Below are 71,349 nucleotides of genomic sequence, written 5' to 3'. Positions count from 1 at the left end.
CCTGGCAAATGGTTAGCAAGGAAACTGAAAAAGGGAAAGGAGAAACAAATCTTTTCAAGGGTTAAAGAAGAGGACAAGATTTATTCCAACCAAAAACATATGAAAGAATGTTTATATAAATATTTCACAAATCTATACAAAGAAGAATATATTTCCCAGGAGAGGATAAAAGAATCTTTGGACAGAAAAGACGTAGTAGAGATTGATGAAGAACAGAGAATCGGACTTAATAAACCAATAACGGCTCCTGAGGTGCTAGAAGCAATCAGTAAAACCAAGGCACCCAAAGCGCCAGGGCCAGATGGCCTAAGCGCAATGTATTAGAAGAGCTTACAGAAAGAGCTACTTAAACCCCTAGTAGAAATCATGGATAGAATCTCACAAAGAAGAACGCCTGACTCTTGGAAGAGAGCTGATATTGCACTGATTCCTAAAGAAAGTAAGGAGCTGTTAAGGATTTCTCTCCTTAACAACGATTATAAAATCTTTGCAATGGTCTTAGCAGAAAGATTTTTTAAAACCTTACAAAGTATCTTAAACAGAGACCAAATGGGCTTCCTCCAAAAAAGGCACCTTAGAAACAACACGAGGAATTTACTAGATATTAGAGAAATCTATGAGTAGAAAATAGATTAAAAAGCAGCTACAATTTTTCTTAATGCCAAAAAGGTGTTTGATGAAATTAATTGGACCTTCATGCTGGAAACCTTAAGAAAAATGGTTCTAGGAGATAACTTTATCAGCTGGATAGATGCAATCTATAGAAAACAAACAGCGAGGCTTATTATTGATGGGGGGAAAGCGAAGGCGTTACCTGTAATGAGAGATACCCCTCTCACCTTTGTTATTTATAGCCACTTTAGATACTCTGAGTCCTAGCATTAAAGAAGATAAGAAGACCAAAGGCCTGAAAATAAAACAGGAAGAGTACAGACTTAAACTATACACGGATGATGTGGTGATATACTTATCTGACCCAATAGAAAGTGTTAATCCCCTGCTTTATAAATTAAAGGAGTATGGACAGCATTCAAGTTTCCGGATTAACAGGGATAAGACAAACATTTTACCAATGAATTTAACAAAAGAATGATCAGGAAAATCTACAAGAGGAGACTGGCTTTAAAGTAGAAAAAAGGTCAAATATCTAGGTGTTGAGTTCACCTCTAAAAACCGATAACCTCTTTAAAAACAACTACGAGAAAATATGGGGTGATATCAAACAAGGTCTCAATAGATGGGCTAAACTCAACCTGTCCCTCTTGGGAAGGATCGCGGCAGTAAAAACGAACGTACTTCCTACATTACTCTTTTCATTTCAGACTATACCTATCCTTCTTAATGACAAACCATTTTTAGAATGGCAGAAGGACCTGCAAAAGTTCATCTGGGAAGGGAAAAAACCTAGAATCAGATTTAAATCTCTAATAGATGATGTAACGATTCACAATCCTCTCTTCTATTTTGACCTGACACCTCTTTGGGTGTTTGAAGGACAGTCGTGTGGATGGATTTTAAAACACAGACCAAGCGGCTGGTTAAAATAATAATAAATAAATAATAATAAATTTATTTCTACCCCGCCCTTCCATAGATATGATCAGGGCGGCTTACAAAGTTTAAAAACAGTACAATAGAAAAGGAAAGTTCAACTATAAAAGTTAAAAACATTACTACAAAAAACAGGAACAGGAAATTAATAAAATACACATGTCAAGGGCAAAAAGAAGAGTTAATTTACAACAGACCGGGGTCAAAAGGGGAAAAATAAGGGGCAGGGAAAAAAACAATCTAACTAAGGTGGGAAGGCCGACCGAAATAAATACGTCTTCAGATTTTTCTTGAAGATAGCCAGTGAGGCGGCGGAGCGAAGCTCTGCGGGGAGCTTATTCCAAGCTGAAGGGGCAGCGATGGCAAAAGCCCTCTGAGAGGTCCGTACAAGGTTAGACTTAGGGACCTCCAATAGGTTTGTCCCGGATGTTCTGAGTGTGCGGGGCGGATTATATGGGGAGAGGCGGTCCTCCAAGTACCCTGGGCCCAAGCCATTTAGGGCTTTATAGGTCAAAACCAACACCTTGTATTGAGCTCGGAAGCGAATAGGCAGCCAGTGAAGATCTTTTAGAATAGGTGTTATATGGTCTGACCTGGAACCACCAGCGACCAGTCTGGCTGCCATGTTCTGCACCAATTGCAGCTTCCGGGTTTGGTACAAGGGTTGCCCCATGTAGAGCGCATTGCAGAAATCCAATCGAGAGGTTACCAAAGCATGTACAACAGACTCAAGGTCCTTTCGGTCCAGGTAGGGACGCAGCTGGCGTATCAGCCGAAGCTGATAATAAGCACTCCTGACCGTCGCATCCACCTGAGAAGTCAGCTGGAGCGACGAGTCAAGGAGTACACCCAAGCTGCGCACCGAGTCCTTCAGGGGGAGCGTGACCCCGTTCAGGACCAGATGACAGATCTCGCCACCCGGAACTGGAGAACCTATCACCAGTACTTCCGTTTTCCCTGGATTCACACTGAGTTTGTTCTCCCTCATCCAGCCCATTACTGACGCCAAGCAGGCATCTAGAGGAGAGATGCCATCCTTAGTTACTGCATCAGTCGGAGACATAGAGAAAACTATCTGGGTGTCATCAGCGTACTGATAACACCTCGCCCCATGTCTCCGGATGATCTCTCCCAGCGGCTTCATGTAAATGTTAAATAGCATAGGAGACAAAATCGCTCCCTGAGGGACACCAGATGTCAGGGCCCTCCTGTCGGAGCGACAGTCCCCCAGCTCCACCATCTGGGATCTGCCTGAGAGGTAGGAACGGAACCACCGCAAAGCAGTGCCCCCAATTCCCAGCTCCCTCAGGCGTCCCAGAAGGATACCATGGTCGATGGTATCGAAGGCCGCTGAGATGTCCAAGAGCACTAACAGGGACACGCTCCCCCTGTCCATGCCCAGACGGAGATCATCAACTAAGGCGACCATGGCAGTCTCAACTCCATAGCCCGCCCGGAAGCCAGTTTGAAATGGGTCCAGAAAATTAAACAAGAATGTAAGTTTATTTTTAAAACAGAATAGGCAAAGGTATCTTTGAGATGGAGTTGTTACTATGTCTTCTTTTGTTATTTATATACAGGTCTGGTTTTAACTCTATCGTAATAATAATAATAATAATAATAATAATAATAATAACAACTCCGCCTCGCAGGCTATACTGTCACTCAAGAAATGATGTAAGCCAAAGCCCTCTTCCTGAGTCTGGTTCCACTGAGTCTCTCTTCTCTAGACTCTCCAGAACTAATCCTGTCCCTCTCTGGACAAAGCAGTTCCTTAAGTAACCATCCCTCAGGAACTATGGGAACCCAGTCCTCTCTTGGACTCTACTGTTCCCATCCTCTCTATCACTATCTCCCACTGAACTCCCGCTTCATCCCTCAGGATTGCAAACCCTAACTGACTCCACCCAACTGCCAAGCGGAAGCTTCAAACTCCTCAGCCAGCACCTGATTGGCTTAGAGTCTCTGGCTTCTGATTGGCTGGTTTGTAAGTCAGTCCGTCAGACGCCTCCCCCCTTTAATAGGTTCATTGAGACACAGAACCAAACGGTTCTATGGTCCAAGGAACTCCCAGTTATCAATTATACTTACCCATTATATATAACATTATACACACATCAGGTGACACATGTCATATATTTCATATACTTGTTTTATCAATAACCATTACCAACTTAAATATCTTTGGTATTTTCCTGTATGTTCCCCTTTTAAACATATGTCTAATATCAGTTCTACCTTTTATAACAACTTACCATCATTTTCTTATAAGTTTAGCATATTATAACCATACCCCTTATCACTTGTTGGGTTTTAATATTTTAATAACACTTAAATAACCTTTTTCCCAACTTTAGATCTTTATATGTTCCATTTAAATGTTTTTATCAAACATATTTAATCTTTTAACCCTTTTCTCTTATTGATGGAGCATCATCTCCAACTACTTTGCCCCGTTCCCAGTATGGTTTTGAAAACATTTCATCTTCCATTACACTATTGGCAAACAACAATATATTGGTTTTCCAGTCTATCAACTCAATTATATCCTTGTCCTTTTTAGGAGTCTTCTCTGGATCAGCCCTTGTAACTGACCACGTGTTTCTTTTTACCGGCTGTGGACTTAACACCTCATCTAGTAAAAAGTCTTTGCTTCCTCCTGTTTCACTGGACCACATTCCTTGAGTGCGTTGAGCAATCTTTACATCTTCTTCTGTAGACCGTAAAGTGTCCCTTATCAAAATCATCCCGTTCTCTAGATAGTTCATCACAATCTTTGGTCTTTTTCCCTCTGTTGAATCTCCTTTTCCAGTTGGTTGATGGCTTTTGGGGTCCCACCAATGCTTGTCTGTCATCTGGTCGTCACCAGTATGTTTGACAGTGAAGTTTGTAGATGTGAACATGTTCTGCATTTACACATCTATTCTTTCAAGTTTTACTTTAAGATTCTTCCAGTCTCTGTGAACTAAACCTTTTTCTTGGGTTATATCACCCATTTGCCAAACTATATATTTTTCAACACTGTCCTATTTAATATATAGCTTCCAGAACCCTGAACTCTTTATTAGAACCTACAAAAGCCTGCTGTGATGCTTTTAATAACTACTTGGCAGACAAAATCTCTCAGATAAGAGCCGATTTGGATGCCGGCCTTATGACAGAGGCGACAGGAGAGGTATCCAGAGCCTCTGCCTATACTGTTCTTCTGGATCAATTTGAGTCATTAGTACAGAGGATGTGGACAAGCTCCTTGGGAGTATGAAAAAGGTGACTTGCTCTCTCAATCCTTCCCCGTCTTGGCTGGCCATCCAGGGGGAGATACCATCAAGATGGTACTTAAGAAATATAACTAATGCATCTTTCAGGGAAGGCTGTCTTCCATCTTGCCTCAAAGAGGTGGTGGTTAAACCACTTCTACAAAAAGCCTTCCCCTTGACCATCTGGACAGAAACAATTTCAGGCCAGTTTGGATCTTAATATTCTTAGGCAAGGTAATGGAGAGGGCAGTCGCCATTCAACTCCAAGCAGTCTTGGAAGAAATGGATTTTTCTACATCCATTTCAAACTGAATTTAGGACGGGTTACAGAGTTGAGACAGCCATGGTCACATTAGTCAGTGATCTCCATTTGAGCATCGACAGCTCTTTGAAAAGGGGAAGTCTGACCCTGCTGGTGCTATTGAAGGCCTCTCAGCGGCCTTCAGTACCATTGACCACAGTATCCTTCTGGAACATATGGGAGAGTTGGGAATTGGGGCACTGCTTTCCAGTGGTTCAGGTCCTACATCTCTGGCAGATTCCTGTCACTTGGGGACAGTTGTTCATCCAAGAGGGAGTCAAGTCAAGCGTCCCTGAAGGCGCAATTCTGTTCCCAGTGCTATTCAACATTTACATGAAGCTGTTAGGTGAGATCATTCGGAGACATGGGGCGGGGAGCAGGGAGACCTTGAAACAGTAGTACATGCGCTGGTCACCTCTTGGCTGGACTTCTGTAATGCACTCTACATGGGGCTACCCTTATGCCAAGTTCAGAAACTTCAATTGGTACAGAATATGGCAGCCAGGTTGGTTATGGGCTCTTCTAGAACTTCCCACATTACACCGGTTTTTAAATCCCTCCACTGGCTGCCCATTAGGATCCGGGCAAGATACAAGGTGTTGGTTCACTCTGGAACGACCTCCGGATGAGATCCGTCCTATTAACACCTTGGAAGCCTTTAGGAAGGCTATTAAGACGGACCTCTTTCCAGACTAGATGAGATCTATTGACTTGCCTCCCCTTCCTCCTGACCCTTACCCTTGCCATCATTAGTGTGATGGAAATTGCTATTGATGTATATCGTTCCTGCCCTCCCACCTCTCCTTCAGAAAACGACCCATTTCTTGCCCCAAAAGCTTTTTTTACTGTATTGTGTTATGAAAGTTTTTAATTTTCTTGCTGTTTAATTTTAAGGGTTGATTAATGTTTTTATAATTGGGAGAAGGGTTGGGGCTTTGGAATTTTAATTGTATTTCTTAAATTGTATATTATTTTATTACTGTAATCCTCTTTGATTCCTTTGAGAAAAGGTAGAATATAAATAATAATAATAATAATAATAATAATATCTCTTCAAGGGGATCAAAAGCCCTTTCAGTATGCTCCCAGAACTGGGGGGGGGGGGGGTGTTTCTGGGGTCTCTCTGTTGGTCCTCCTCTGCAGGGTTGTTGTGAAGGAAAAGATAAGTATGTGAGGGAGGATGCCCAATCTGGATCCTGTGGGTCTCTAAGCCTAGTTCCCAGGTTGACAGGGGATTGCCAGAGTTTTGAGCTCCCTCTTTGGCCAAGAGGATTTTGGCTCTTCTCCCCCCCCCCCCCCCAGAGCCTCCTCCCCCAGGACTCCAGAGAAACCCCCCCCCCCAAGAAAAATGCCATTGAATCCTATCCTGTGCGATGCTTTCTATTTGGCACAAAATTCTTCCCCAAATGAGGAATCAGAAGAGAGGGTCTCTCCTCAGCCCCACTTTCCACGAAGGAGGGGGCCACTCAAAGACCTTTTTACCTTTGGATCCCCCTCCTCTCCATGGCCATGCCTCTCTCCAAGGGTCCCACCGGCCTTCATTTCTCATAATAACCCCCAAGTACACGGGACCCAAGGAATCCCCAAGGAGGGGGCAGGGAAGGAAAGAGGGAGAGGAGGCCTTGCAGGACCCCTGCCTTTCTTTGGGGGGAGAAGAGGGGCTTCTCCCCTCAGCCATTCCTCTGAATGAACAAGGGCTCTCCCCACTTCCCTCCCTCCCTCAGAACAGACTGTGAGGGCAGCAATGGCTTCTGGGGCTGAGACTGTGCAGGCACATATAGCCCCAAAGGCCCCTCCTCAGCATGCGCAGGGATTGCCAGGGCCTAGATGCTGCAGCTTATTCCGCTGGCGGCCTTTGTGGGAAAGGAAGGTATGCGCCGGGGTTCAGTGGCCTCCCCTTCCTTCCCTCCTTTCTTCCTTTGAGGAGACCGCAATGGAGGCCAAGGTGCAGAGCTGGACTCAGGAGGGAAAGGCAGGAAAGGAAGGCTCTGCTTTGGAAATATAGCTCTCTCTGTGTATCCTGTATGTTTGTGTCTGTGTGTCTGTGCTGTTCTTATGGCTGGGAATGGAGATGAGAACTGAGGAGAGAAGAAAGGGTCAGTTTTGGGCAAATTCAGAAATTCTGTGCATCAAAGTCCAGTGTGTTGAAACAGTAAAGAACTTTATTGAGAACACATAGAAATTCAGTGTTTAAGCCAGAACTGACCACTCCAATCCAAACAATACATTAAAACCCCTAAAACCTAAAACATGACCCTCTTCCAAACTTAACCCCCACCTTCAATTTCCACAGTCTCTGCCCCACAGGTAACAAGGCCCCCTTTTGCCATTCCCAGAAACTAGCCCTTTCTCTTAATGCCGGCCTCCAACTTTCTTAAGCCAAAATCCCACACATTGCAAAAGCTATAATTCCCATAACTATACTAACCAGCTGCTACAAATCCCAACCTCCCATCTACCTAACCTATACCACAACCCACAATCCCCAGCCAAATTGACAACCCAAAGCAATTATCTATACTATTGGCAATTAAAACCTAAACTTAACAAAATCCAACTTGAAAACATAGAGACATATTGACAGACAAATTTTACAAATAAGATGACAAGGGCCTTTTCTTTGCACTGCTGGATTGAAAATATATTTGTTGTATTCGTTATTGACAAATATAATGTTAGGATTTGTGTGGCTTCTCTCCTCTGTGGACTCTCTGATGTTTCACTAGGTGTGACTTTGAAGAAAAACCTTTCCCACAATGCTGGCATTTGTATGGCTTCTCTCCTGTGTGGACTCTCTGATGTGTCACCAGGCTTGACTTCTGAGCAAAACATTTCCCACAATGCTGGCATTTGTATGGCTTCTCTCCTGTGTGGACTCTCTGATGTATCATTAGGATTGACTTCTGAGAAAAACATTTCCCACAATGCTGGCATTTGTATGGCTTCTCCGCTGTGTGGACTCTCTGATGTTTCACTAGGTTTGACTTCTCAGAAAAACATTTCCCACAACGCTGGCATTTGTAAGGCTTCTCTCCAGTGTGGACTCTCTGATGTCTCACTAGGCTTGATTTCGATGAAAAACATTTCCCACAATGCTGGCATTTGTATGGATTCTCGGCAGTGTGGACTCTCTGATGTATCTCTAGGTAAGATTTCAATGAAAAACATTTCCCACAATGCTGGCATTTGTACGGCTTCGCTCCAGTGTGGACTCTCTGATGTATCTCTAGGTGTGCCTTCTGAGAAAAACATTTCCCACAATGCTGGCATTTGTATGGTTTCACTCCAGTGTGGACTCTCTGATGTATCTCTAGGTGTGCCTTCTGAGAAAAACATTTCCCACAATGCTGGCATTTGTATGGCTTCGCTCCAGTGTGAACTCTCTGATGTATCTCTAGGTAAGATTTCGACGAGAAACATTTTCCACAATGCTGGCATTTGTATGGCTTCACTCCAGTGTGGACTATTTGATGTATCACTAGGTGTGCCTTCTGAGAAAAACATTTCCCACAATGTTGGCATTTGTATGGCTTTGCTCCTGTGTGGATTCTCTGATGTATGACAAGGATTGACTTGTAAGCAAAACGTTTCCCACAATGGTGGCATTTATGTGACGTCTTTGCTGTGTAGACTCTCTGATGACTCAAATGTTCTTCTGTAAAGAAGGGCAATGACAGATAAGATTGAAAATCAGAGTTAAGAGAGGAGGGTGTTACCCCATGATTTAGCCCTCATTAAGCCCTCCTTATTTGAGGCTAAATTAACAAATTTGCTGTGAGGAACCCAAGCATGAACCTGCTGCTTATGCCCCTAAATCCATGGAATGATTCTATCCTTACTCATAGGAGCTAGCAAAGAAGAGACTGGATGGGGACTGCCTTGAGGAAATCCATGGAAGCAGATAGTCAAAGGCCTGTTGAAACAATATTCCATGAAACATGTGCAAAAATACTTTGATTGACAGATGGCATCATATCCTGTGAGACTGCCATAGAGTCCTGAGTCAGAGCCCAAGGTATGATGCAAACTAACTGCAGAGGTCACTTCCTACTGTTTGGCGCCAGGATATGACTCCCAACCAATACAGTATACAGGTCACATGCAGCTTGGTGTGGACTGGATTAGAGTTATGTGTACAAGAGATGGTGAAGGTGAAGGAACTCGGAGAGGAGAGCTTGCAAATATTTGTATTATTTTGTAACTCAGATAGATTTTGAGTGTAAAAAGAGGTCAGTGCATTGCCAATATCTATATCTGGATATTTGCTTCTGTACTCTGCTGTGTTATTGTTGAGCTGCATCTCGGAGCGTCACCCTGAGATTGTTCTGTATATTGGCTTGTGAACATGATAGGAATTCAGAACCAAGAAGGACTGAGAGCCAGTGTGCTAATCCTTTTTGTCTGATTTATTTGCTCCAAGCACTCATTGCATTCAATTTGGTTCCAGACCATTCTTCCCCCCAGGACACATTCTAAAGCGATTTAAACCCTTTTGGACACTCGGTTTCTGCTCCCAAGCAACAATTACAGCATAAATATCTACCCTGACTGGCTGTTGTTTGACTTCAGTCCGATTACAGACAGACAGACAGTCAGTTTACATGGCTAAGCACCTCAATGCAGTCGCCAACCCCACTTGTTGTATGAGCTCCTGACTTCTCTTCCCATTTCGAACCCTCAGCAATTGGAATCAAGATCCACCTAGGTAAAGTATTACCATTATGAAAGTCTTACATCTCTTGACCTGTGATGTCCTGCCAGGACTGATTGAAACTTTCCCCTGCATTTTCTTTCACATTGGTTCAGGCCTTAGATTATTTTAGTGTAGAAAAGTCATTGTATTAGTTTGTGGGAGGAGCTGTAGGATTCCCCTGCATTATTTCCAGGTTTGGTTTGCCCTTTCCCAGCATGCTCTGCTGTAGCTGGAGGTTTTTGGTTTGGAGCGGTCTTCGCTGAGAGCAGGCAGAGAGCTGTCTTTTTGGTGGCAAACAGGTCCACACAGCTGGAAAGGGCATTTCTTACACTTTAGCCAATTTAGTTACCAACTTAGCCATTTTACTTACCAAGTTAGCCATTTCAGTTACCAGGTCTCAGCCGAATTAGTTACCATCAGCAAGTGAATAGAGGAATTCAGGAGCTGAAAGACCCTGCACCAGCTCCATTGAGTGAGGAGAGCAAACCAACATCAGACCCAGAAAGATGACATCCGGAAGATTGCTGAACTGTAAAGTATCTTTTATTTAGAGCTGGGGAGGAGAAAACTCTTTATTTTGTCCTTTAAATTAAATTTCCCCCCTTTTGAACTTTACATTCAGTTTCAGAGCCTTTTTTGGGTAAAGAGTTTGATCTCACCAGGGTACCGGCGTTGCACACCCAAACCTGCCACCACCTTTAGTTGGGTGTGTCTTCACATGACCACTCCCACCTGTTATCTAGTTCTTGTGCATGTATGTGAACACTTACGTGTGTGTGTGTGTGTCTCTCTCTCTGTGTGTGTATTATGCTTCTCCCCTCAATAAAAAATAAAAAACCTATTTCAAATGCCTTTGGAGTTTTGTGTGCTTCCAATCCTGGTCTAGTTAAGCTGAATCCCAAGGTCGCTCTTGCCCCAAACAAACTTTATATCTCCTTTCAGCTAAGTACCTAATTCCCCTAAAAGCATAGCACTTGCGGGTGTCCTCCCCAGACTCCAGCATTCTGGGTAACAAAGGGCCTCTGGAATCAGCCATGGAACTAAGCAAGCTCCGGTAGGAAAAGAAACATTAGAGAACATTGCCATTGTTCTCTAAGCCATTGCAGGGCCAACAAAGGGATTTTACCCAAGAAGTCTCTCCAGAGTCTCAAAAGGCTTGAAGAGGGGCTAAAAAAGCCAGGAATCTTGGTCAGGGATGGGCTGAGGAGCATTTGGAGTCAAAAAGCATTTATCTCCATTGTTCCCTCCCACAAAATCCTATAATTGACAGTTTCGGATAGGATATTTAGAATCTTTATTAAGGGGAGAGCAATGACTCACTAAACTTCAAATTCCAAGATTTCACAGAAAGCTGCTACGACAAACTATGTGTGAAAGGGATCTAGGAGTCCTGGTAGACCACAACTTGAACCTGGGTCAACAGTTTGATGCAGCAGCTAAAAAGGCCAATGTGATCCTAGGACACATCAATGTGAGTATAGTGTTATGGCAGGGGGTTGGACTGGATGGCCTTTCTAGTTTCTTTCAACTCTTTGATTCTGTGTTATAGATTAAGGGAAGTAATAGTGCAATTCTGTTCTACTTTGGTCAGACCCTCAATACTGTGTCCATTTCTGGTCCCCACAATTCAAAAAGGATGTTGAGAAGCTGGAGTTTATCCAAAGGAGAGCAATAAAAATGGTGAAGGGTTTGGAAACCATCAAGTCCTATGAGGAGTAGTTTAGGGATCTGGGAATGTTTAGCCTGGAGAAGAGAAGGTGAAGAGTGGATAGCCCTCTTCAAATATTTGAAGAGATACTGAGGATGGAGCAAGCTTCCTTTCTGCTGCTCTAGAGCAAAGGACACGGAACATTGGACACAAGCCACAGGAAAAGAAGTTCTACCTAAACATTAGGAGGAACTTCCTGACAGTAAGAGCTATTCAACAGTGGACTATACTCCCTCAGAGCATGGTGGCACCTCATTATTGTTGTTGTTATTATTATTATTATCTTCTAAAGCGCTCCTTCTTTGAAGGTCTTTAAAGGTCTTTGAAGGTCTTTAAACAAAGGCTAGGTGGCCATTTGCTGGTGATGCTTTCAATGTGTTTCCTGCATGGCAAGGGGTTGAACTAGATGGTCCTTGTTATCTCTTTAAAGTCTTTGATTCTATAATTCTAAAGTGGAATCATAGTGCCATGATAATGTAGAATGAAAGGGCCCTCAGTCTTCATAGTAAGGGCAATGAATTCAGCTTCCTTACCCACAGAGGCCACATTCTCATAATTCTCCATCATCACATCCTTGTACATAAGCCGCTGCTTCTTCGTCAGCAGTTTCCATTCCTCCTCAGTGAAATATACTGCCACATCCGCAAAGGTCACCTGCAACAGAAAATAGCCCTCATCCAGAGAATGACTAATAAAAGGGGAGGGAGAAGCACATGATGCATCCCAAAAATTATTTGATCTCCTCAGAATTTAGTCCAGGAAATAAACTTTAATTGCTGTTAGCAAGAAAAAAGCTACTGCCTTTGAGGTCCAGTTTGTCTCAAATTCTTTCAATGCAATATACAATATAATTTAGGTCATGGCTGGGATATTAATGATAGATTAGAATACTGACTATCTCAACACGTATAGCACCTTTAGCCTCCAAAGATTATAGTGCATTTAGCCATTTGTTGCCAAATTTCAGAGGCGAATGTCATTTTTAAAAAGCAGTTCTGGGGAGCACTGTGGGCTTGATGGCCACAGAGCCACCCCCAATTTAGATCCAGAGACATTCTCCCATATCCCCCAACATTGCACAGATGGAAAAAACAAGACATATGTGGACAAGCAACAGCAAAAAGTGGTGAAGATAGACAAAGTTGTTTATGAAGAAGATCACACAAGTGGGAAAGGGCACAACAGTTTGTTTTTGCCTCAGACTCCTAGCAAGGGCAGGTCCCTGCCCCCTTCTTTCTTCTCCAACCCCCACTTTTGAGTTGATGGGCTGCAAACTCCTTGGCAATCATTATGCAAAAATTGAAATGAGCTGAAGAACTGGGAAAGTGGGAGGAGAAGAGAGAAACCAGGACATTTTAAAAGCCCTTGAAATATTGGGATGACAGAGGATTAACCAGGACTGTCTCTGCCAAACTCAGACAGTACTTTATTTGCTTCCTTTCATAAATTGGCCCAGTAGTGACACAGTTGAAGCTAATAGAATAGTGACTCACCAAAGAGTTGTTGTACCTTGGCAGCCTCCTTCTCTTGGAGCCCAACTCCCTCCGGTTGGCCTCTGTGTTGGCCATCAGGTGGGCAGGGGTCCTTGTGGTCTTGCACTTGGGTCACTTCCAGAAAGAGAGGCCTCAAAGCCGTGTACAAGGAGGCCAAGATGAAGGTCCTGAGAAAAGGGCCCAGGGTTAGGATTGGCTTAGCAAGAAACCCTTCAGCACTCAAAGACACAGAGAACAGCATCCTGCTGGTGACACACGCAGATGACATATGCCTCCGTTGGGCCAATGCAGAGGTGGGCATTTGCTTCCTAGCCCAATTTCACACGGAGCAACACTGGAGCATAGAGGGTTCTGCTGGGTCAGGCTTCCTGGCCTAGTGACCTCCCGTTCTCCCATTGGCCAAAGCAGTTGCCCTCCATCCCCCAGGGAGTTGCCCGGTCAAACAGGTCAGGAAAGGAGCTCTCTCTTCTCTGGTTGCCCCCCTTCCATGGGATCCAGTCCTCCTACCAGGATCGGGGGGGGGGGGACACCAGAGGATTGAGCTGATGGGAAGGGAACAACCAATTCCCATGGCAGCCTTCTGCCTGCAGAGAAGTCACAATTCTGAGTGTGTCTCTGCCGATGTGGAGAGTGCCTATTTTCCACACTGTTGCCTGGCCATTTTGGCTTGGGAATGTCCTGTTCTAGCCACAAGTAAGACTAAATCTTAGCCTGTATCCAATCCTATACTTAGTCCTGATCAGAGTAGAATCACTCAGTCTCTTGGATTTACCTATAGATTGACTCACTAGTCAATTATGGGTTGAGTCGGTCTACGCTAGGTTTAACCAACAGGATTCAGGCCTCCCCAAACTTTAAATTCAGATAAGTTACAATAGAATGTAGAAAATATATATGCATAATTATGCATTGTATAAAATTCATTGTAAGTACTTTACTTTCAATAAAAAATATTTTTAAAAAAGACTTTAAAGGCAGGAATGTTAATTTTTCCATGCTGCGTCATCATCACTGATGAGAATTTGATTTCTCTTTCATGGAGAGGAAGAGGAAGAGGAGGAGGAGGAGGACCACCTTCTTTATGGAAAGATTAAAGAGCAGATCATTAAACAGAGAGTCTGTGAACATCTAGAAAGCAATGCCATAATCACAAAGAGTCAATATTAGTTTCAGAGAAAGAAGTCATGCCTGACAAATCTAATCTCAGTAGATGATCCTGGTAGATGAAGGGAATGCTATGGATATAGTATATCTTGATTTCAGTTAGTCCTTGGTAGATGAAGGGAATGCTATGGATATAGTATATCTTGATTTCAGTAAGGCCTTTGTAGATGAAGGGAATGCTATGGATATAGTATATCTTGATTTCAGTAAGGTTCCCCATGTCATTCTCGCAAAGAAGCGATTTTGGGCTGCATCAATAGAAGTATAAGGTCTAGATCAAGGGAAGTAATAGTGCCACTCTATTCTGCTCTGGTCAGGTCCCACCTTGAACATTTTGTCCAGTTCTGGGAACCACAATTCAAAAAGGATGTTGAGAAACTGGAGTGTGTCCAAAGGAGGGCAACTAGCCTGAAGAAGAAGAGCCCTTCCTCCGGTCCATCTGCCTTGGTCCAGGCCTCAGAGGGAGAGAAGAATGCTGGACGTGATTCCCTCCCCCCCCCCCTCACCATTCCCTTCTCCTTTTGTGTCGTGTCTTTTAGATTGTAAGCCTGTGGGCAGGGAACTGTCTGTTATCCCCTCTATTGTAAACTGCTCGGATTCCCAGTGATTGGGCGGTATATAAATAAAACCTATTATTATTATTATTATTATTATTATTATTAACTAAAGTGGTGCAGGATTTGGAAACCATGACTTATGAGGAATGACTTAGGGAGTTGGGGATGTTTAGCCTGGAGAAGAGAAAGTTAACAGGTGATATGATAGCTCTGTTTAAATTTTTGAAGGGATGTCATATTGAGGAGGGAGCAAGCTTGTTTTCTGCTGCTCCAGAGAACAGGACCCAGAACAATGGATGCAAGCTACAGGAAAGAAATTCCAGCTCAACATTAGGAGGAACTTCCTGACAGTAAGGTCTGTTCGACAGTGGAACAAACTCCTTCCTTGAAGTGCAGTGGAGTCTCCTTCCTTTGAGGTCTTTAAGCAGAGGCTGGGTGGCCATCTGTCAGGGATGCTTTGATTGAGAGTTCCTGCATGGCAGAATGGGGTTGGACTGGATGGCCCTTGGGGTCTCTTCCAACTCTATGATTCTTTGATTCTATTATTTATATTCAAGGTGGAGAAACTCTGGCCCCTGGGCTGGATAAGACATGTATTTCTTCAATGGCCTGATCAATGGCCTCCCCTCATTTCACCCCCTTCCCCATTTAGACATTGGTGAAAATAATCATTTCATTTTTACAAATGAGAAAAATCTCTGAGCTTAACTGCTGTGTTTATAATATAATAATAATAATAAATATATGTATATACCACCTTTCCTAAAGGATCAAAGCAGTTTACAAATTTACAATTACAAGATTTGTGTGTTTCTGTGTGTCAGTCACAGCAGGAGCATGAGGTATGCACCTCCTTCCTCTGCTTGCTAAAACCACACAGAAACTGAGGCATGTACATTTGTGTGCATTGTTTCTGAACGGATCTATTGTCAAAATCACAATTTCTTTACTTTTCCTTGTATATTTTTTAAAAAGATGCACATTGCTGAATATGTTGCACTTATACAACAAAAATCTATAAATGTATAGGTTTATGAGTGAAGATTGCAGCCTGGATTATGCTCATTTTTTGGAAGTGAAGAGCTATGTAAATTCATTTTATAATCCAAGAGAAAAAAATACCTCACAAAGCTCTAGTAAACAACATGTACACACACAGTCCCCACACAAAGGACTCACTGGTGCACTGTGTGTCTGGGGTCTGGAAATCTCACTTCCACCTTCTAGGAAGACAATGCTGCCACAGTCTGAATTTGGGGCTTTATGCCTGCAAAGCATGGGCTCAGTCTCTCAGCTGCAACCCTTCCACACAATCCTGGACTGAAACATTCAAAAAAAGGTCCTCTTCCAGCTCCAGGAATAAAGGCCTACCTTCAGTACAAAGACCCTGATTCCTGCAGCCAAAGAAAGGCCTCTCCTGCAGTCCTTTATGGCTGGAGCTTCCCTGGGTCAGAGGCCGTCTCCTCAGCCGTAGGATTGCTCTGAGTGCGAAGGAGGAGGAGGTCCACAGGGCTGAGGGAGGGAAGGCAATAGGGAAAAGGTCAGTGCCAATGGCCATGGAGGGCAGAAGGTGACAATGCCTAGGAAACTCCCCTGAGTCCCAGCCCTAGGAATGAGTGGCAGGAGTGAGTCCAGGGGCTGAGGGGGTCTCCTTTCCCAAAGGGGGAGGCAAGGACCAGTGGGACCCTCCCCAGCTAGGGCCCAAAGGGAGGGTCTCTTTCCCACTTCTCTCTCCCCCAGCCCCCAAAGCCCAGCCTCCCCACTGGCCCTGAGTCCCTGCCTCCCCTTCTTCAGAGCCTCACAGGCCCCTTCCTTCCTTCCTTCCTTCCTTCCTTCCTTCCTTCTTTCCCCCCAAATGGAGGGTCAGAGGCACAAAGGGACACACAGTCCTCTTTTTGGCCCCAAGGAACCTGGCCTCCTTCTCGCTCTGGAGCCTCAGAGAGAGCAAGAGGAACCTCTGTTCTGTTGGGGCGTGTGGAAAGACGCACTGTGTCCACCACAACCATCTGCAGAGTTGAACCACGTCGACAGGACGCCAGGGAGAAGGAATCTGTGGAGATGTCTGCAAAGGTATTCTGGTCAAGAAGGAAATATTCCTTCACCACTGCAAACGGACATGAGCTCCAGGCTTGAGAAATAACCACAGAACAAGCCTTCACTCTTCATGAGGACTTTAATCTTCGTTTGCAATATTTACAATATATATATATATATATATATATATATATATACACACACACACAGTGTATTGGACAACTGTCTCTAATACACACTATTTACACCAACCAACAATAATAACACAACCTGTGACGCAGCCACAGTAACACCAACCACAGAGAGGCAGTTGCTCTCACACACCAACTATCTCACTCTGTCTCTCAGTGACAGTTAGGAAGGACAGTTGACAGTTGCATCAACATTCCGATGATGCACTGTTCGAATGCTGACACATATAACTGCCACTAGAGCTGTATATATATAACTTGCACAACAGCTCCACCTAGTGGCGACATCCATGTCATTTCCTGACATGTTCAACTGAGGCTTCAGAGAATGTTCCGGAACATTATTCTCCACAGTCACAAGCAGCACAAAATGGCCTCTGGAACACAAAATGGCTGACAAAAGCAAAAAAGGCCACCAGGACACAAAATGGCTCCTTCTGCCTCAGTGCTTGGCAGTTGGCAGTTTGAGGCCTTCAGGGAACACAAAACAGAGGATGAAAGGGCCCCAAAGTCGAAAGGGACCCCAAACAGGATTTCCAAATTTAAGAACACCTAAACATTTTCCTGATGCTATTGAAAGGAGGAACCTGATCCCCTCCTTAATTACAATCAATAATGAAGGCTATTAATATTAATATTAAGAGTGCCCATCATCCACAACCCAGCTCAGGTCTTGACTGCTCAGGGAGGCCAGTCCAGCTGCAGGTGGACCTCAGTCCGTCCGTCCGTCCTCCTTTCCTTCTGCATTCCTCCTCTTTTCCCCAGCATCAGCCCCTTTTCCAAGAAGGCTGCATCCACACTATAGAAATAAGGCACTTGGGCACCGCTTTAACCGCTCAGTGTTATGGAATCCTGGAATTTTACCTTTGGACACTTAGCTTCTCTGCCAGAGAGCTCTCATGCCACAACAAACTACAAATCCCAGGATTCCATAGGATGGAAACAGGAGAGTTAAAGAAGTTTTGAACTGGATTATTTATGTAGTGCAGATACAGCCTGAGTCAGTTGTAAAAGCATCCAAGTCAAATCTTATCCTGTTAAAATGGTTTTCCTTTTTTAAAATATATGCAGTTTGCTTTTATGTCTAATCCTTATTCTTCTTCTTCTTGTTGTTTGTTTGTATGTTTGTTTGTTTGTTTCATTCTTGGTAATATGAGTTATTCTGGTCTGTCTCCTTCCCTCTTTCCTGAAAATCTATTAATAAGGAAACTGGGGAGACTTTTAAAACCTCCCAAAGGAGCCACTTTTGGCCTTTTTTGGGGGACTAGCCTCCTCTTAGAAGCCAAAGCCCAATGTTTGTGAAGAAGAAGAATAAGGCTTGTATTACAACTATCCTCCCCATTTCTGATCCCTTTGAAAACCCATGTTCCCTTTTAAAACCCATGTTCTCCAGAAGGAGCAGAGCTGTGTAATAAGAAAACCCTCTTAGAAAAGAGACACAAAAGACACACAAAGAGACACACTTCCTTCCTTTTGGCCCAAGAAGCCTGGCCTCCTTCTCTCTCTGGAGCCTCAGGAAAGAAAGAGAAGCCTCTGTTCAACTGAGGCCTCCGAGAAGGTTCTGGAACAACATTCCTCACAGTCACAAGCAGCACAAAATGGCTGCCAGAATACAAAATGGCCACTGGGACACAAAATGGCAGCCCACCTGAGCGCTTGGCATTTGGCAGTTTGAGGCCTTCCGGGAGAGAGAGAGAGAGAGAGAGAGACTGAGGGAAGAGAGGAAGGAGGTCCTGGAGGGAGGGGGCCTTGGGAGATATAGGGCCTTCCTGAGATATTCGGTGTTTGCTTCCTAACAAAGGGGTTTCTGGCCTCATAAAGGATTTGGGGCAAACTGGATCTGAAAGGCAGTAATAGCCTTTTCTCTTGCCAATGGGATTTAAAGTGCATTTCCTGGACTGGATCTCCCAGCATCCACATGGCCAGAGAGAGGAGGGGCCCTGCCCTGCAGTAAGGCCCCTCCAATCCGCTCCAAACTAGGACTACACCTCCCACGTCTTCTTTCTTTATTTCTTTCTTTCTTTCTTTCTTTCTTTCTTTTTTTCTTTCTTTCTTTCTTTCTCCCTAGCTGCCTTGTGTTAGTGGTGTTACTCCTCTTGTTGTCATTGTGTGCCTCCAAGTTGTTTCTGACTTATGGCAACCCTAAGGGACGCCCTTCGCAGGGTTTTCTTGCCAAGATTTGTCCAGAAGTGGTCTTGCAAGTGCCTCCCTCTGAGGCTGAGAGAGTGTGACTTCTTGCCTAAGGTCATTCAGTGGGTTTCCGTGGCCAAGAGGGCATTCGAACCTTGGTCTCCAGGGTCATAATCCAATGCTCCAGCCACTAAACCACGCTGGCTCTTTCTTGAGGTTTTGTGGTTTTTTGTGGTGTGGCTCCAAGTCATTGCCGACTTCTGGGGAACCTCTCCTGGGGTTTTCTTGTCAAGAGTTGTTCAGAGGAGGTTTGCCATTGCCTTCCCTGAGGCAGAGAGAGTGTGACTTCTTGCCCAAGGGACCCAGCTGGTTTCATGGAGGAGTGGGGCACTGGACCCTGACCTCCAGAGTTGTAACCCAACACTTAAACCACTACACCACACTGCCTCCCATTCCCATGTACAACCTGTGAAATAAGTGCAGACTTTTCTGCTCTTCATGTGTGTCTTCAAGTCGTTTCCAACTTATGGCAACCCTAAGGCAACCATATCATGGGGTTTCCTTGGCAGGTTTCTTCAGAGAGGGGTCGCCATTGCCATCCTCTGAGACTGAGAGAGTGTGACTTGCCAAGGGTCCAAAACACATTGCAGCAATAATCCAATCTGAGACCGCTTTAGTGCTAGGGAATTCTGGGAAATGTAGTTTTGTGAGACATTGAGCCTTCTCTGTCAGAGGGCTCTGGTGCCACAATAAATTCCAGTTCCCAGGATTCCCTAGCACTGGGCCAGGGAAGTTAAAGCGCTCTCAGACTGGACTATTGCTGCTGTGTGTTTTGGACCTTTCTTGGCCGCAAACTGTCCATAGCCTGCAATGCATCTCCTAATTCTGTTGGCAGTCCCTCCCTCCCAACACTTTCTCATTTCCACCCAAAACCAGAGCAAAGCTGGCAGATGGAAAGAGGTTTTAAAGCAGCATTTAAATCTGCAATATTTGTTTTAAAAGACTAAATGTCCCAAATGCTGTTATCAGTTTTGTAGCTATTATTACAGAAAGACGTAGAGTGCAAACTCCTCAAGTACCTTTATTTTCTGGAGTGAGATGGGCTTTTACAACTGACTCACTGTGATGATCTCCGGTGGTCCAAGCAGCCAAACTGCGGCCCTGGAATAATAATAATAATAATAATAATAATAATAATAATAATAATAATATTTTTATACCCCTCTCTTCAGCCAAAAAGCTATCAGAGTGGCTTTCAAATTGTTAATTAGGCATTTAGACATTATGGCTCTTAGCCCAGCAGACCCTTAAATTCCTTTAATCTCGCTGCCATCATCCAGTGAATTATAAAAGGACTTCCCTTAACCTACACTGGGACCAGTTAAGGAACCTTATTTCTACTTCTTTACTGATCTTCCCAAGCATCAACTGAGCCAAGACACGTGTAAAAGGAGCGTCAAGTAGTAGATACTCTAAGGAGGTATTGATTATAAATAACAAAATATAAGTAAAACATAAGTCATACAAGATATTAAGAGTCTTTCAGGTACAATATTTGTAAGTATATAATATTCATTTCCTACAAGCTATTAAGGAAACAAATAAACTCAAGCGTCCAATTCTGAGACTAACTTCCAAGATCCGCTCTTTAACTCTCTCTCTCGATCTCCAACCGACACAATTCCCCCAACTGTCTCTTGGTCTCTCAGGCCTTATATCTCCTTCTCATGGAAGCTTCCAGAAGAACCTTCATCTTGCTCTCTGATTGGTCAAGAGTGCCTTCCGTAGCAGTGATGTCATTCAGTGTGGGATGTGGGAGGGACTGGGACTCCAGCCAATCAGGGCCAGCGATGGTGGGAGGGACTGGAGTTCCAGCCAATGGCAGCCCTCAGAGTGTCCTCGGGAGGATTTATTTTGTTCCTAAAAGAGCATTGAACCCATGGCTTTGAGACAGGGCTGGTCCTCCATTTTGATGCAGTGAGGCTCCTGGTTTGGAGCGATCATGGAAGGAAGTCATTCCTAATGGCTGAATATGTGGTCTTCCTATTTTCATTGCCAGGGAAGGGAAGTCGGCCCTGGAGTGTTCTCTGCCTTTTGTGGCAAAAGAACTTGACCAAACAGACTGGAAATCAAATACATAAATAATAAAACTTGGATGATTGGGAGAGTCTGCCATAGACTTATATCAGTTTAGTGAAGCAGATTGTCAGGACCTTCATGGAAAACTTCTCATGTGCTAAAAAAGTCTCCCATCACACAAGAAATCTAGATGACGAGGAACAAAGATTGTGGCCTTGTCTTTTCCCTCTCACCCCTTTCTTTAAGATCCAGGGAGCTAAGGAAAAGAGAAGGGAGGATATTCCAATATTGATATCCTGAAGGGATTAAATCATATTTGGGATTCACCCTGTGCTTCCCTCCTTAATCGCTCTCTGGATGAGGGCTATTTTCTATTGCAGATCACCTTTTCAGATGCCGCAGTGTTTTCTTCACAGAAGAGGAAAGGCCATGCTTCAGTCTGAAGCAGAAATGTTTCATAGGATTTGCAACCCATTAAGCCCTATGAGGAAGGACTTAGGGAACTAGGGATGTTTAGCCTGGAGAAGAGAAGGTTAAGGGGTGATATGACAGCCCTGTTTAAATATTTGATGTCATATTGAGGATGGAGCAAGATTGTTTTCTGCTGCTCCAGGGACTATGGATGCAAAGTGCAGGAAAAGAGATTCCACCTCAATATTAGTAGGAACTTCCTGACAGAAAGGGCTGTTTGACAGTAGAACAAACTCCCTCGGAGATTTTGGTGGAGTCTCCTTCCTTGGAGGTCTTTAAGCAGAGTTTGGATGGCCATCTGTCAGGGATGCCTTGATTGGGAGTTCCTGCATGGCAGAATGGGGTTGGACTGGATGGCCCTTGGGGTCTCTTCCAACTCTGAGTTGTAATTCATTTTGGTTGCATCTACACTGCAGAAATAGTCCACCTTTAACTGCCATGGCTCTCAGTGATATTGAATTCTGGGATTTGTAGTTGTGTGACTGTACAGAGGCATTCCAGGGGGGAAAGTCACTGTGTGCTTAACAGACTATAGCAGTGTTTCCTAAACTTCTTACCAGGATTACAGCTCCCCCGTTTACTGACCAGTAAAGTCCAAACCACTTGGAAGACCAGAGTTTGTGAAACACTGGTCACTATAGGAAAGCCTTTGACTGCATAGATCATGAAAGGCTTTGGAAAGCCCTTAAAGGCATGGGAGTGCCAAGACCTCTGATAGTCCTGATGAGGAATCTGTTCTCAGGACAAGAGGCTTCTGTCAGAACAGAACATGGAGAAACAGAATAGTTCTCAATTGGAAAAAGCCTGAATCTTATCACCCCAACTGTTCAGTTTACATGCAGAAAATAAACGAAGAGCTGGTTTGAAAAGGAGGAGGGAAGATAAGAGGAAGGAACATCAGTAGTCTTAAGATACATGGACCATACAATACTACTATCGGAAAACACCACGGACTTGGAACAATTACTAAGGAAGGTCAAGGAAGAAATGGCAAAGGCAGGCTTGTTACTGAATATAAAGAAAACAAAAATAATGACTTGGGAAGATCTACATAAGTCCAACCTAGATAATGAGGAAGTTAAAAGGTTTCTTGTATCTTGGAGCAAACATTGATCAGAATAGGAAACTGTAGTCAAGAAATCGAAACAAGACTATGAATGGGAAGAGTAGCCATGAAGGTCCTAAAGTCTAAAGATATACAACTGAGCACTAATGTCCAGTCCATTGTGTCCCCTGTTGCCATGTACAGCTGTGAGAACTGGGCAGTAATGGAAGTGGATAAGAAGAACATCAATTCATTTGAAATCTGGTGCTGGAGAAGAGGGCTGAGGATACCGCAGACAGTCAAAAAGACAAACAAATGGGTCCGAGAAGAGACCAAGCCTGAAATCTCACAGGAAGCCAAAATGACTAAACTGAGTCTTGTATTTTGGCCACATCATGAGGAGACATGAATAATTAAAAAGGAGAATAATGCTAGGAAAGGTAGAATGGAGTAGAAAGAGAGGAAGGCCGCATGCCAAATGGCTAGACATAATTTGGGAGGTTACGGGGCTGAATCAAGGGAACCTGAGCAGAGCAATGGAGGATAGAGGGATTTGGAGGTGTCTCATCCACAGCGTTGCTGTGAGTCGAAGGCAGCTAATAACAACAAAGCAAGTAAAGACTTAAGGATTTTATTTCAGCATCAGCTTATGTGGGTTGTGATTCATTTCGGCTGCATCTGCACTGCAGAAATCATCTAATCTGACACCACTTTAACTGCCCTGGCTCAGTGCTATGGGATTCTGGGAATTGTAGTTTTGTGAGTTTTGTGTTAGCCTTCTCTGTCAGAGAGCTCTGGTGCCACAAGAAACTACACTTCCCAGGATTCCACAGCACTGAGCCATGGTAGTCGAAGTGGTGCCAAACTGGATTATTTCTGCAGTGCAGATACAGCCTTGGAGTACAGTATTGTAAGATCATTTGCACACACACACACACACATGCATATAGACATATACATACACACACACACACAGTTAAATGATTGTGGATTGAGATCAGAATGAAAAAAAGATGGAGGCAATAGCTATTATAATACTATTATAGGTGATATATAAGAGCTCCCTTAATTGCCCTAATCCTAAATGGGTCTTTCGAAGTCGGGTTTGCCCCACTCTTCCTCTTTGATGCTGTTTTTAAATTAAACATGTTGAATTTGTAAGATGCCTGAGTGGCTGCTAGGAAATGAAAATGGTTGCATTGTAAGAGAAATTTATTTTCTATGATCCAGTTAAGGATCCTATTGATTCCTTTGGGGACACATCTGTGGTCCAAACCTATGCTTTATTTTCCTTCTCCAAGATTAGTACACATAGAATTATAGGCCCCAAATGCATCATTAATGATTCCTTTTGAAGTGAATGAAATGGAAACAGGCTGAACTATGGCTATACTATGGCCATTTTCCATTCTATTTTGTCTATCTTCAGTACATGAGGAAGAGGCTTAGGGGTCCATGTTGGGTCTGATGAAAGTGATGCTCTCCTTAATGCCATCCATTGCCCTTTCTCTCAAGGATTTCCAAGATGTGTCTGTATGTGGGAAGACACAGCAGCTGCACAAGAGTTGTGGGAATTCGCTTGTAATGTAGTGTATTTGGCCTAAAAACTCTAAAGGCACCAATGCCCATTTGATCTTAGAAGCTAAGCAGAGTCAGCCCTGGGTAGTAATGGATGGGAGACTGCCAATCAAGGTGAGGTGCTGCAGGCTATATTTCAGAGGAAGGGATTAGCAAAAACATGGCTGAGTCTTTCCTTGCCTATGAAGACGCATGGAATTCATGGGGTCACCATAAGTTGGCAGGCGACTTGAAGATGGTGCACACACACGCTCACAGACACACCTATTTGGATGTAATTCAGTGAAATTCATCTCCTCCCCCAAATTCTATGCCAATTTAATACCTGCAAGATACATAGTCCTTCTACACTTTTTCCTTTTCTAGCAGAAAGAAATATGAAGCTGCTTTTTAGCTTTATGGAGTAGAGTTGTCCCTCCACATTTGCGGCTTTGATTATTTGGGGTTTCGATTGATATGTTCTCTCTAGGAATCTCTCGCAGAACTCTGCCAGAAGTTGGCCATAGGTTTATTCCCTGCTTCTGGTTTTCTCTTTGCTGTTTTTCATCATTGTTTTGTTGAATCACTGCTGTATTGTGTTTTGTATTTCCAGCAAATTCTATTCCATGCAGAGAATTGTGGTCAGTGGGTGACAGCGAATGAATGACTGTATTCTCAGAATAGTAATAAATGGTAGACGGAGAGTGATCTTCCACCCCCCCATCCTCTGGTGCTTCCTTTTAAAGTATTGGGTGGAAGGTGGCTGTTGATGTGCCAGTCATCTGCTGGACATTGTCCATGTCATCAGTGGTCACAAAGGATTTCCCTCTAAAGCTTGTGACATCTTCAGTACCCTATTTTAAAAACCCTGTAACCTCTTTGTTTAAGCATTTCCTTACTGTCCATGTGGGCTAATCTCATGCTGAAAAAGGGGTGTCCCTTCTTCACCTCCAAATCATGGCTCTCCTGTTCTACAGATTATAGGTCCTGGTATGTGTTTTTACCATATTGCAAGAAAGATGTTATAATGCACTGACAGCGTTCATGCTTTGCATGTAGGAGGTTCTGTGTTCAGTTTTTGTGTAGGATCTTATGTAGTAAGGAAGCTAAGAAAGATCTATCCCTGTCCCTGAAAAGTCAGTCAGAGCTTTCCCCAATCTTCTAGGTATTTTGAACAGTAACTTGTGTATATCGTTCCAGTATAGGAACTGATAGGGATTTGTAGTCCAAAAATGCCAGGCGAATATCCCCCGAGGGAAGACTATTACTGATATAGCTGACCAGAGATCTCCATATGAGGCAGTATATAAAACACTTTTCCTTCTTCTTCTTCCACACTTGGTGACACTGACCTACTCCATGCGACAGTTTTCCTTATATCTTCTGTGTGCGACTGAGTGTGTTTTTCAGCATTTGGGACTTAAAGCGCTATCTAATGTACATGCTGCCCTGGGATTATTTTAATGGGAAACCATGTTTTTTTGTGACATGAATAGTATATGAGCCTTGAGCTCTCATACTCTGCCCTCCTCTTTTTGCTCGCTGGAGAAGGGGCTTGAAAGCATTTGCTTCCAATTCTTTTTTAATTGAATGAACAAAATAACTTTATTGAAGACCATCAGAAGTGATCAGCAATGCATTTAGGTCAGATCTGAGGCTTCCCTCCTCCTCACGATAGTATTAAGACTCAAACTAATTAGCTCCAGCTACTCAATTTTAAAGAATCCTTTGGAGAAGCCACAGCGTTGCTTTTTATGGGTAAACTCTAGTTAAAACAAACCAAGATCTGATACCTTAGTTCATATTTGGTTGGTTTTCCTCAAGTTGCATTTAGGGAAATCCCACTGTTCATGTTTGGATGTCACAGAGATCTGTTTAAGTCCATAGAAGGAATGACCCATCTCTTCTTCGAAGGTATGAAAAAGCAGGAGTGGAGATAGGAAACTGTGTGTGAGCATAAAGCTTTTGTTTTTCATATTGGAAAGGTCGTATCTCTTTATATAAACCAAGGTGTGCATTGACATCTAAAGGGAGGGCTTCCTCACAGTCCCACCATCCTCACAGACATGGTTAGTAAGGATTCGGGAGAGAGCCTTATCTGTGGCTGCTCCCAATAGATAGGACTTGGCTCCACAGAAAGTTCAGTTGGCTCCTTCCCTCCTTCTTTCTTCTGGCAGATGGAGACATTTCTATTTGGGCAGGCTTTGGGATTTTAATTATGGAGATGCAATGTGTGACATGGTATGCTCTCTCTCTGTAGACATATACTGTATATATATATATAAACTGTTTTAAATACGTTTTTGTTTTAATGTTCTAGTCATGTTTTCAATGCTGATGCTTAATTTCTTTATAGCTTTTGTAAATTAATGCTTTAGTTGAATATTTTAAAAATTATTGTAAGCCACCTTGTATCCCATTTTGGGAGAAAAGCAGGAATGTAAGTACAATAAACATATTAAAGAAAGAAAATGTGGCTCATTCATGTAATGGGGTTGAATTCTGTGTAAACCAGCTCACTCTCTGCTCTACAAAAGTTATAATGTGTGATGTCCTTATTGAGGATGTTACTTCTCATTACATACGCCTGAAATCTCCCATGTTTTTTGGGGGGGCAGTGGGCATATTGGCCATTTTTCAAATGGATGCAGACATGCACTTAATGACTTGTGTGTGTCTGAGGGAGGGATAAGTCTTAGATTGTCAGGAACGTAGTTTCTTTTTTTCTCATACAGAAGGAAAATATGGAGGGAGAGGAGAGAGAGAGAGAAAGTGAAGTGGGAGATTAATAGAGAGAAAAGCCATGGGGATAGAAAGAGAAAAATCAGTAAGGAAGAAAAATTGTGAGACAAAGAGATCCTCACACACAAAGAAGCAAAACAGCAAAGGGATGAGGTGTGTGATGACATGTATGTGCCCATGAAACCACTATGTGTGTTGTGATCAGTGGTGTGACACTGAAAGTCAGCCTTTGCTTAGATGTCTGAGTAACTGTTTGCATATGATGTGAAAAGGGCTGATGTGAAAGTGTAAAGGCAGGATTACTGCTGAACATAAAGAAAGCAAAAATAACGACCATGGAGAAGCTGCATGAATTTAACTTAGACTGTGAGGAAATCACAATAGTTAAAGAGTTCCTGTACCTTGGATCAAGCATTGATCAGAATGGAGACTGCAGTCAAGAAATCAGAGGAAGACTAGGAATGGGGAGGTCAGCGATGAAAGAACTAGACGAGATCCTAAGGATAAACAACTGAGCACTAAAACTGGAACCGTCCAAGTCATAGGATTCATCATCACTTTATACACATGTGAGAAATGGACAGTTAAGAAAGCCAACGGGAAGAAAATCAACTCATTCGAGATGCGATGGTGGGGAAAAGTGCAAAGGATCCCATGGACAGCCAAAAAGCCAAACAAATACGTTCTAAAGCAGATCAAGACAAAACTCTCTCTGGAAGCCAAGATGACTAAATTGAGCCTGTCGTATTTGGACACATCTCAAGAAGGCATGACTCATTAGGAAGGACAATGATGCTAGGAAATATAGAAGGTAGAGGAAACCGCATGCCCAATGGGTAGAGTCAATAATCGGACCTGAATCTGCAGGACCTAAGCAGAGCAATGGAGGACAGGGGTCTTGGAGATGTCTCATCCACAGGGTCAGCTTGAGTCGGGGGCCTCGGGACCAGTTTAAGGGCAGTTAACAACATGTATATGATGTGACAATGACAGACTCGAGTCTGTAAACAGTATGATGTAATCTGATTTCCTTATTCAGCTTCTTCAGAATATTCCAAATGTGTTATATTTTGTAATTAAATGAAATTTGCAGCAATATTGTACTCTGGTTATTTGGCTTAAAGGTCATACAACAATGAAATACTACATTAGCCACGCAGAGAAGAAAGTAAGGGGGATGTTGAATTGTGTAGACTAGAAGATGGTGGAGAATCTGGGGCACTGGTGGCGCAGTGGTTAAAGGTCAGTGCTGCAGCCACGGTTGTGAGTTCGATCCCAGGCAAGGCTCCAAGGTCCACTCAGCCTTCCATCCTTTCGTAGGTCAGTCTAATGAGTAGCCAGTTTGTTGGGGGCAATTGGCTTACAGATTGTAAAGCATTTAGGGAGTGCTGAGTGCACTGATAAGCGGTACAGAAATGTACACGCTATATTTCTAATGCTATAACCAGGAGCCCTGGTGGCACAGTGGTTAAATGCCTGTACTGCAGCCACTCATTCAAAAACCATTAGGTTGTGATTTCAAGATCAGCAAAAGGGTTTAAGCTTGACTCAGGCTTGCATCCTTCTGAAGTTGCTAAAATGAATACCCAGATTGTTGGAGGGAAATTAGCTTACAGTTGTAAACCACTTAGACATTGCTTACGTGGTATGAAGTGGTATATAAATGAAACTTGCTTGTTATTTTTTTGTATATTTATTTATTTAGCGTATTTATTCTTTTCTCTTCAGCCACAAAGGATCCCAGGGCAGCTTACAGATAGTTAATCAGACAATTCCCTGCCCCTCGTGTCTAAAAAGACACGACACAAAAGAGAAGTGAATGGCAGTGGGAAGGGGATCAAGTCAAGCAGGTACTGCTGGTTCTTCTCTCCCTTCAAGACTAGGGCAGAGGCGTTTGGAATGAAGGCATGACCTCTAAACCTAATTCCCAGTTGCCAGGGGATTGCCAGAATTTTGAGGCCCCTCCGTCTCCCTCCTCTTGGCTTTGGCCTAGGCTTTGGCTCTTCTCTCCTCCCCAGAGCCCCTCCTCTCAGGACCCCAGAGAAAACTCCCCTCCCCTCCCGAAAAATGTTGTTTCCAATGCAATTGAACCCTATTTGACACCAGTTCTTAAATCCCTCCACTGGCTGCCCATTAGTTTCTGGGCAAATACAAAGTGTTGCTTTTAACCATTAAAGCCCTCCATGGCTTGGGTCCTGACTACTTGCGGGAGAGCCTCCTCCCATACAATCCACCGCAGACTCAGGTCCTCTGGGAAGAACCTGCTACAAATCAAGAAGACCAGACTTTCAGCAGTGACCCAGAGGTCCTTCTCATCAGCTGCTCCCAGGCTCTGGAATGACCTCCGGATGAGCTCTGTCATATTTCCACCTTGGAAGCCTTTAGGAAGGCTATTAAGACTGATCTCTTCTGGAAGGACTTTCCAGACTAGATTAGATCTACTGACTTGTCTCCCCCTTCCCCTGACCCTTGCCATCGTTACTCTTATGGAAATTGTTATTGATGTATCTATCGTTCCTGCCCTTTCTTCTCACCTTCAGAAAACGATCCAATTCTTGCCTGAAAAACCTTTTTTATTGTATTGTGTTTGGAATGTTTTAAATTTTCTTGCTGTTTAATAGCTTTTTAGGAGTTGATTAATGTTTTCATCATTAGGAGGAGGCTTGGGGGTTTTTAATAGTAAGGAGCATCAGACTGAAGTCACAATGGGACAGTCTCAATCCTTCAGGAAAGAAGAATCTTCCTGAACTCACAATAGTCCAGTCTCAATCCATCAGGAAAGGAGCATCAGCCTGAGGTCACAATATGACAGTCTCTATCGTTCAGGCAAGGAGCATCAGCCTTAAGTCAAACTGTGCCAGTCTCAATCTCTCAGGCAATGAGCGTCAGCCTGAGGTTGTAATGGACCAGTATCAATCCTCCAAGTATGGAGCACCAGTCTGAAATGACAATAGTCCCATCTCATTCCTGTAGGTAAGAAGCACCAGCCTTAAGTCACAATAGTCCCATCTCAATCTGTCAGGCAAGCAGCATCAGACTGAGATCACAATAGGACCAGTCTCAATCCTTCAGGTAAAGAGCACGAGCCAATAGTCCCGTCTCAGACTTTCAGGCAAGGAACCTCAGGGTGAGATCACAATAGTCCTGTCTCAATCCTTAAGGTGAGGAGCAGCAGACTGAGGTCACAATGGGTCACAATATGTCATAAATCCCTTTATTCATGCATTTATGCACAGGGATTGCTAGTTCCAGGCTGCTGCTGGTGCTTCTTATTCCACTGGCGGCCTTTGAGGGAAAGGAAGGTATGCTCCGGGAGTTCAGCAGCCTCCCCTTCTTTCCCTCCTTTCTTCCTTTGAGGAGACCACAATGTAGCCCAAGGTGCAGCACTGGATTCAGGAAGGAAAGGCTGTAGTTGGAAATAAAGCTCTCTGTGTACCCTGTATATTTGTGTGTGTGTTTGTGTGTGTGTTTGCCTCTGCTGTTCTGATGGCTGGGAATGGAGCTGAGGATTGAGGAGAGAAGAAAGGGTCAGTTTTCGGCAAATTCAGAACTTCTGTGCATCAAAGAGTCCAGTGTGTTGAAACAGCAAAGAACTTTATTGAGAACACATAGAAATTCAGTGTTTAAGCCCACTCCAATCCAAACAATACATTAAAACTCCAAAACTTTAAATATCACCCTCTTCCAATCCTAGCCCCCAACTCCAGTTCCCACAATCCATGCCCCACAGGTAACAAGGTCCACTTTGCCATTCCCAGAAACTAGCCCCTTCTGTTAATATCTGTCCCCAACTTTCTTCAGCCAACATCTAACAGATTGCAAAAGTGATCATTCCCATAACTATTCCAGCCAGTGGCAACAAATCCCACCCCCCATCTACCTAACATATACCAAGACCCACAATCCCCAGCCAAATTTACAACCCAAAGTAATTATCTATACAATTAACAATGAAAACCTTAACAAAATGCAACCTTAAAACATAAATAGACATATGGACAGACAAACCTTAAAAGCAAAATCACAAGGGCCTTTTCTTAGCACCATAGGATTGAAAATATATTTTTTGTATTCCTTCTTGACAATAATAATACTATTAGTTCAACACTGGGATTTGTGTGCCTTCTCTCCAGTGTGGCCTCTCTGATGTGTCAATAGGTATGCCTTTGAAGAAAAACATTTCCCACAATGCTGGCATTTGTATGGCTTCTCTCCTGTGTGGACTCTCTGATGTTTCACTAGGTTTGACTTGCAAGAAAAACATTTCCCACAATGCTGGCAATTGTATGGCTTCTCTCCTGTGTGGACTCTCTGATGTATCACTAGGTTTGACTTCGAAGAAAAACATTTCCCACAATGCTGACATTTGTATGGCTTCTCTCCTGTGTGGACTCTCTGATGTGTCACTAGGTGTGACTTGTCAGAAAAACATTTCCAGCAATGCTGGCATTTGTTTGGCTTCTCTCCTATGTGGACTCTCTGATGTCTCACTAGGTGTGACTTTGAAGCAAAACATTTCCCACAATGCTGGCATTTGTATGGCTTCTCTCCTGTGTGGAGTCTCTGATGTGTCACTAGGTGTGACTTTGAAGCAAAACATTTCCCACAATGCTGGCATTTGTATGGCTTCTCTCCTGTGTGGAGACTCTGATGTCTCAGTTGGACTGACTTGTCAGAAAAACATTTCCCACAATGCTGGCATTTGTATGGCTTCTCTCCTGTGTGGACTCTCTGATGTGTTACTAGGTTTGACTTGCAAGAAAAACATTTCCCACAATGCTGGCAATTATATGGCTTCTCTCCTGTGTGGACTCTCTGATGTTTCAATTGGGCTGACTTGTCAGAAAAACATTTCCAGCAATGCTGGCATTTGTATGGCTTCTCTCCTGTGTGGAGTCTCTGATGTGTCACTAGGTGTGACTTGTCAGAAAAACATTTCCAGCAATGCTGGCATTTGTATGGCTTCTCTCCTGTGTGGACTCTGTGATGCATGACTAGGACTGACTTGTAAGCAAAATATTTCCGACAATGCTGGCATTTATGTGACTTCTTTCTTGTGTAGACTCTCTCATGACTGACCAATTCTTCTGTAAAGGAAGACAATGACAGACAAGACTGAATCTCAGTGTTAAGAGAGGAAAGTGTTACCCCAAGATTTAGCCCCACGTTCACCCCTCCCTATTTGAGATTAAATGAATAAAGTTGGTGTGAGTGACCTGAGCATGATTCTGTTCTGGATGCCCCCAAATCCATATAATGATTGTATCCTTACTCATAGGAACGACCAAAGAAAAATATTCCATTAAATATATGTAAAACTATTTTAATTGAAAAGTGTCATCATTTCCTGTGAGACTGCCATAGAGTGTTGAGTCAGAGCACATGGCATGATGCAAGCTAACTGCAGAGGATGCTTCATGCTGTGTGGCACCAAGGGATGACTCTGAAGTTCTGTGTGCTTCTGGGCCTGGTATAGTTGGGATGAATCCCGAGGTCACTGTTGCCTCAATCTCTCCTTTGAGCTAAGTATGAAATTCCCCTAAAAGCATATCACTTGTGAGTGTCCTCCCCAGACTCCAGCATTTCGAGTGACAAAGGGCCCCTGGAATCAACCATGGAGCTAAGCAAGCTCAGGTTGGAAAAGAAACATGAGAGAAAAAGGAATTTTTGTGTTACCCTTTCCTCTCTTCATAGACATTGCTCATAATTGCTAAATTTAACCCTTAATATGTATGAAAACAAGGGCCTGATTTCAAGCTCAGTTCTTAAGTTCAGTTCTCTACATGGGGCTACCTTTGTACCAAGTTCGGAAGCTTCAGTTATTTCAAAATGCGGCACCAAATTGGTTACCGGAACATCTAGGTCAGACTGTATAACACCAGTTCTAAAATCTCTATATTGGCTGCCAATTAGCTTCCAGGCACAATACAAAGTGTTGCTTATTACCTTTCCCTACACAATCCGCCCCACACTCTCAGAACATCTGGGAAGAATCTATTAGATTACCCAAAGGTCAGGCTAAGAACAACTTTCCACAGAGCAAAGACGGCCATGGCCCCCAAGTTATGGAACAACATGCCGGAGGAGATCCATCTTAACACCACCTTGGATGCTTTCAAGAAAGCACTTAAGATGGATCCCTTCCGGCAGGCTTACCCACCTGACCTCTTCTAAAGAACTTATGGGAAAATCCCAGTTCTGATCACAATTGTGCATTTTAAACAATGTTTTTATTTGTCCCGAATTGAATTTTTGGCGACTTGTTGTTTTACTGTGTGTAAATTGGATGCTATTGTTGCTTTGTGGCTATTTTATGGTTGTGAAACCACCTTTATCCATCGGGAAATATTATTGTTGTTGTTGTTGTTGTTGTTGTTGTTATTATTATTAAAATCTGTCCGGTTGGTGGCTGCCCCCAATCTCCAATGTCCCTCTCCTGGCCATTCCCAGAGGTCCCTTCCTGTCCACAGAGAGCTACGCAATGCTGGCTTTGCTCCTGCCTTCCCCTCCTTGATCCCAGAGGCCTAGATTCATAGAATCATAGAATTGGAAGATACTACAAGGGCTAGCTACCTTGTCCAACCCCATTCTGCAATGCACCAATCAAAGCATCCCCAACAGATGTCCATCCAGCCTCTGTTTAAAGGAAGGAGACTCCACCAAAATCTCCGAGGGAGTTTGTTCCACTGTCAAACAGCCCTTACTGTTAGGAAGTTCCTCCTAATGTTGAGGTGGAATCTCTTTTACTACAGTTTGCATCCATTGTTCCATGTTCTAGTCTCTGGAGCAGCAGAAAACAAGCTTGCTCCCTCCTCAATATGACATCCCTTCAAATATTTAAACAGGTCTATCATATCACATCTTAACCGTCTCTTCTCCAGGCTAAACATCTCCAGCTCCCTAAGGCGTTCCTCATAGGGCATGGTTTCCAGACCCTCCACCATTTTAGTTCCTTTGGACGCGCTCCAGTTTCTCCACATCATTTTTGAAATGTGGTGCCCAGTATTCCAGGTGAGGCCTGACCAAAGAAGAATAGAGTAGCACTATTACTTCCCTTGATCAAGACACTATACTTCTATTGATGCAGTGTAAAATCGCATTGGCCTTGTTAGCTGCTGCATCGCACTGTTGACTCATGTTCAACTTGTGGTCTACTTGAATATGTCTAAGACAAGGATGGGCTACTGTTGGGGATTGGGGGGGGTCACATTGGCCCCCAGGGTATCTCAGGGGCAACCGCACATTCTGTTGCTTTAAAATAGGAATAATGTTTTGCCCCTCAGTATCCCATTGCATCCCTTTGGGGAAGTGGAGGCCATTTTAACACTCTTGGGCCCTCTCTGAGCCACTGCAGGGCCAAGGGAGGTCTTTTCCCCAAGAAGCCTCTGCAGAGCCTCAAAAGGCTGGAAGAGGGCCAAAAAAAGTAGGAAACATACTCAGAGATGTGCTGAATACCATTTCTGTGAGAAATGCATTAATCCCCATGCTGCCTTCCCACCAAATCCTAGAAATGGTGTGATATCTGGGGGCGGAACTAAGTTTCAGAATTAGAAAGTCCTTTGCTTGCACCAAAAGGTTTATTGAGAAATCAGGCAGAAGCGTCCATTAACACGTCTAAGCAGTCTCTGAAGCTTTGAAACCTTTTTCTTCCATCATTAACTACCTTCACACTCCTCCGTTTTCTTACCCCTTCAGCTGCTAAACAGCCCGGGTACCTCTTGCCTTCTTTGTCCACCGTTCACATATGCCTCTCCCCTCAGGGACATGTCTGCCACCCAAAGCTCACAAACCAGTCAGTTAAGAGCCTCCACAACTGCTTCCTTTCCCCAAGCTGTTCTAGGCCCCACTATCCTTACCAACTACTTAAAACTACTAGCATTTAAACTACTAACAATTCCCCCCTAAACCCCAATACCATTCTGGATGAACCCCAGAAGCTGGTTCTGACAATTGGCAGTTTACAATGGAATATTTAGAATCCTTATAAAGTGGAGAGCAATAGTGCCTCACTAAACTACAAATTCAAATATTCTACAGATGTTGCTATCATAATTAAACTACGCTTGGCAGGGATCTAGGACTCCTAGTAGACCACAAGTTCAACATGGGGAAACAGCGTGATGCAGCAGCTAAAAAGGCTGCATCAATACGAGTATAGTTTCTAGATCAAGGGAAGTAATAGTGCCACTCTATTCAGCTTTGGTCAGGCCTCACTTGGAATAATCCTGTGTCGAGTTCTGGGCTCCACAATTCAAAAAGGATGTTGAAAAGTTGGAACATGCCCAGAGGAGGGCAACTAAAATGGTGAAGGATCTGGAAACCATCAAGCCCTATGAGGAGCAGCTTAGAGAGCTGGGTATGTTTACCCTGGAGAAAAGAAAATTAACAGCAGATATGATATCCATGTTTAAATATTGGAAAGGGTCGTATTGAGGATGGAGCAAGCTTGCTTTCTGCTGCTACAGAGAAAAAGAGACACTACAATGGATGTAATTCACAGAGAAAGAGGTTCCACCTAAACATTAGGAGGAACTTTGGGACATTAACAACTCTTCGACAGTGAAATGTACTTCCTTAGAGTTTGGTGGAATTCTCTTCCTTGGAAGTCTTTAAACAAAGGCTAGATGATGCTTGGAGTGTGTATTCCTGCATGGCAGAAGAGGGTTGAACCTGATGGCCCTTGTGGTCTATTCCAACTCTATGATTCTATAATGCTAGTGGATTCCGGTTCCTTACCCACAGAGGCCACGTTCTCATAATTCTCCATCATTATATGATTGTACATAAGTCTCTGCTTCTTCGTCAACAGTTTCCATTCGTCCTCAGTGAAATATACAGCCACATCCGCAAAGGTCACCTGCAACAGAAAACAGCCCTCATCCAGAGAGTGTCTAAGGAAAAAGGGGAGGAAAGCACATGGTGCATCCAAATATTATTTTATCACTTCAGAATTCAGTCCAGGAAATAAACTTTAAATTCTGTCAGCAAGAAAAAAGCTACTGCCTTTGAAATCCAGTTTGTCTTAAATCTTTTCAATATAATACACAATATAATTTAGGCCATGGGATATTGATGATGGATTAGGATACTAACTATCCCAACACGTACAATACATTTAGCCACCAAAGAATTATGGTGCATTTAGACATTTCTTGCCACATTTGAGAGGCAAATGTCATTTTTAATCACAGTTCTGGGGAGTACTCTGGCCTTGAGGGCCACTGGGCCCACCCCATATTTAGATCCAGAGATTTTCTCCCATAGCCCCCAACATTTCACAGATTGGAAAAGCAAGACACATGTGGACAAGCAACCCAGAAGGCAGTGAACATGGCCAAAGTTGTTTGTGAGGAAGATCACACAAGCTAGGAGGGGCACAGGAGTTTTCTTTTGCTTCAGCCTCCTGGGAAGGGCCATATACTCCTTCTTTCCTCACCTCTCCCTCCTTTTGAGTTGATGGGCTGCAAACTCAATAGCACTCAGGAACTGAAGCGAGCTGAGAAAGGGGAAAATTGGAGGAAGAGAGAGCAACCGGGACATTTTTAAAGTTCTCTGGAAAAGTGGGGTGACAGAGGATTAACCAGGACTGTCTCTGCCAAACTCAGACAGTATTTTATTTGCTTCCTTTCATAAACTGGCCCAGAAGTGATACAGATGAAGTTATTAGGATAGTGACTCACCAAAGAGCTGTTGTACCTCGGCAGCCTCTTTCTGTTGGAGCCCAACTCCCTCCGCTTGGCCTCTGTGTCAGCCATCAGGTGGGCAGGGGGTCCTGGTGGTCTTGCACTTGGTCACTTCCAGGAAGAGAGGCCCCAAAACCGGGTACAAGGAGGGCGAGATGAAGTTCCTGAGAAAAGGGCCCAGGGTTAGGATTGGCTTGGCAAGAAACCCAGCAGCACTCAAAGACACAGAGAACAGCATCGTGCTGGTGACATACGCAGGTGACATATGCCTCCTTTGGGCCAACGGAGAGGTGGGTATAACCTTCCTCCTTCTCCACCAAACAAAGCCCACTGGACCTAGCATAGATTCCCTGCAGCTCCCCTACACAACAGATACTCCATGCCTTCTTAGAGTGGTAGGGGATTAGGGGATGGGGAATTGGAGAGGGCCCTGGTTATGTCCCCGTAGATAGATGTGAAATGAGTGCATCATAAATAAATAAATAAATAAATAAATAAATAAATAATCTGCTGAAACTTCCATAGTTCCCCGATGCTTTTCCCCATCATCAGTCACTTTCCCAAGAAGGCTGCATCCGCACTATAGAAATAAAGCACTTTGACACCTCTTTAACCACTCAGTGCTATGGAATCCTAGGATTTTACCTTTGGACATTTAGCCTTCTCTGCCAGAGAGCTCTCATGCCACAACAAACGTCAAATCCCAGGATTCCATAGGATTGCACCAGAAGAATTAACACACTTTAGAACTGGATTATTTCTGAATCAGCTGTAAAAAGGTAGAAGCACCCATGTCTTGTTTTTACCCTCCTAATAGTGGTTTTCCTTTAAAAAAATAAGTAGTATGTTTTAGTCTCTAATCCTTATTTTTGTTGTTGTTGTTTCTTTCATTCTTGGTAATATGAGTTATACTGGTCTGTCTCCTTCCTTCTTGCCTGAAAATCTATTAATAAGGAAACTAGGGAGACTTTTAAAACCTCCCAAAGGAGCTGCTTTTGGGCTTTTTGGGAGGCAATCCTCCTCTTAAAAGCCAAAGCCCAATGTTTGTGAAGAAGAAGAATAAGGCTTGTATTAAAACTAACCTCCCCATTTCTGATCCCTTTTAAAACTCAGTTTCCCCAGAAGGACCAGAGCTGTGTAATAAGAAAACCCTCTCAGAAAAGAGACACAAAAGACACACAAAGTCGGGATACAGACCGCCGCTTTGCGACAGTCTCCCGCCGGCGCCATTTGCTCTGTGCGGGAGCTGCAGCAGCCAAACCGCGCGGCTCCCGTGCGGAGCAAAAAAGAAGCTCAATTTCGGAGCTTCTTTTTGCGGCGCCTTTATGACGTCACAAGGCTATGCATCCAGTACGTAAACATGGCAGCCCCCATGTGTACTCTATACTCTATACGTACTAGGGTTAGGGGGGTGCGGAAGCACCGCCCTTTCCTAACCCCAGTACGTATAGAATACGTACTATATGGCGGTTTGTATCCCGCCAAAGAGACACACTTCCTTCCTTTTGGCCCAAGCAGCCTGACCTCCTTCTGACTCTGGAGCCTCAGGAGAGAAAGAGAAGCTTCTGTTCAACTGAGGCTCAGAGTAGGTTCCGGAACATTGTCCACAGTCACAAACAGCATACAAAATGGCTGCCAGAACACAAAATGGCCACCTCCGCCTCAGCGCTTGGCAGTTGGAGGCCTTCTGGGAACCCAAAATGGATGATGAAAGGGCTCCAAAGTCGGAAGGGACCCCAAACAGGATTTCCAAACCTTAACAACACCTAAAATGCCAAACGAAAAGTACATTCCCAGAGTTCCATAACACTGAGCCATGGCAATTGCACTGGTGTAAAACAGGAATGCTGGAGCAATGCTAGTGGGGGTGGTGGGGTTGGGGGTGATGGTGATTAAGGTGTGGTGGCAGCCTGATATCATCATCATCATCATCATCATCATCATCATCATCTTCATCACTCCCACCCCCACCACTAGCATTTCTACAGCGTGAGAGCCACCATTAATAGCATTAAAATTCCACTTTGGGGAATCACACTCTCCCACCTTCAGAAAGAGTGGCCCATGCCTGGAAGACCTGCTGGGCCTCCTTCCTCCCCTCCATGGTGGCAGTGGCCAAAGCAAAGCAGCAGCATTAGACCCAAGCCAGGCCCAGCCAGACCTCAACGCAGCAGGGAATCCTATCGCTTCCAGGCCTTGTCCCTCTGCTGCCGCTCCCCTTCTTCCCTCCCTCCCTCCCTTCCTCCTTGTCTCTGTCTCACTCTGTGCTCCTTGCAGCAGCCTTCCTGGGATATTCAGTGTTCACATCCTAACAAAGGGGTTTCTGGCCTCATCAAGGATTTGGGGCAAACTGGATCTGAAAGGCAGTAGTAGCCTTTTCTGTTGCCAATGGGATTTAAAGTGTATTTCCTGGACTGGAACTCCCAGCATCCACAAGGCCAGAGAGAGGAGGGGTCCTGCCCTGCAATAAGGCCCCTCCAATCCCTCTGAACGAAGGACTATAATTCCCATGTCTTCTTGACCAGATACATTGTCAATAGCTTTCTTTCTTTCTTTCTTTCTTTCTTTCTTTCTTTATTTATTTATTTATTTATTTATTTCTACCTAGCTGCCTTGTGTTAATGGTGTTACTGCTCTTGTTGTGTTTGTGTGCTTTCAAGTTGTTTTGCAAATGTCTCCCTTTGAGGCTGAGAGAGTATGACTTCTTGCCTAAGGTCACTCAGTGGGTTTCCATGGCCAAGAGGGCATTTGAACCCTGGGCTCCAGGGTCATAGTCCAATGCTCCAGCCACTGAACCACGCTGTCTCTTTCTTGAGGCTTTGTCGTTTTTTGTGGAGTGGCTCCAAGTCATTGCCGACTTCTGGGGAGCCTTTCCTGAGGTTTTCTTGACAAGAGTTGTTCAGAGGAAGTTTGCCATTGCCTTCCCTGAGGCTGAGAGAGTGTGGCTTCTTGCCCAAGGGACCCATCTGGTTTCATGGAGGAGTGGGACACTGGACCCTGGCCTCCAGAGTTGTAATCCAACACTCAAACCACTGCACCTCACTGCCTCCCATTCCCATGTACAACCTGGGAAATAATTGCAGACTTTTTTATGTTCTTCATGTGTGTCTTTAAGTCGTTTTCAACTTATGGCAACCCTAAGGCAACCTTATCTTCGGGTTTCCTTGGCAGGTTTCTTCAGAGATGGGTTGCCATTGCTATCCTCTGAGGCTGAGAGAGTGTGACTTGCCAAGGGTAACCTAAATCCAAAACACACTGCAGCAATAATCCAATCTGAGACCGCTTTAACTGCCCTGGCTCAGTGCTAGGGAATTCTGGGAAATGTAGTTTTGTGAGACATTGAGCCTTCTGTCAGAGAGCTCTGTTGCCCCAATAAACTCCAATTACCAGGATTCCTTAGCATTGGGCCAGGGCTGTTAAAGCGCTCTCAAACTGGACTATTGCTGCCGTGTGTTTTGGACCTTTCTTGGCCACAAACTGTCCATAGCCTGCAATGCATCTCCTATTTCTGTTGGCAGTCCCTCCCTCCCAACACTTTCTCAGTTCCCCCCAAAACCAGCGCAAAGCTGGCAGATGGAAAGAGGTTTCAAAGCAGCATTTAAATCTGCCATATTTTATTACAAATCTAAATGTTCCAAATGCCCATGAAATAATAATAATAATAATAATAATAATAATAATAATAATAATTTGATACCCCTCTCTTCAACCAAAAGGCTATCAGAGTAGATTACAAATTGTTAATTAGACATTTAGACATTATGGCTCTTAGCCCAACAGACCCTTAACTTCCTTAAATCACGCTGCCATCATCCAGTAAATTATAAAAGGGTTTCCCTTAACCTACACTGGGACCAGTTAAGGAACCTTATTTCTCCTTCTTTACTGATCTTCCCAAGCATCAACCGATCCAAGACACGTGGAAAAGGAGTTTAGAGTAGTAGATACTCCAAGGAGGTGTTTATTATAGATAACAAAATATAACTGAAATATAAGTCATACAAGATATTAAGAGTCTTGCAGGTACAATATTTATAAGTATAAAATATTCAATTCATACAAGCTATTAAAGAAATCAGTAAACCTAAGTGTCCAATTCTGAGCCTAACTTCCAAGATCCGCTCTTTAACTCTCTCTCTCGATCTCCAACCGACACAATTCCCCCAACTGTCTCTTGGTCTCTCAGGCCTTATATCTCCTTCTCACGGAAGCTTCCAGAAGAACCTTTATCTTGCTCTCTGATTGGTCAAGAGAGCCTTCCGTAGCAGTGATGTCATTCTGCATTTGCATAAACCTCCCTTTTCTGCCTGAAGGAGACCTCCATTGACTGGAGCCCAGTCATTACACTTGCCCAAGGCAAGGCTTGCACCTATTTCCCAATGTTGTTCTTGGGGTCTGTCTTCCAGTTGTTTCCAGGTCTTATGGTGACCTTATGGGAGTCTCTGAAGGGGTTTTATTGGCAGATTCCTTCAGAGTGGGTTTCCCATGGCCTTCCTCTGAGGCTGAGAGTGTGTGACTTGCCGAAGGCTTCAGTGCTTTTGGAAGCCTTTTTGCTTTATCTTCTAGAAGGCAGCTGAAGTGTTGCTTCTTGCACTGAAGAATGAGAGGAACATTATGGCATCCAAAAGGCTAACATTCTTTGGAGTTATGTCTGATAATATGAATATATAGGATTGCAATACCTGTTCATTCATTAAAAGGTTTATAGTGCACCCCATATCATAGAATCTCATAGCTATGTCCCTTAATAGCAGTTAACCAAATTAAACAGTATATAAGACAAAAACATGAAACAAGCTAGAGAAGAGGGCTCTGGGTCACCACCCGGCCCTTCCATGGTGGTGGCAGTGGGGCCCTGCAGGCTGAGTTGGACAGGAGGCCTCTGGTGCTGCTCCTCTGCCTCCTCTTCGCTGCCATTGCCTCCATCACTGCCATCTCTGCAGAAGGGCCAGATGGTGGACTGGAGGCCTCTTGGCCTCCAACAGCCCCACATGGTCTTTCCCCAGACCATGGCGGCGGGGAGGAAAAAAGTTGGTGAGGAGAGGGGAGGAGAGGGACTTTTCTCCCCAATGTCGGCACGCGTGGACTTGAGCATACGCGGATTTTGGTATACGCGGGGGGGAGGGTGTGTGTGGAACAGATCCCCCTTGTATACCAGGGGCCCACTGTATTCACAAGCAAAGGAGAGCAAAGAGAGCCCTGGAGAGCTTTGCCTTGGAGTGGCTCTTGATCTCTGCTGCCGCAACAAACTACAAATCCCAGGATTCCACAGGATGGAGCCAGGAGAGTTAACACAGTTTCAAACTGGAATATTTCTGCAGTGCAGATACAGCCTGAGCTGGTTGTAAAAGGGTAGAAGTACCCAGGTCTGGTTTTAACCATCTTAATAATGGTTTTACTTTCAAAAAATAAGCACTTGTTTTTCTGTCTAATCTTTATTTTTATTGTTGTTTGTTTGTTTCTATATTTGCTTGTTTCATTCTTGGTCTACCTCCTTCGTTCTTGCATAAAAATCTTTTAATAAGAAAACTGGAGAGACTTTTAAAACCTCCCAAAGGAGCACCTTTTGGCCTTTTTTTTTGGGGGGGGGGGCAATCCTCCTCTTAGAAGCCAAAGCCCAATGTTTTTGAATAATAATAATAATATTAAAAGTATCCTCCCATTTCTGGCCCCTTTTAAAACTCATGTTTCCCAGAAGGAGCAGAGCTGTGTAAGAAAACCATCTCAGAAAAGACACATAAAGAGACACACTTCCTTCCTTTTGGCCCAAGGAGCTGGGCTTCCTTATCACTATAAAGCCTGAGGGAGATAAAGAGAAGCCAATGGTCAGTTCAACTGAGGCCTCAGAGAAGGTTCCAGAACATTATTCCCCACAGTCACAAGCAGCACACAAAATGGCTGCCAGAAAACAAAATGGCTGCCAGAACACAAAATGTGAGTCTTGGGCAGGGGAGAGGTCTTCCAGCTGTTCTGCCCCCATTGGCCAGCCTCAAAAAGAGGTGGAGCTTCTGCTTCTTTATTTAGCTCTGCGTGCGGAAGAGTGAGAGTCAGTGGAGGCCTGGTACCCGGTAGAGCCTTGAGGCCTTTTTCAGAGGGAGGAGGAGGCTTCTTTGCAGCCTTGGGGGCTGCCTCCCTACAGAAGACCCTCCAGCCCCCCATCATTGACTCCAACCTGGGGGCCTTTCACTCATTCATCATTATCACATAGGAACCAAATTTGGGAGCTCCTCATTGAGGCACCCATCTTTCCTTCACTTCCAGGGGAATCCAGATGAGCCCTTCTTCCGAAGCAGCCAACAGTCAAAGCCACCAGCCTTCTAGAACCCTATTCAGGCTCCAAGCCAACTGCCAGCCTCTCCCAGAATTCCATGCTCTCCCTCCCAGCGGAGGAGACCGGGAGATGGAGCAATGGGTGCAAACTCCAGGACATGAGAGACCCCCGCCCCAGCATCTCCCCCCTTTTCCTCTCTTCCCATTTCATGTCCCTTCCAGGTCTCTCCCACTTTCCAGAGGGGAGCTGAATTAGTTTAATTCTTTTTACTTCTATTTTAATGTATACTTTTGTATGTTATAATTCAATGTTCTTAAACTTGTAATTTCAGTTGTGTCCCTTTATGAGGGGGAATGGGATATTATTATTATTATTATTATTATTATTATTATTACCATCACCATCATCAACAACAATTATGATAATTAGTTTCTTGTTCCCAAAACCACAGAGCCTTGTGAAAACTCAAAGACCAACAGAGATCCAAAATGCACTGCATAAATCGTCCAGTTTGAGACTGCTTTAACTGCCCTGGCTCAATGCTAGGGAATTCTAGGAACTGTAGTTTTGTGAGACATTTAGCCTTCTCTGTCAGAGAGCTGAGGTGCCAGAATAAACTCCAATCCCCAGGATTCCCCAGCACTGAGCAAAGGCAGTTAAAGCTGTCTGAAAGAGGGTTATTTCTGCCGTGTAATTTGGACCTCTGTTAGCCTTTGAGCTTCCACAAGGCTTTGTGCTTTTGAAGGAAGAGACTCATCATCATCATCATCATCATCATCATCATCCCTGCAGTGTGTTTTGAACCAGAATTTACTGGGACTTAACTCCAAGAAAGTGGGGCCAGGATTGCAGTCCTAGGAGGAGGAGGAAGGCATAGAGGAAGGGCCTGAGGAGGAGGAGGAGCAGAGAGGCCTCTGAGGATTCTTCAGGGGAAGAAGGAGAAGGAGAAGGGGGCTCCTGGGGGAAAAACCACGGGGAGAACTAGCTCCTGGTTGTAACTTCTTATTGTTATTATTATTATTGTTATTATTAAATTTTATTTATTTATAAAGACATAAAATATTTATAAACAGTATCTCAGTGATAGTTTTTTGTGGGTTTTTCAGGCTATGTGGCCATGTTCTAGTATCTCAGTCACTCTCTGTATTATAGTATCAGCAAAGATTTTAGCTGTTGTTAAGGTTTGGAAATCCTATTTGGGGGCCCTTCCGATTTTGGGGCCCTTTCATTCTCCACTTTGGGTTCCCTGAAGGCCTCAAACTGCCATTTGACAAGTGCTGAGCCAGAGGTGGCCATTTTGTGTTCCAGCGGCCATTTTGTGCTGCTTGTGACTGTGGGTAATATTGTTCCGGAACCTTCTCTGAGGCCTCAGTTGAACAGAGGCCTCTCTTTCTCTCCTGAGGCTCCAGAGAGAGAAGGAGGCCAGGCTCCTTGGGCCAAAAGGGAGGAAGTGTGTCTGTTTGTGTGTCTTTTGTGTCTCTTTTCTGAGAGGGTTTTCGTATTACACAGCTCTGCTCCTTCTGGGGAACATGGGTTTTAAAAGGGATCAGAAATGGGGAGCATAGTTTTAATACAAGCCTTATTCTTCTTCTTCACAAACATTGGGCTTTGGCTTCTAAGATGAGGCTTCTCCCCCAAAAAAGGCCAAAAGTAGCTCCTTTGTGAGGTTTTAAAAGTCTCCCCATTTTCTTATTAAGAGCTTTTCACTCAAGAAGGAAGCCATCTCAAATGACCAAATAAAAATAGAAACAAACAAGAACAACAAAAATAAGGATTACAGACTAAAACAAACTACTTATTTTTTTAAAGGAAAACCATTATTTGTAGGGTAAAAACAAGACTTGGGTGCTTCTATCCTTTTACAAACAATTTATGCTGTCTCTGCTCTACAGAAATAATCCGGTTTGAAACCACTTTAACTCTCCTGGGTCCATCCTGTGGAATCCTGGGATTTGTAGTTTGTTGTGGCACCAGAGCTCTCTGGCAGATAAGGCTATGTGTCCCAAAGGTAAAATCCCAGGATTCCATAGCACTGAGCGGTTAAAGCGGTGTCAAAGTGCCTTATTTCTGCCGTGTGGATGCAGCCTTCTTCGCAAAGGAGATGATGCTGTGAAAAAGCACTAGGGACATCTGGAGGTTTCAGCAGATTATTTATTTATTTATTTATTTATTTATTTATTTATTTGTGATGCACCCATTTCACATCTAGCTGGAGGGACATAACCAGGGCCCTCTCCAATTCCCCATCTCCTCATCCTTCGTCACTCTAATAGGGCATGGAGTATCTGTTGTGTAGGGGACCTGCAGTGAATCTATACTAGGTCCAGTGGGCTTTGTTTGGTGCAGAGGGAGGAAGGGGATGCCCACCTCTGCATTGGCCCAAAGGAGGCATGTGTCACCTGCGTATGTCACCAGCAGGATGCTATTCTCTGTGTCTTTGAGTGCTGCAAGGTTTCTTGCCAAGTTAATCCTAACCCTGCTCCCTTTTCTCAGGACCTTCATCTCTGCTTCCTTCTACACGGCTTTGGGGCCTCTCTTGCTGGAAGTGACTCAAGTGCAAGACCACCAGGACCCCTGCCCACCTGATGGCCGACACAGAGGCCAAGCGGAGGGAGTAGGGCTCCAAAAGAAACAGTCTGCGGAGGTACAAGTATTCTTTGGTGAGTTGAAGTTCTTGACTATTAATTTTCATCTGTGTCACTGCTAGGCCAGTTCATGAAAGCAAGCGGAGAACATATTCTCCCAATATAGCAGAGACAGTCCTGGTTAACCCTCTGTCACCCCACTTTTTCAGGGGCTTTTAAAAATGTCCCGGTTGCTCTCTCATCCTCTCATTTTTCCCCTTCTCAGCTCACTTCAGTTCCTGAGTGCCATTCAGTTTGCACCCCATCAACTCAAAAGTGGGGAGAAGAGAGGAAAGAAGGAGGCAGTATATTGCCCTTCCCAGGAGGCTGAAGCTAAAGCAAACTGCTGTGCCCTTCCCCATATGTGTGACCTTCCTCATAAACAACTTTGGCCATCCTCACCGCCTTCTGGATTGCTTGTCCACATGTGTCTTGCTTTTCCCATCTCTGCAATGTTGCAGAATATGGGGGAACATCTCTGGATCTAAATATGGGGTAGCCCCAGTAGCCCTCAATCCCAGTGTGCTCCCCAAAACTGTTATTAAAAATGACATTTGCCTCTGAAATGTGACAAGAAATTTCTAAATGCACTATAATTCTTTGGTGGCTAAATGTTCTGTATGTGTTGGGATAGTGAGTATCCTAATACATCTTCAATATCCCAGCAATGGCCTAAATTATATTGTTTATGATATTAGAATCATAGAGTTGGAAGAGAGCACAAGGGCCATCCAGTCCAACCCCCCTGCCATGCAGGAACTCTCAATCAAAGCATACACATCAGATGGCCATCCAGCCTCATCTTAAAGACCTCCAAGGAAGGAGACGCCACTGCATTCTGAGGAAGGAGTGTGTTCCACTGTCAAACAGCACTTACTGTCAGGACGTTCCTCCTAATGTTCAGGTGGAATCTCTTTTCCTGGAGCTTGCATCCATTGTTCCGGATCCTGTTTTCTGGAGCAGCAGAAAACATGCTTGCTCCCTCCTCAATATGACATCCCTTCAAGTATTTAAACAGGGCTATCATATCACCTCTTAACTTATGATCATTGCGGTCTATAAATAAAATGTATTATTATTATTATTATTATTATTATTATTATTGCCTTCTCCAGGCTAAACATGTCCAGCTCCCTAAGTATATTATATTGAAAGGATTCGAGACAAACTAGATTTAAAGGCAGCAGGTTTTTGCTTGCTAACATAATTTAAAGTTTATTTCCTGCACTGAATTCTGAAGTGATGAAATAATATTTGGGATGCACCATGCGATTTCCTCCCCTTTTCCTTAGTCACTCTCTGGATGAAGGCTGTTTTCTGTTGCAGGTGGCCTTTGAGGATGTGGCAGTATATTTCACTGAGGATGAATGGAATCTGTTGACGAAGAAGCAGAGACTTATGTACAATTGTGTAATGATGGAGAATTATGAGAATGTGGCTTCTGTGGGTAAGGAAACTGAATCCATTGTCCTTTCTATGAACACTGAGGTCCCTTTTATGCTTAATTATCCTGGTGTTATGATTCCACTAGAATTATAGAATCATTTCCAAACACCATCCAGCCTCTATTTAAAGACCACCAAGGAAGAGGACTACACGAAACTAAGGGAGTTGCACTGTCAAAGAGGTCTTACTGTCGTTCCTCAAAGGGCTTGATGGTTTCAAGATCCTTCACCACTCTGGCTGCCTTCCTCTGGGCATGTTCCAACTTGACAACATCCTTTTTAAATTGTGGGGCCCTGAACTGGACACAGAATTATTCTAACTAAAGCAGAATAGAGTAGCACTATTACATCCCTTGATCTCGAAACTTTACATGTATTGATGCAACCTAGAATGACATTGGCCTTTTTAGCTGGCCTGTAACTGTATTGGTTGTGAGTCATGCCATGTGCTCTGACTCAACACTCTATGGCAGTCTCACAGGAAATGATGCCACTTTTCAATCAAAATAATGTTACACAAATTTAATGGAATATTTTTCAACGGCCTGACTATCTGCTTCCACTGATTTCCTCATGGCAGTTCCCCTACAATTTCTTCTTTGCTAGCTCCTATGAGTAAGGATACAATCATTATATGGATTTGGGGGCATCCAGAACAGTGTCATGCTCGGGTCACTCACACCAACTTTATTAATTTAACCTGAAATAGGGAGGGGTGAACGTAGAGCTAAATCTTGGGGTAACACCTTCCTCTCTTAACGCTGAGATTCAGTCTTGTCTGTCATTGTCCTTGTTTACAGAAGAACTTGTCAGTCATGAGAGAGTCCACACAAGAAAGAAGTCACATAAATGTCAGGATTGTGGAAAAAAATTTGCCTACAAGTCAGTCCTTGGCAAGCATCAGAGAGTCCACACAGGAGAGAAGCCATACAAATGCCAGCATTGTGGGAAATGTTTTTCTCAGAAGCCAAGCCTAGTGAAACATCAGAGAGTCCACACTGGAGCAAAGCCATACAAATGCCAACATTGTGGGAAATGTTTTTCTTGCAAGTCATACCTAGTGATACATCAGAGATCTCACACAGGAGCAAAGCCATACAAATGCCAGCATTGTGGGAAATGTTTTTCTTTCAAGTCAAACCTAGTGACACATCAGAGAGTCCACACCAGACAGAAGCCATACAAATGCCAGCATTGTGGGAAATGTTTTTCTCGGAATTCATACCTAGTGACACATCAGAGAGTCCATACAGGAGAGAAGCCATACAAATGCCAGCATTGTGGGAAATGTTTTTCTTTGAAGTCAAACCTAGTGACACACCAGAGAGTCCACACTGGAGAGAAGCCATACAAATGCCAGCATTGTGGGAAATGTTTTTCTTTGAAGGGACACTTAGTGAGACATCAGAGAGTCCACACAAGAGAGAAGCCATACAAATGCGAGCATTGTGGGAAAAGTTTTTCTTTGAAGGGACACTTAGTGAAACATCAGAGAGTCCACACTGGAGAGAAGCCATACAAATGCCAGCATTGTGGGAAATGTTTTTCTTTGAAGTCACACCTAGTGACACACCAGAGAGGCCACACAGGAGAGAAGCCATACAAATGCCAGCATTGTGGGAAATGCTTTTCTTTGAAGGCAGACTTAGTGAGACATCAGAGAGTCCACACAGGAGAGAAGCCATACAAATGCCAGCATTGTGGGAAATGTTTTTCTCGTAAATCAATCCTTGTGACACATCAGAGAGTCCACACAGGAGCAAAGCCCTACAAATGCCAGCATTGTGGACAGTGTTTTGCTCAGAAGTCAAACCTAGTGACACATCAGAGAGTCCACACTGGAGAGAAGCCATACAAATGCCAGCATTGTGGGAAATGTTTTCCTCTAAAGTCAAACCTAGTGACACATCAGAGAGTCCACACTGGAGAGAAGCCATACAAATGCCAGCACTGTGGGAAATGTTTTTCTTTGAAGTCATACCTAGTGACACATCACAGAATCTACACAGGAGCAAAGCCATACAAATGCCAGCATTGTGGACAGTGTTTTGCTCAGACGTCAAACCTAGTGACACATCAGAGAGTCCACACTGGAGAGAAGCCCTACAAATGCCAGCATTGTGGGAAATGTTTTTCTTTGAAGTCAAATCTAGTGAGACATCAGAGAGGCCACACAGGAGAGAAGCCACACAAATCCCAGAAGTGAACTAACATTATTTTTTCAAGAATTAATATAGAAAATATATTTTCAACCCAGCAGTGAAAAGGCCCTTATGGTTTTGTTTGTAAGGGTTGTCTATCCATATGTCTCTGGTTTGTCTGTGGATAAGTCTGTTTATGTTTTAAAGTTATATTTTGTTAAGTTTAGGTTTTCATTGCTGTTAGTATAGATCATAGTTTATAAATTTTACTGGAGATTGTAGTATAGGTTAGCGAAATAGAGGGGTGGGATTTGTTGCAGCTGGCTCGAATAGTTATGGGAATGATATTAACAGGAAGGGGGTTAGTTTCTGGGGGTGGCAAAGGGGGTCTTGTTACCTGTGGGGCATAGACTGTAGGAATTGGAGGTGGGGGCTAGGTTGGGAAGAGGGTGGTGTTTTAGGTTTGGGGTTTTAATGTATAGTTTGGCTTGGAGTGGACAGTTCTGGCTTAAACACTGAATTCCTTCTATGTGTTCTCAATAAAGTTCTTTGCTATTTCAACACACTGGACTCTTTGATGCACAGAAGTTCTGCATTTGCACAAAATTGACACTTTCTTCTCTCCCCAGTCCTCACCTCCTTTCACAGCCATAAGAACAGCAGAGGCACACACACACACACAGAGAGAGAGAGAGAAAGAGAAAGAGCTATATGTACAAAACAGAGTCTTCCCAGCCTTTCTCTCCTGAGTCCAGTTCTGCAGCTTGGGCTCTATTCCGGAAGGAAAGATGGAAGGAAGGAAGAAAGGGCATACTCCTTCCCTTCTTCTAGAGGCCGACATTATTATAGAGGCTATAGGTGAGGTGTCCAGTAACTCAGTGAATAAGATCATACTGGATCAATTTGAATCTGTGAGTACTGAGGATGTGGAGAAGCTCCTTGGAAGTGTGAAGAAGACAACTTGCCCTCTCAACCCTTGCCCTTCATGGCTAGTCCTCCAAGTAGGAGATGCACTTAGGACTCACCTGAGATGTATCATAGATGCATCTCTTAGGGAGGGCTATTTTCCATCTTGCTTAAAAGAAGCGGTGGTTCAACATCTTCTGGAAAAGCCCTCCCTATATCCTTTGGATATGAACAATTACAGATCCATCTTCCATTTCTAAGCAAAGTGATTGAGAAGGAAGTTGCTCTTCAACTCCAAGCATTCTTGGAAGAATCAGATTATCTAGACCCATTTCAAACTGGCTTCAAGACGGGATACGGAGTCGAGAATGCTATAATCGCCTTAGTAGATGATCTTTGCTTGAACACCGACAGATGAAGTGTGACCCTGTTGAAGCTTTTGGATCTCTCAGTGGCTTTCAATACCATCGACCATGGTATCGTTCTGGAAAGCCTGAGGGAATTGGGGATCAGGGGCAATGCATTGCAGTGGATCCAGTTCTATCTCTCCAGCAGATTCCAGAAAGAGATGCTTGGGAACAGTTGTTCCTTTAAAAGGGAGTTTAAATTTGGCGTTCTTCAGGGCATCATCCTGTCACTAATACTGTTTAACATCTACATGAAACCACTGGGAGAGATCATCTGGAGAAACTGAGTGGAGTGCTATCAATACGCTGATGACACCCAACTATGGCGGGATACAGACGGGCAAAAAGGGGTGTATTCATGACGTCATGAAGGTAGAGCCTTCAGACGGCCCTTACCTGAATGCCGCCATGAACACGCCCCCCGCACGCCCCAAGCGGGAAGAAGCGGCATTAAAAAGGTGCTGCTTTTTTCCGCTTCTTTTTGATTTGCGGCGTACGTGCGCATCTCCGTCTGTAAGCTGCTGCACCTGTACGCCCGAATTGCCACGCCGCAAATATAAGTTGCCCGTTTAAAAGCTCCGTGTCAGCTGCGTCGCATAATGGGTCGGGGTCCGGGACATGCGTGGTTTGCAGTCAGGCTTTAATTGCAGCGTCCGCTGCCATGCAGCTGTGGAAGCTGCGGCACAGCTGCGGCGCATTTTAAGTCTCGTAACCCTAACCCTAGAGCTCCATGTGCGCATGCGTTGCTGGAATCGCGGGAAGTTGTAAGTTTTGCCGGCGGATGTTTTGGTTGTAGAAAGTGATAAGGGAAAGTTTGGAATTTAAAGTGACCCCCTACACACATTCCTGCACCATTTTCACCTGGGAACGGGCACAGTTCGGCTGCTCCTGGCACAGCTGTGCGGCGGCTCCCCTTTGCCACCAGGCAGGATGGCTCAGCCATCCACCAGCACCCCGAAAAAAGGCAGGGGGACGTCTTGGTCTCATGCGGAGACGGCTGACCTTATAGCTATATGGTCCCAGCCAAACATTCTGCAAAAATTGGAGCAGTCCTACCTGAATGCTGACACATATCGAGAAGTGGAAGAAGCCATGAGAGCCAAGGGCCACAACAGAACTTTGGAGGAGTGTCGCCGAAAATGCAAGTCGCTAAAATCTCAATACAAACAATACAGAGATGCCCAGGCCAGAGGTACTAAGAAGGCCACACCCCTGCCCTTTTACAAGGAGCTGCATGCTTTCATTAAAAGTGATGGAAGCATCAGGCCCAACAGACTAGCCACCAGTGGGGAGCGTGTGAGGGTCCCGGCGGGCCAGCCAGCCAGAGCCGAGCCTGTGGCGGTGGAGGAGGAGGAGGACGAGACCCCGGACCTTGAATGTGCCCAAGACCTTTTGATGCCCCCTCAGGGTAAGATGCGCCAGGGCCCCTGGGGGGAAGGGAGGGGGAAATGGGAGAAGGGGAAGATGTGGCCCCGTGGTGGGCACAGGGCAGAGATGACCCTTGTCCCTTGTCATACAGATGAGGAGCAGGAGGAGGAGGAACACCCCGACTCGGGCGATTCCTCCAGCAGCCAGAGACCTCTGGACCCCCGCGCCCTGCTCAGACAAATGTCTGCTGGGGCCGGGAGCTCCAGAAGGAGACCACCATCTCGTGCTGGGTCCTCTTCCACGACCAGCAGCTACCGTGAGTGCTCACCTCTCTCCCGGGCCAGTGCACCTGCCAGCGATGGCAGTGAGGCCGAAGAGAGTATGCAAGGTAAACCCTATATTTATGTTTATTACTGCATGGCTCAACTGCGCAATTGTGGCATGTTTCTTTCACTGCTTACTGTGCTGGTATGTTTGCAAGGTTGCTGTGGAAGTAGGCTTGTGAGTGTCCCTGGCATGGTCATGTGCTGCATGTGTCCCACATTCCTAAGGCACCCCTCCCTTGCATGTAAATCTCTCCTTTCCCCACGCCCTTAGTTTGAAGCTCTACCCTTTGCCACAGCTTCGAGTGAGAGTTCCTGCATGGCAGAATGGGGTTGGACTAGATGGCCCTCAGGGTCTCTGCTAACTGTAGGCTTCTGTGACTCTCCGCTTGTATGTCCCATAGTAGGAGGATGAACTGAAGCAGAAGAAGAAGGAGAAGGAGAACCACCTCCAGCTAATCCCATAGCTGCCATGTCAGCAGAGGAGAGACTTGCCACCAAGAAGAAAAGGGTGCGTCCGTCAGCAGCTACTAAAACTGTGGCGGCTGTGGATCAGCTCAAGGCTTGCTCAGAAGAGCACATGGCAGCACTGATGCAGCAGGGGCAGCGAGCCTTTGAGGACAGGGAGAGGGGCAGACAGTCCCGCAGGGAGCTCATGGAAAGGGCACTGGGATTTCAAGAGACGGCACTAGGATTTCAAGAGAGGACACTGGGAGTTCATGAGAGGAACCTAGAAGTTAATGTGAGGGCACTGGGATTTCAAGAGAGGAACCTAGAAGTTCAAGTGAGGGCAGTGGAAGTTCAAGAGAGGGCCGTTCAGAACCAGGAGAGATCAATAGACAGGTCAGACCAGGAGCAGAGGTGACTCAACACCACCTTGGAAGCCCAGACTGTTCTGATGGGGCAAATGCTGGAGATCATGAGGGGAGGGCAGGGTGGCCCGAGACGCAGAAGGGTACGTAGGGAGCAGGGTGGAAGAGGCAGGGCTGCTGTCCCCAGGGTGGTGGATGAAGGGGTTGAGCAGCAGGAGCCCCCAGCAAGAGCTGGAAGAGCCAGGGCTGTCCCCAGGGTTGTGGAGGAAGAAGTAGGGCAGCAGGAGCCCCCAGCAAGAGCAATCCTTCCAGCTGAGGAGCAGGGAGTTGCCATGGAGGTGGAACTGTCTCAGCAGCCTCTTGCTGGGCCATCCTCCAGCCTCTTCAGTGACTCTGTGGCAGTCCCACCGCCCACACCCCGCCCCCAAAGGCAAAGGGCAACTAGAGGGGGCCTGGGATCAAGGGGCAGGGAGCACTGACAAGGCACTAGGTCCCATGATGTCCCATAAAGACATCATTTCGCCTCCCAGGGCATGTGTTCCCTCCCAGCCCTATCTACTCTAGTCTACCCTTCCTGTTCTCTCCTCCCACCATGCCTGGCTCACTGGTCCCCAAACCAGCAATGTCCAAACTCTGTCCTTCCAGGTGTTTGGACTTCATCTCCCAGAATCCCCAGCCACCTTGCCCTGTGGTCTGGGATTCTGGGAGATGAAGTCCAAACACCTGGAAGGACAGAGTTTGGACATTGCTACCTCCCAGCACTCCTGCCTAGCTTTAGACTGCACAGTTGCGCCTAAGCTATCACATTCACACTCACAGCCACACTGCCGCAGTTGCGCATAATGAACCACACAAATTTTTTTTAAAAATAAAGTTTTTTATTAACAATAAAAATCTTATTTACAACTATTTACAAAGGGAAGGGGGAGGGTGAAGGGGGTGGTGGTGAAGGGGGGATGGCAGAGGGGGCAGGGGAGGGAAGCTGCTTCAGGGAGGGGGAGACAGGGGTGGGGCGGGCAGCCGGCGGAGGATCTCCAGCTGGTTCCTCTCTATGGCCTCCACTCTCTCCCCCAGCTTCTGGATCGCCGCCTCCATAGCAGAGAGCCTCCTCTCCGTCCGGTTTTCTGTGGGGGGAAAAGAAAGAGGATGGTTAGGATCAGCCTGTGGAGCCCATCACCCACTCCCACAGGCAGGGTTTTGGGTACCCCCACTCCCTTCCCTGGGTTCACCTCCACACTTACCTTGCTGCCGGGCTTGGAGCAGGCGATCCATGGCCCTGGCATCCAGGGCCAAGTCCTCTGCCTGGCCAGGCAGGCGGTGGCTCGGGCCAGGCTCCTCGGCGGCGGCAACAGCAGCGAGGACTTCAAGCCCTGCAAAAGAGGAAGAAAAGGCCCAAGTTACCATGCTGGCATGGCAGAGGAGGGCACAAGTGTCGTGGGGGCTGCAGTCAGGCAACCCTCACCCCTCACCCTGGGGACCTACCTGCCGCCAGAGGAGCCTGCTCTGCCTGCGGAGGGGCCACAGCAGTTGGTCCTGGCTGTGGCCCACCCTCAGGGACATCCTCGTCCCCCGAGGATGGTGGAGAGGGCGACCTGGCACGGTGCCCTCCCTCCCTCCGCCTCCTCCTCGGCCGCACGCCTGCAGAAGGGAAGAGGAGGGATGGCATTGGCACCATGCAGAAAGGAGAGGAGGGCAAGGGAAGGGTCAAGGAGGGGAGGACAGGGCATGGCAAGAGCTCTGACTTACCTGGAGGACGGCGATCTTCCGGTCTGGGCCTATCTCCCCTGACCCACAGGTCCTTCAGCCGCGAGAAGAATGGTGGCCGCTTGTCAATCGGGGGCTCCTCTCCGAAATCCTCAAGGGTTTCAAAGAACGCTGCCTTGAGAGTTTTAAACTTAACTCTACATTGGTGCAGCGTTCTTTGAAACCCTTGGTTTCGGAGGGCACGAGATGACTCGAGAAAATGCCCCCGGTTGGGCTTGTTGGTGCTGGCCATCACCCTTCTCGCAGCTGCCTGTGGCATCAGGGAGTCCAGGAGGATCCCGACCTCCTCATCGGTCCAATAGGCGAATCGGACCGGGACCCTCCTGCGTGGCTCTACCATGTTGATCGCCGTCCTGGGGTCTTGCACAGTTGCGCACGGGTATATATGGGCACTTGCGGCTCAGGGCCGTTAGGCCAAGGTGGTCCTAGGCCAATGATAGCTTTCAGAGGAGCAGTTTGAATCTTTCCTCCAATAGATGCCCTCTGGGTGCCCTATTGATACATTCAAATGAGCCATTAGGAAAGCTTGAATTTGAGGGGGATTGATACATTGTCAAAGGGGCAATTGGCAGTTGGAGCTGATGTATCTTTTTCACCCAGGAAAACAGGTGCCAGGCGACCTTTTGTGTGTGTGTATTTGTGTGTGTCCCCCTCAGGCACGTGGCAAAACATGCCCACAGCACAGATCAGGAATGATAGGCAGACACAGGCTGTGGATAATGGGATACATTTATTCATGTCCTTATGCTATTACAGGACATTGCACTCTGACATCACAGATGATGGCACAGGAGCCATCCTTCAGATTCTCCTTGTCAGAAAAAAATCTGCCAGGGCATTCCTCACAGTCTCCCCTGGTTTCTTCTTTTCTTTCTCTTGAGCCTCTGTGATTGGTGCCAGGGTGGGCAGCACAAAACGGCGCCTATATCACATGCCCTCATCCAGGACCCTGCCCTTGGTCTCACAGATGTTGTGCAGAATGACGCATGATACCAGGATGGGCACCACGTTCTCCTCTGCCACCAGCAGTGGGGCAGTGAGACAGCGCCATCTCGCCTTCAATCTGCCAAACGATCTCTCCACGGCCCCCCTCACGCGATTCAACTTCTTGTTGAAGAGCTTCTGTTTGGGAGTGCGGGGGGTCTTAAACGGTGTCATGAGCCACTTCCGAATGGGGTAGGCACAGTCAGCCAGTATCAGGGGCCCGATCTGCTGGCCTCTGATGTTGATGCTGGGGTTCCCTTGCACATAGATGCCAGCCTCCATGGCCTCGTAGATGAGAGAATTCCGTGCCACCCTGGCATCGTGGGCTGACCCATGCCATCCGAGCTCCACGTCCACGAACCTTCCTGTGTGGTCACATGTCCCTTGCAGGATGACAGAATAGGAGCCCCTTCTGTTGACATAGGCATTCCTCAGCCCCAAGGGTGGTATGATCAGGCAGTGGCACCCGTCCATGAGGCCAACCACTTGTGGGAAGCCGCGGCGACCAAAGGCATCCATAATCTGTGGGGGAAAGGAAGGGAGAGAAACAGAGGAATTGAGATGACAACTCTTTTACACAGCAAATGTACAGTGAGGGGGTGACACTTGACACAGAATATCACAGAGCTGCCAAAGATGAAAGGGAAGGTGGTCTGGCTGTCCCTACCTCACGTGCGTTCCCCAGGTACATGGTCCGTGACAGCAGCAGCTTCTCCATGGCCAGGGCAAACTCCACCACGATCTCCCCCACGGTGGCAACGCCAGTCCCAAACAGCGCCCCCGTCACAATGTAGCTGGACTTGTGTGCCAGTGAAAAGACACCAATGGCCACTCTCTTCTCCACCGGGATGGCTTTCCTCATCACTGTGTCTGCCTTCTCCAGTTCTGGGCGCAGGATGCCCACTAGCCTGTGGAAGAGGGCACGGGGCATTCGGAAGAAATGCCTCCATTGCTCATCAGACCATATGGTTGACACAAAGTTGTCCCACAAGTCTTGGGATGCAGGGACCTTCCAGCATCGGCGGAGGCGTGCCACTCTGGCCAGGGCCATGGCACCGCCAACAGTACCCTGATGAAGCGCTATGGCAGCCACTGCCGTGCGCTGTTCTGTGTCATCATCATCATCACTGCTGCTGTCATCCAAGTCTACAGCTGTTATGGTGGTGGATGATGGGACTCCATTGCAGCGGCAATGGAGGCGGAGGGGCCGGAGGGGGCGGAGGGGGCAGAGGGGGCAGAGGAGGCAGAGGAGGCGGAGAAGCCGGCGGTGGCACCGGCGACAGCTGTGGCTGTGGATTGCAGCTTCAGGAAGACCATAGGGAACAAAGGAGAGGAGGCATCCATGATGCCAGTGGTGGCACTCGCAATGCGCAAGCGGGCAAGGATGCCAACACCAGCTGATCACCAGCTGGCAGGAGGCCACCTTTGTTCTTGGGCAGGGCGGGGAAAAAAGTTTAAAGGGGCCTGGCGCTTTAAATGTGCACATGCGCATTCCGCAGCCGGCAAAAGGGAAATTGCCGGCTGCTGGTAGACTGCCGCAGCTGCGCACTTCTCATGCGGCAAAAGAAAAAAAAAGCCGCGGTTTGGGCCGCCCGTGCGGAAGCTGCCCCTTTCTTTGCGGCGTCCTCCGAGGCGGCGGTATAGAAGCTACGGGTCCGAAACGGACCCAGGTGAGGCGTCTTCACTGCCCCCCGTGTGGAAGCCCCAACACCTGAAGCACGTCCCCGGGGCGGGCGGTCTGGAGGCTCTGTATTCAGCAGAATACACCTCCAAGACGTCTTCCCCTGCCCGTCTGTATCCCGCCAATGAGACAGTTGGGGGAATTGTGTCGGTTGGAGATCGAGAGAGAGAGAGTTAAAGAGCGGATCTTGGAAGTTAGTCTCAGAACTGGACGCTTAGGTTTATTTATTGTTTTAATAGCTTGTAGGAATGGAATATTATATACTTACAAATATTGTACCTGCAAGACTCTTAATATCTTGTAGGACTTATATTTCAGTTATATTTTGTCATTTATAGTAAATACCTCCTTAGAGTATCTACTACTCGATGCTCCTTTTACACGTGTCTTGGATCGGTTGATGCTTGGGAAGATCAGTAAAGAAGGAGAAATAAGGTTCCTTAACTGGTCCCAGTGAAGGTTAAGGGAAACCCTTTTATAAATCACTGGATGATGGCAGCGTGATTTAAGGAATTTAAGGATCTGCTGGGCTAAGAGCCATAATGTCTAAATGTCTAATGAGCACTTTGTAAGCCGCTCTGATAGCCTTTTGGCTGAAGAGAGGGGTATAAAATTATTATTATTATTATTATTATTATTATTATTATTATTATTATTCCAGGGCCGCAGTTTGGCTGCTTGGACCACCGGAGATCATCACAGTGAGTCAGTTGGAAAAGCCCATCTCACTCCAGAAAATAAAGGTACTTGAGGAGTTTGCACTCTACGTCTTTCTGTAATACTAGCTACAAAATTGATAATAGCATTTGGGACATTTAGTCTTTTAAAAGCAAATATGGCAGATTTAAATGCTGCTTTAAAACCTCTTTCCATCTGCCAGCTTTGCGCTGGTTTTGGGGGGAAATGAGAAAGTGTTGGGAGGGAGGGACTGCCAACAGAATTAGGAGATGCATTGCAGGATATGGACAGTTTGTGGCCAAGTAAGGCCCAAAAGACACGGCAGCAATAGTCCAGTTTGAGAGAGCTTTAACTGCCCTGGCCCAGTGCTAGGGAATCCTGGGAAATGGAGTTTATTGTGGCACCAGAGCTCTTTGACAGAGAAGGTGCAATGTCTCACAAAACTACATTTCCCAGAATTCCCTAGCACTGAGCCAGGGCAGTTAAAGCAATCTCAGATTGGATTATTGCTGCAGTGTGTTTTGGACTTAGGTGACCCTTGGCAAGTCATACTCTCTCAGCCTCAGAGGAAAGCAATGGCAACCCCTCTCTGAAGAAACCTGCCAAGGAAACCCCATGATAAGGTTGCCTTAGGTTCGCCATAAATTTGAAACGACTCTAAGACACACATGAAGAACAGAAACAAGTCTGCAATCACAGGTTGAACATGGGAATGGGAGGCAGTGTGGTGCAGTGGTTTGAGTGTTGAGTTACAACTTTGGTGGCCAGGGTCCAGTGCCCCACTCATCCATGAAATCAGCTGGGTCCCTTGGGCAAGAAGTCACACTCTCTCCGCTTCAGGGAAAGCAATGGCAAACCTCCTCTGAACAACTCTTGCCAAGGAAGCCCCAGGAGAGTCTCCCCAGAAGTCAGCAAGACTGGGAGCCACACCACAAAAAACAACAAAGCCTCAAGAAAGTGCCAGCGTGGTTTAGTGGCTGGAGCACTGGACTATGACCCTGGAGACCAGGGTTCTAATGCCCTCTTGGCCACGGAAACCCACTGAGTGACCTTAGGAAAGAAGTCACACTCTCTCAGCCTCAGAAGGAGGCACTTGCAAAAACACTTCTGAACAAATCTTGCCAAGAAAAGCCTGAGAAGGGCTTCTCTTAGGGTTGCTAGAAGTCAGAAACAACTTGGAGGCACACAATGAGAAGAAGAGCAGTAACACCACTAATCACATCTCACAACCCAGCTAGGAATAAAGGAAGGAAGGAAGGAAGGAAGGAAGGAAGGAAGGAAGGAAGGAAGGGACAATGTGTCTGGTCAAGAAGATGTGGGAGTTGTAGTCCTCTGTTCAGAGGGATTGGAGGGGCTTTACTGCAGGGCAGGACCCTTCCTCTTTCTGGCCATGTGGATGCTGGGAGATCAAGTCCAGGAAATACACTTTAAATCCCATTGGCAAGAGAAAAGGCTACTACTGCCTTTCAGATCCAGTTTGCCCCAAATCCTTTATGAGGCCAGAAACCCCTTTGTTAGGAGGTGAACCGCGAATATCTCAGGAAGGGTCTCTATCTCCCAAGGCCCCTTTCTCCAGGACCTCCTTCCACTCTTCCCCTCTGTCTCTTTCTCTCCCCTGAAGGCCTCAAAAAGACAACTTAACGATAAATGCCATCAAAGAAAACCATTATCGTGAAACATGGAAACAAGCAAATTTAACTTTGCTGTTAAAAGAAGATAGAGATGCAACTGAGGTAAAGATCTATAGGCTAATTTCCTTATTAGATATGGATTATAAATTATTTTTCTATGATTTTGGCCTCAAAAAAGTTCGTAAAGACTGGATTCAAAAGGACCAGTCGGGATTTCTCCCTCACAGACAGCTCAGTGATTAGATACGAAACATCTTAAGTATAATTGAATATTTTGAAAGACACAACGGAAAAAACCTTGTACTTTGGTGATTTAGAAAAAGCCTTTGAAGACATAGGATGGGATATGTTATTTGTGACATTTGAAAAATAGAAATAGGAGCTTCTTATTTAAGATGGATAAAGGCAATGTATAAAGATCAAAGAGCCAAACTAATTGTTAACTATAAAGAAACAGGGGAATTTAAGATTTCTAAAGGTAAATGGCAAGCTTTCCCACTATCACCCCTTTTGTTCATTCTGCTCCTTGAAGCACTGAATAATGGGATAAGATTAGAAAATAAGATCAATGGATAAAAAATTAAAATACATTGAGTTTAAAATGAGAGTCTTCCCAGACGACATTTGTATTCCCTGGAGAACCCAGAAAAGAGCACAAGAGGATTGATGGATGTAATAGTGGAATTGGAATATGTTTCAGGACTAAAAGGAAACAGAGACAAAACAACATTAATAACAAAAAATATGGGGAAAAAGAAGAAGAAATCCTGGAAGAAATTAGTGGATTTAAAGAGGGAAAGAAAATTAAATATCAAGCAATAAATTTAACAAATAAAAACTCATATCCATTTCAGAATAACTATGAGACGCATGGAAGGAAATCATAAAAGACCTAGAAAAATGGAGGAAATTACATTTATCGCTATTAGGAAAAATATCACTGATCCAAACGTGTTTCCTTCCTGAAAGACTGTTTCTGTTTCAAGCGATGCCCATCATCCAGAATGAAAACCCTTGAATCTATGGCAAAAAGAAATCTCAACATTTATTTGGAATTTAAAAAAGAGCCAGGATAAAAACGGAAATACTTTGAGATGACAAAAGTAGAGGAGGGCTGGGTTTACCAAAGTTAAAACTTTATGATGATGCTTGTTGTTTAGTTTGGATTAGAGAATGGGTTTTGTTAGAGAATGAACAGTTGTTATGTCTGGAGGGTGAACATTTAAGATTTGGGTGGAATGGATACCTAATTTACGGCAAAGAGAAAGTTCATAAAGAAAGCTCAAATCGTTTCGTATGAAAAGCTCTATTGAAGATCTGGGGGAAAACAAGTGTAGAATATCTCCAAAAATACCTTTATGGTGTTTGCCGCATGAGGCTCTTTTCGGGAGGAAAAGTATTCAGAAAACTAAATGGTTGAGATACAAGGATGTAATGAAAGAATCGCAAGGAAAACTAGAGATCAAAACACAAGAAGAACCTAAAGAATCTGGGCCTTTTATTGTCATCTTGCTTACTTCCGTCCATTGTCTTCCTTACAATCATTGATGATAGCCTTGCTCCTAGGTCATCTGACTGGCATGACAGGTGCGTGATCAGTGCATGCTTGGTGCGTGCTCTTGAGGCAAGGAAGCAGGATATGGAGACCAGCTAAGCCAGCCGAATCAACATGGGCTTATCTATCTAATTATGGATAAAGCATTGTCATCTTGAGAGAGGGTCGAAGTCCTATGGTTTGCCAGTAGAACTGCCACATCTCAATCTTGATGAGCATTGCTATCCTGAGAGAGGGTCACGACCCCACGGTTTTACCCATGGGGTTGCCACACCTTCCCTTCCCTCAAAGGCCGCCAGTGGAATAACAGCAGCAGCAGTAAGGCCCTGGTGATCCCTGCACATGATCAGAAGGGGCCTTTGGATGTATGCGTGCATGCGCAGTCTCAGACCTGAAGCCATTGCTGCCCTCACAGTCTATTCTGAGAGATGGAAATGGGGGACAACCCTCGTTCCTTTAGAACAATGGCTTGAGGATATTCTGGGGGGGGGGGGGGGGCTTTGGGGATTATAAGAAGGAAGGAAGCCCCTATTTCCTCAAAGAAAGGCGGGGGGGTGCCAGGCCTCCTCTCTCTCTTTCCATCCCTGCCTCCTCGGAGGAGGACTCCTTGGGGCCCAGGTACTTAGGGGGTTATTATGAGAAAAGAGGGCGGGGGTCCCTTAGAGAGAGACATGGCCATGGAGGGGATCATTATCCAAATATACAAAGGTCTTTGAGGAGCTCCCTCCCTCCTGGAAAGTGGAGCAGAGGAAAGACCCTGGAATAATGTGTCCAGTTCTGGGCACCATAATTTAAAAAGGATGTGGAGAAAGTGGAGCATGTCCAAAGGAGTGTGAATAAAATGGTGAAGGGTCTGAAACCATGCCCTATGAAGAACACCTTAGCAAACTGGGGGTGTTCAGCCTGGAGAAGAGACGGTTAAGAGGTGATATGATAGCCCTGTTTCTTGAAGGGATGTAATCTTGAGAAGGGAGGAAGCTTGTTTTCTAATGCTCCAGAGACTTGGACCCGGAACAATGGATGCAAGCTCCAGGAAAAGAGATTTCACCTCAACATTAGGAAGAAGGAACTGACAGTAAGAGCTGTTCGACACTGGAACGCACTCCTTCCTCAGAGTGCAGTCGAGTCTCCTGTCTGAGGTCTTTAAACAGAGGCTGGATGGCCATCTGTCGGGGATGCTTTGATTGAGATTTCCTGCATAGCATAATAGGGTTGGACTGGATGGCCGTTGTGGTTTCTTCCAACTCTATGATTCTATGATTCTATGAGTACATACATTATAGCCCCCAGAATTCCAAAGCATGGAGCCATCAATCTGCATTAATCCTACAGTTTAGGTGCAGCTTTATTATCTGTCTTTTATTGCCCTTTGTCCATAAGAGCAAGAAGGGGAATGGCCTCTGCCTGCATTGAGATCCTTCAGTATCATCTTAACTGAGAAGCTCTACAGACCACCCCTAAGGGACGGCCTGCAGTCGCCCCTTTTTGCGATGGATCAGGGCTGCGGCAGGCTCACCCTGTGGCCCTGATCTGGCCTGTCAAGGGTGCGAAAAGGAGCCGCAAAAAGCAGCTCCTTTTTACGCCCTCAAAAGAGCACCATAGCCACATTGCCACAGCTATGCAGCACTTCTTTGGGGCTGCGTCATGTGGAGCAGCACATGGCATCAGAGCATCCTGGGAAGCAGAGTTGGGCATGCATCGTGAGGACACTATGCCCTGACACCGCCCCTATGCTGGCCTTAATGGCCGGTGTGTACACGGCCTGAGTAGCATCAGAGGCAGCATGTAGGCCTGTGGCTCCATCGCAGAGTGGTTTGAGCGCTGGTTTATGACTGGGGACCAGGGTTTGAATTGTAGCCCAACCATGAAAGCCACTGAGTGACCGTAGTCAGGCTACACTCTCTCAGCCTCAGAGGATGATCAAGGTAAAGCCCCTCTGAAGAAATGTGACAAGAAACCTCCTGATAGGGTTGCCATAAGTCAGAAATGACTTGAAGGCACACAACAACAGTTATTTATTTGTTTATTGTAACCTAAAACATAACATAAACATGACATGACATACAAAATGACATAAAATATATAATAAGAATTCCTTTCATTCTCTTTCTCTCCTTCCTAAGATATCTATGCTTGGTGTTCATACATATTTTTGGTAATGTTCCTTCCTTACATACACATGATAATAGATAATAATAAAGGCTGCACCTACAACGTAGAATCAGTGCTGTTACTTATATACAAATGATTTTTGGATCTATCTTAAATATACGGATCATCACAAATTCTGAATAACTATACAACAGCTTCTCTTACTTAAACCTGAAAACCAAGAATTGACATTTCTCCCAACATGTTACTTAAATATTTCATTACCCGTTCCCAAATACTGACAAGTTTCCCTAGGCTTTCGGGTTTCATGGCTTTTATATGGGGTAGATGTATTAGATAGTGCGTTTTCACTTTTGTATGTTTTTAACCTTAATTTTATACGGTTTTAATGGTCTTATTTTAAATTGTTTTAAAGGCGTTTTATCCTGAGAGCCGCCTTGGGAGAAAGGCGGTGTATAAATAAATAAACAAATGCATGAGACATATCCATTTGTCTCTTTCAGCCATTTCCAATAGTTTTAATGACCAATCTTGCACCAAAAGGATTGAACTCTCTTTCCAATTCGATGCTATTAAGATTCTGGCTACCAATGTCACATAATTCAATATCTTAGCATCTCTGCCAGACGAAGAAGTCAGTGAAGCTTTGAAAATTTGCACGATGCAATTTTTTCCCCATTTTGGGTGGCCAATAAAGGTATACATTTTGTATTGTGGACAAGTCTTGGTTTCCAAATCTTTGATCATCTTCACTCATCCTTCCCTGGAGACATTATTCCAGCTTGTCCACATCCTCTTGAATCGTGGTGCCCAGAACTGGACACAGCATTCCAGGGGAGGCTTGACCAGAGTAGAATACAGTGGCACTATTACTTCCTATGATCTAGAGTCCTGCTGATTCATATTGGAATCATACTAGCTCTTCTGGCTGCTGCTCCACACTGTTGACACGTTTAGCTTGGTGTCTACTAAGACCCCAAGATCCGTTTCACAAGTGCTCTTTTCAAGCAAGGTGTCACCCATCCTAAGCTGAGCCTGTCATACTTTGGACATGCCACGAGAAGACCTGAATCACTAGAAAAAGACAATAAAGCTTGGCAAGGTAGACCATGGGAGCCAGGGTGCAGTAGTGGACTCCTCCTGCCCTTCCCTTGGCCTCCAGTTGTGGACGATGGATCTGGAGACCAGGGTTCAAATCCCCGCTGGGCCATGTAAACCCACTGGGAGATCTTGGGCAAGTCATACGCTCTCAGCCTCAAGGGAAAGCCATGGCAAACCTCCTCTGAACAAATCTTACAAGAAAACCCCATGATAGGCTCAACTTGGGGTCACTATAACATCCTGCATTTTGCATTGCCTTGGCCTCCTTTGCGGTGATGGCGAACATTTCTAGGTCCGAGTGCCGGGGGTGGGGCTTCTGCCCTCTGTGGGTGGGACTTCTGCCATCCATGGGCAGGGCTTCCACCATCGGAGGCGGGGCTTCCAGGGCAGGAAGAGACAGCTAGAAGCCGGGGGAAATTAGGGGGGTGACAGGCACCTGTTGTTGCTTCTGCTCCTCCTGCCCTTCCCTTGGCCTCCATCTGTCTCTCAGCTGGGGGAGAGTAGGGCCCTAGGTGGGGAGGAGCAATGGGCCCACGCCTCTGCTGCCCTCTACGAGGCTTTGCCAGTCCTGAGGTCTACTTCCAGGGACCATTGGATTTGATTCAAATTTCTGCATGTCTTTCGCTTCAAATTGCTTTAAAAGGCTGTTGGCTCTTCTCTTTTAATTTGCCATATTTTAAAATACAGATTAAGCCCACTTAAATCACTCTTGTCTTAAATTGCATTGCCATCTTGTGGCACCTGTGAGACTATCTGAGCAAAAGAAGTTGAAGCATAAACTTTTGTAGACTTGGTCTCCGTCCTCAGATGCATGGAGTCAACAGGTGCCCAAGAAAGACCTTAGATCCTTCCTGAGCACCTTCTCACTCCTTGCATCTGCCGAAGGAGATCAAGTCTACAGAAGCTGATGCTAAAACTTCTCTCGAAGGCAAAAGACCTGGTCCAGCTCCTCTTGGCTTCTCCACTGGTTTTTTGGCACAACTGGCCTTACTTTTATCTTTCACACAATCCTTTTTCTCCTCCATTTCTGGACTAAATTCAGCAGGTAGTCAACTCGGGCTTGGAGCTGCTTCTCCTGTGGCCTTTTGTATCTCTCAACTAACATGACCTTTGGATGGGAAAATAAAGAACAAAAAGAAAAGAAAATCTCACCTAGTTTTTAATTAAAATTCCCTGCCGGAGCAGGAAAAGCAAGAGTTGGAAGGCGAGATTGTGAACCTGATGTGAACATTGTTTTCTGGGGGCAGGTTGTAGGTGGCACATCTGGTTCACATGGTCATCATGGTATGACTGGTTGTTCTTTTGTAATTGGAAAACAACAATGCATGTTCTTTGACTGCAGTTTTTCTCCTTCTCATTCTGTATTAATAAACATAACACTGAGAAATAACAGACACGTAAAGGTAATGAAACAATAAACAAACAAATGAGTTTCGACAACGATTTCCAAATCATGTCAGATAGGAAAACCCAGCAAGACAAATCATTTGGACCTGTGTACCTTTCTACAAATAGATGCAGGAGGTTTAAAGGGAGATGTGTCTATTTTTGTTTATATATGCAATGCAGATATCCCAAATCTCCAACAAAAATGTTGTATAATCAAATATTCACTTGTATCTGGGAAATGTCTAATTAACAATTTGTAAGCCACTCTGATAGCCTTGGTTGAAGAGCGGGGCATAAGTAAACTATTATTATTATTAGTTGTGTGTTTATTTTGGTAAGGAATTCACTTTATATACTTTCCCCCCCCAGTAGCAATAGGCATTGATCTACACCTTTTAATATATCTAAATGATAGGCTCTGACCTGCACCTTGATATCAAAAGTGCATCTTGACCTGAGTAGCTGTATGGCCCTAGCATGGGATCTTAATAACAGGTTCCCACTGAAACAAGGGGAAGCCATGGATTTTGATATGTAAATGAATTTCCTTTCCCAGCTCTGAAGAGGAGCTGCTTAGCTGCTATCAGGCAGATGTCTTAAGGCAGTGTTTCTCTCTTGTGAGTGAGGGGGAGCCATTCGAATCAAAGGAATGGCATTTGCATAGCAATTTGGGTCCCTACTCTAGCAGAAACATTTGGTGAGATCAACACATGGACCTAAGATGTGAAATACACCTCAAACACTTTCAGACTGATTGCCCTTTGTCTAGAGACCCTGTTAAACCCTTAAAAGGTCTCCTAAATCTAAGGATGTGCTGCTGCCAGCCACTCTCAGCTGCCTCCCTCACCCAAGTCAGTCACCGGCCTGTCTCTGGTCATTTTGCAGCCAACATCTATGTCAGTTTGAAGTCAGAGTCGCTCTGACCTGGTCTGCTAAGCCTTAAATATTAAGCAGACTTATAAACCCTCACACAAATTGGACTTCCCAAGAGAGAACCTCTACATCAGGTGAGTATTACAATGAGATAAGCCTATTATCTATCCCACATCTACCAAGTTATTTCCTGAGCCTTGTATGAATGCATGTGCGTATGTGCCTCTGTGTGTTTGGACCCCTGTTTCCAATAAAAGAGACATTGATTGTACTTGGAGCCTCTGCCTCATTTCTGGATTTCTAGTTCCTGGTATCCAGATCGAAGGGCCGATCCCTGAGGTGTAGCAACAGGCCTCCTCTTGTGACCCTGAGCTAATTAAATTCCCCATTGATAATTTAGTCACTCTTCACTGTTACAGTAGAAAGGTGGTATGTAAATAAACCTGACTTGCCTCATAAAATTCATTGAACGGCTCTCACTAAAGACAACGGTCTGTGTCCCATTGTATCCAACCCCCTTAGTGGCTTCCATCTTAGTGGGACAGTGAATCCATGTTGGTTTTAATCTTGACTGTCCAAGACATTGAATTTATTGGGGGGAAGAGAGTTGAGTAAAAAGTTTGGGGTGGATTTAATGTTCCCCTGCCCTGACCTCCTTTACTATAAGGATAAATTCTCAGTGGGGAGGAATAACTAACTCTCTTTGCAAGACAAGGAAATGTGAACCCGCTGCCCAACTCTAAAACCCCATGGAAAGTGCATAGGCTTCTTCTGTACCTTGTCAGTTAGTTCCAGGTCGTCCTCTGATTCTATGAGATCCATGTTCCTGTAGCCATGCCAGTAAGATCCCAGCGGCAAATGTGAGTCATCCTCCAATCCGCATTCAACATCCAAATGGGCTGCTTTGACTCCGTAGGTCAGATAAAACCTGTCCATTTGAACAAAGAGTAGAAAGATGAGCTGGTGCCCCTTTTCCATATTGCGGCTTTTCTCCTAAGGCCAAGAACCTATTGCATAAAAGTGTCCCAGACTCACTTGGCTCCTTCCTCTGGGTCAGAAAGAATTGTCTGGTTCAGGATCACCGTCTCTTCTTCATTTCGCATGATGCCTTTGTCATTCATCTTAAGGCCAGACAATTTTGTGGAGGGACCTTTCTTCTTTCCAAGTCCTTTGTCTGGAGAAGATTTTTTTTAAGTATAAGAACAGTCTAACAAATGAATACAATTTTACCTGAAGAAATTAAGTGAAACTCAGAAGAAGCATCATAGGATCCATCAGGCAGAACTCTCTTCATCATGTAAACCTTTAACAGGTTCGCTAGTGGTCAAGTTGAAGGCAGTTCTTCATTTGTCTGTGTTCAAAGGAGGTTTGTCATAGGCCACCTCCACCATAAAACTGTGGATGAAAAAGCCCACCAGCCTCTATGCCTAGAAAAGAAATTGAGGGCACCTTCCTGGCAGGATTTTTCTTGAACTGCCTCCTAAATAATATGTCTTCTGTGAAAGATTACAAGCCTTGTGTTTTTTAAGGAGCAAAACTGTGTCTAAGCATGGCCATGGAAGAGGTTCATACATTTCTAAATGGGGTTGAGAAAGTGGAAGGAGACCCAGTTTTCTCCTTCTCTCTTCTTGCTTGATCTTGGGGTCATTTAGTGGAGATGGGAAATTCAGGACAGACAACAGCAAAGCAAAAACCACATTTCACACAGTTCATGTAAACTTTGACAGACTGTGACGTCCATATTATTGGGGCATTGGATTTCAACAACAATTATGATAATTAGCTTCTTATTCCCCAAACCACAGAGTTTTCTGAAATCTGAAAGACTGTGTTTATCACACGGAGGTTTTTGCAGCTCTTTGCAGCTCAGATCCGAAGCCACTGCAGGTCAAACGATGCGAATCCACGCGAAAATGTGAGTGTCATCACACAGGATTCCTTTCTATGGGGGCTCCTTCCATGGGGCTTCCGCAGTGGTTCCAAAGTGACCCCTCATTTTGGTGAAATAGGTAACAAGCGAATGCTCAGAAATTGCTTCCAAGCTCACTCCGATTCCACTCCGAATTGGTCTGGTGTGGAATGCAGCTTTGCTTCTGCTCTGTTTCACCACTGCAAAATCCCCGGTTGCAAATTTCCCATGATGCAGTGCTGCAATTCCCCCCACTTCCTTCCGGTGGTCCTTTCGCTTTCAGGGCAACCAAGGGGGGGGGGGGAATAGGCAGCCAATGGGAGTGGAGGAAGGTCCAGGTAAAGGGAAGAAGGCCACGCCCCCTCAGGAATGGGGAGCCAATGGGAAAATCACATTAGTCCCCATAGACTTCGGTTTTATCAATAAAGAACATTCCTAATACAACGCCCCCCTCTTGTGGATACTTAGGGCATTGCAGCCTCCTTGGGCTTCTCACCAACTTCTATCCTGGATCGCCATCTGGTGGCCACTCTGGGAAATTCACTAATAGCAATTAACCAAATTAAACAGTATATAAAACAAAAACATGAAACAAGCTAGACAAGGTAACTGTTACATGGAATTGTAATTGGATGACCAGCCGAACCGAAAGGGTGCTCAACAATGACTCCTTTTCATCCTGGATAGAAGTGACCAGTGGGGTGTCCAGTGGGGTCCTTTCCTGGGCCCAGTGCTATTCAACATCTTTATCAATTATTTGGATGACAGAATTGGGGGCATACTTATCAAATTTGCAGATGACACCAAATTAGGAGGAGTAGCTAATACCCCAGAGGACAGGATCAAAATTCAAAAGGACCTGAATAGACTAGAAAGCTGGGTCAAAGCTAACAAAATGAAAATTAACATGGAGAAATGTAAGGTACTGCATTAAGGGCAGAAAAATGAAATGCACAGATATAGGATTATGGGGGACACCTTGATGAATGAAACTACGTGTGAAAGGGATCTAGGAGTCCAAGTAGACCACAAGTTGAACATGAGTCAACAGTGCGATGTGGCAGCTAAGAAGGCCAATGCGATTTTAGGCTGCATCAATAGAAGTATAGAGCCTAGATCAAGGGAAGTAATAGTACTACTCTATTCTGCTCTGGTCAGGCCCCACATGGAATACTGTGTCCAGTTCTGGGCCCCACAATTCAAAAGGATGTTAAGAAACTGGAGGACACCCAAAGGAGGGCAACTAAAATGGTGAAGGATAAGGAAATCACAATGGGACATCCTCAGTGCTTCAGGCAATGAGCATCAGCTGCCCTCGGTTCGCCTCTGACATCTTCCTCCTCCATATCTTTAATTTCGACACCATCCACTTCATAAGGTCCTTTAATTCATTTATGTCTTCCTCCATTCGATAAACGTCTACCTGGGGTTCTTCTTTGCTGGGGCGGCTATCAAGCGACTCCCCCACTGCCAGGTCCCAGGCTGTCACTCTGCCCTCTGACGGCCTTCCTTTCCCCAGTCTGGGGCCGGAAACCCAAATCCTCCAGTGGTGGCCTGGATGGTGTGAGCTTCATAAGGTTTCCCAGTCTTGGGCTTGGCCCTAGTTCCTATGAAGAAGGCACCTGCTCCTCCACCACTGGGATCTCCAGAACCACCGGGTTCTCCAAGAACTCTTCTTGTTCCTGGGTCTCCATTGGAGTTAAAACTGTGAGACTTTGCAAACGGTGAGATCTGGAGTCAGTCCTGTGCTCAAAAAATAAAACTCATTTGAAACAAAAGAAGCTTTATTGATGAATCCAGGCAGAAACACCCATTAACACCTTTTTGCAAAGTCTGAAGTCCAAAGGGACTTGCTCAATCCCTCCCTAAGCCAGTCCCCAATTCCCAAGCTAAAGCAACACAAGCGGAGATTGCATAGATACCAAGGTTGTCTATACTCCCCCTTCCCTTCTCCCAGACAGCCTCACCCTGAAGAGCGGTCTTCCCAAGACAGCTTCACTCCTCCTTGATAACCATCTACAGCTGCAACCCCAGCCCCTCTCCAAACACCCTGCTTAATCTAAAAGCCACTCCATCTGCCCTTCTATCATTTTCCATTACGGGCTTTCTATAACCCATCACTCTACACTGCCTACTATGGACTGCAACTGTAACTCCTACTTTAATAACCAAACCCTAATATTTTTACCCTTTATGACAGAACTCTGACACACAATGGGCCAGTCTCAATCCTTCAGGGACACACCACCAGTTTGAAGTGACAATTCTCCCATCTCAATCGTTCAGGCAAGGAGCATCAGCCTGAGGTTGCAATGGGTCAGTCTAAATCTTTCAGGTAAGGAGCACCACCATGAAGTCACAATAGTACTCTCTCAATGCTTCAGCCAAGGAAACTCAGGCTGAGATCACAATGGGCCAGTCTCAGTGTTTCAGGCAAGCAGCATCAGCCTCAGGTTGCAATGGTCACATCTCAAACCTTCAGATAAGCAGTATTAGCCTAAATTCACAATGATCCCATCTCATTGCTGCAGGCAAGGAGCATCAGCCTGAGGTCGCAATGGGCCAGTCTCATTCAGGTAAGGAGCACCAGCCTGAAGTCACAATATGTCATTAATACCTTTATTTATGCATCTATTCATTTAGGGATTCATGTCATAAGGGTTATAGGTTTAGGTTTAGGTTAGAGTTAAGATAGATGGGATTTATGGTGGGTTAAAAT

The 71,349-nt window shown here is 45.1% G+C and overlaps 3 protein-coding genes across 3 annotated transcripts; 1 reads left to right on the top strand and 2 right to left on the bottom strand.

Annotated features, from left to right (window-relative positions):
- Positions 1-7,669: 7,669 nt before the first annotated feature.
- On the bottom strand, positions 7,670-12,263 carry LOC149287659 (uncharacterized). The gene is made up of 2 exons (XM_089492507.1): positions 12,044-12,263; positions 7,670-8,764 (listed from the first exon to the last, which is right to left on the bottom strand). Exons 1-2 carry the CDS (start codon positions 12,090-12,092, stop codon positions 7,785-7,787), a joined length of 1,029 nt encoding a protein of 342 aa, XP_089348633.1. The 5' UTR covers positions 12,093-12,263; the 3' UTR covers positions 7,670-7,784.
- An 18,343-nt stretch (positions 12,264-30,606) lies between these two features.
- Positions 30,607-35,873, bottom strand: LOC149287658 (uncharacterized). Its single transcript, XM_089492508.1, has 2 exons — positions 35,710-35,873; positions 30,607-32,060 (listed from the first exon to the last, which is right to left on the bottom strand). The coding sequence occupies exons 1-2, from the start codon at positions 35,756-35,758 to the stop codon at positions 31,075-31,077; spliced, it is 1,035 nt and encodes a 344-aa protein (XP_089348634.1). The 5' UTR covers positions 35,759-35,873; the 3' UTR covers positions 30,607-31,074.
- Positions 35,874-41,665: 5,792 nt separating this feature from the next.
- On the top strand, positions 41,666-49,791 carry LOC149287657 (uncharacterized). Its single transcript, XM_089492536.1, has 3 exons — positions 41,666-41,690; positions 47,797-48,980; positions 49,786-49,791. The coding sequence occupies exons 1-3, from the start codon at positions 41,666-41,668 to the stop codon at positions 49,789-49,791; spliced, it is 1,215 nt and encodes a 404-aa protein (XP_089348662.1).
- The last annotated feature ends 21,558 nt before the right edge of the window (positions 49,792-71,349 follow it).

Source organism: Sceloporus occidentalis, unplaced genomic scaffold (assembly GCF_023333645.1).
Source record: "Sceloporus occidentalis isolate IW3139 unplaced genomic scaffold, rSceOcc1.0.p SCAF_57, whole genome shotgun sequence".
Classification (NCBI taxonomy): domain Eukaryota; kingdom Metazoa; phylum Chordata; class Lepidosauria; order Squamata; family Phrynosomatidae; genus Sceloporus; species Sceloporus occidentalis.
Note: the sequence above shows the minus strand (reverse complement) of the source record. Positions and strands in the feature narration are given on the sequence as shown.

Coding starts and splice junctions, on each gene's coding strand:
- LOC149287659 (XM_089492507.1), bottom strand. CDS start 12,092: ATGTACAAGGATGTGATGATGGAGAATTATGAGAATGTGGCCTCTGTG. Junction 8,765..12,043: donor TGAGAATGTGGCCTCTGTGG/GTAAGGAAGCTG, acceptor CCTTCTTTACAG/AAGAACATTTGAGTCATCAG.
- LOC149287658 (XM_089492508.1), bottom strand. CDS start 35,758: ATGTACAATCATATAATGATGGAGAATTATGAGAACGTGGCCTCTGTG. Junction 32,061..35,709: donor TGAGAACGTGGCCTCTGTGG/GTAAGGAACCGG, acceptor CTTCCTTTACAG/AAGAATTGGTCAGTCATGAG.
- LOC149287657 (XM_089492536.1), top strand. CDS start 41,666: ATGGCGGCGGGGAGGAAAAAAGTTG. Junction 41,691..47,796: donor GGCGGGGAGGAAAAAAGTTG/GTGAGGAGAGGG, acceptor CCTTGTTTACAG/AAGAACTTGTCAGTCATGAG.